Genomic DNA, 69,049 nt, shown 5'->3' on the forward strand with positions numbered 1-69,049 from the left:
TTATTTTTGTGGTGTAAACTTTGACAGTCATGCTTTGTATATTATAGAAGGTTTTGTCCTTACAGACTACTTTTACTTTTACTATGGAGTTCATCAGTGACCGCCCACCCCCAGGTTCCTGAACTAAATTCCCCATTCACTTTTCTTGTAGACTTTCGAAAGCTTGCTCGAGGATAATCAGCTATGTGGTAACAAGTGACCACAAGACCTATAATTTAACTTAAAATTAGTTTCTGAAACTTTAGAAATCACAAAGTTATAAAAACATTTCACAGAATCTTGGTTTAAACTCCCTTTTTGGACTTAAAACAACCACATTATTGATATTAGTTACCGCGTAACTGCCGTTGAATTTTTCTAAACATCTAATAGCGAGCAGTCACTGTTGAGCTCCATTACTTGAGTATAATCTTTTCCCCAAATAGTTTTTACTCATACTTGAATAATTTTGTTATTATTACCACTACTTTGCTACTAATTATTTTGAGGTAACTTACTCTTATCTGAGTAGAATTACTGGCTATTCTAATCACCTCTGAGCCCTGTGGGATCAGTCTTACACCAGGCGTAAAACTAAATTTACAGCCTTATTTGTAGCCTAAATAGTGACCTTTTTAGTACCCAGCTGTCACGGCACCAACACGTCTGTCTCAGGTCTCAGGCACTATAAATGCCTCTGACGCACTAATGGCTCCTTAGGCTTATGCTTGATTGGATGGAAAATAAAATACAATTCTTCTTGAATGAGGACACATATTGTATAGTAGGAGTCATACAGATGTTAAACCTCCTACCTTGTGTAATTACTTACAGGGATAAAATATAATTATCCAATTTCAAATGGTGTCCTCTCATTTTGCTCGGCAACAGGCTGTAGTTTGGGACAGTCCCACCCAATTTCCAATATCTCACTGAATATACTAATCTTTATATAATCATTTCAAATTGTGCTCCAATATAATATTGTTCTCACAAGTGCATATAATAATGTATTTTGACTGCTTTCCAGACTTTCTTTTCCATGCACACTTCCTCCAACTCCCCAGGTGGGGGTGAGCTCTATGTTCACATGTAAAAAAAAAAAAAAGAAAAGAAAAGAAGAGCAATAAGATCTCATGACCATAGGTAACCAAACTGAGTAGTAGTAGTTGTAGTAGTACTTTTATATTACCATGTGTTATCCCTCAAGTAGTTCAGGTATGTGCCATAGTGGTCCATGGTCTTAGAGGCCATATAATTAGAGATAATTCTAAAGATATTCAGGAAAGGTTCATTTACAAGTTTTAGTATTGATTAGTATCGGATTTTCAATACTTTGTAGTTTGGGGTCTGAATTGGTATCCTTACTCCTTCTCATGGATGGTCACTGGTCCTTGAGGTTAGGGGGATATATCCCACTTTATGCTGCAACAACCTGTGCATGTCTTCAAGTCTGTTGAGGCCAACATATAACAACATAACCTGCAAAAAGCAAAATATGTTTACATATGTTTACAAAAGTGGACTTCTTCTAAACCTTGGTGGGTCAGGTATGAACAGCACTGGTAAAGATCAGCCCGGGATTCTAAAGCACATTGCGAACAGGTCTTACTTATGGCATTGTGAACCAAGTTCCTATTTCAGTCATAGAGGGACTACACATACTTATGAATGGGCCCTGGACGCCCTACAACTGGTACAGCATCTGGGAGCTATGTACGCAGGACATAGTCAAACACATTCTCCTGACCTACAACATATTGACTAATAAGTCAAACTCCCATGAACATTCATGTGTCTGAGATAAGGTACAACGTGTTAATGTTCCCCAATCAAGATGAAAACACACTGAGTATTGTCAATTGTCCATCCTCCTCTCCAGTATAGTATAGACCTTAAGGTTGAGCCAAGAGTATGACCCAGTTGCAACACATCCTCCAGTCCTCTTTCTAAAAGAGCGGGACCACCACTGAAACTAATTCTTAATTTGTGTATTTTGCCACAGACAATGACAATAAAACTTCTGATTTCTATTATAATAAAATAAACATATTTAGAAAATTCAGAGCATAAGATCCAGCTCCTACACTTTAAACTCAAATCTGGAATCCCTGCTTCCTATACACGATCATCACCCAGGAACTCAAGTAGGAACCAACTATTAGCTTCCTTGTCAAGAAAGCCCAGCAGTGGATGCACTTCCTGTGGCAGCTGAGGAAAGTTATGCTGCAAGCCCAGACTATGGTGTTGTTCTACATAGCCATGGTACACTGCACAGACAGGGATACACACAGACTATGCTCCGCTAAGAGAGTGATCTGCTGCAGCCTCCCATCTCTCCAGGACCTGTAGGCCACCCACGACTCCAGGACTTGGGTGTGAGCAGGATGGATTGCAGCTGACCCTTCTCACCCTGGACACATACTATTTGTGCCATTTGGACCAGAACCTTTTTTTTTTTTTTTTTTGCCACAAGAACAGTTTATACCCCTCTGCCATAATACATCCATACCTGTCACTTTAAAGAACAAACTTTAACATTAACCATATTGTATATTTTTTAATTCTTTGCATGTATCAATAATAAACAGGATGCTTTATTATATTTATCCATCCATTCAACCATTTTCTTTTGCTTCTTATTCCTATTAAAACTTATCATAATTACTTTATGTTCAATGCAGCAAATCACCAAAGTGACAATGTAAAACTGTTCACAGACAATGGCAATTATTGTGATTCTGACTGTTGATTCAATTAGAAGTTTTCACTATAGGCTATATTAAGGCTGTGTTAATTTTGATGACTAGCCTATTTGGTAAAATATTGACTTCCAAGCACCTAAATCATATTTAGTTTAGAACAGTGGTTCTAATGGTCACACAATGCCACCGCCTAAGCCTATGGCTCACCAAGTCTAAAATATTCACGACTAACCTGTTAATTTTTTTTTAGCATATAAACAAAAAGATATCAAAGGAAAAATGTATGGTAATGGTATTCTTGCCACCGTTTGAGAACCACTGAAAGAACAGAAGAAAAAGACACAGTTTAGGAACACCGCTAAATTACTTTGAGGGAACATGTAGTTGTTCATACTTATTTAGTCTGACGGCAACTACGATGGTGATCTTCGACCAGCATTTAAAAGGTGCAGAAAAATAAAGTTTTATGCGCCTTGGAACTCTGGCCAGTTAGATTTATTCGTCATTGTACATCCGGGCACTTTGTTTTTTTTGATTGACAGTTGCCATGGCAACAAGCTAGAGCATCGCCATTTTGTCAGGAGGGTTTTTTTCCCCCCCAGCTCAGTCTTTTCAAATGTTCTCCCTTCCCGCCGGAATAATGCTGTCAGTGGATATACATTTGACGTTTTTGAATAACGAAATGCGTCTAGTGGATCGGATTAAGAAGATCAAGAGGCCAACGTTTTAACACAGTTCAAATTATTAGGCGGCGCCGCTCTAACTCAGTTGTCCGTGTCTGTGGTCCGCCGGGCCGGTTCACTGCGCAGGTTTGGACCGCGCGCCATTTTGTGAAAATTGACACAAAATTCTTGACCAAAATTATCAGAGGACACGGATTCTATTTCACATTTGGATTACTCTGGATTCGACTGTATTGACATCTGACTCGAAGCGACTAGCGTTTTATGTGCAGAGACGACGTTAAATTATAATTTGGTATATCGTTTATTTAGCGTCGGCTAGAATTGTTAGCTTGGGGCTAGCCACCAAAGCTACATCGTTAGCAAAAGCTAGTAGCTAACGTTAGCCGCGTTCATAGGTTAGCCAGTGAGTTCTTCGTGGTAGTTAGCATGTTATTAGTCATCAGCTGATTGTAGCTTAAATCAAAGACACTTCGACCATCGGCATTGTCCATCAAAACTGGAGACATGAAGAGCCTATTACATCCAACTGGCAAATAATTTTGGTCTTTGCCTTTGAAAAAACTGGATTAAAATTACTCGCTAAACGGGGAGCAGGGAGGGGAGAGTCTCAAGCTGGATAAGTTTCCTCATCATACAGGTTATTGGACTTTAAATGAAGATCGTGCCATCAGAGGTGAGCATTTAAGAAATATAGTTGTATTGCTTTAGCAGCACGTAACTCACTCTATTCTTTCACGCGTATTTTTACATGTTGTGTCTAACAATGATGGACGCGACAGTGAAGTTAGTAGCTTACGGACTCTCGGCTAGCTCCTATTTTATGGTGGCACCATCCTTACTTGGCTAGTTACTGAAAGTGAAAACATCATGGACCGTGTTGAGATGAACATTGAGATAGATTGTACAGTTTGAAGAGGTACCCTAAACTGGTGTTTGTCTGGTGTCATGCTGGCATTGGTTACAGCTAACACGACCCAGCTGTATCAGACATTGTCATTGTACGGTGGGCTCACAGATTACAGTGAATATGGATTTTTAAAAATATGTATTTATGTTTGTGAACATAAATATTGGATTATGGAGAGTTGCAACTCAAACTGTCTTAACCTGTGTTAAGACTGTGTAGCACATTGGGCTAAACCTGGCTAATGGTTAAGGCTGACTTGTTGAAGCTGAATGGGCCCCACAACCCGCTGGCTGCACAGCACAGCGTCACTTGCTAAGGTTAACGCTGGATTGGTGAGAGATGTATGCTCGCCTGTCCCGCAGTTTTTACTGAACGACAACAGCTTTAGCCTTAGTTAGGGAGCTAAGGGTAACACAGCACTTGTCGATTAAAGACGAATTGGAGGTATACGCCGACAACATGTAGCTAGAGGATACACATTAACCCTGAATATGCTTTCTAAATCTCAACCATGACGAGATCTACCCCATCTTCTGTAAGTACAGCGTCTTTATACAGAGGCTTGTAATTGTTGTGGATGTCGTACGTTTGCGCTCATTTTTAGAGGGTCTGATTATTTGGGTGTGAGAAGGTGACACAGATGTCTGTTGGTTACAATAAATATATAACCATATCTTATATGATACAACTCGGCTACGGATAGCAGGCTAGCTGTAGTCTTTATATTTACACCGAAATAGGCCTGTAGATGCCGCGGAAAGGAACTGTTCATTTGTCGGTACTGAAAATCGGGGGAAAAAAGACAATACAGAGCTGCAAGTGCAAATGGCATAATTCCTTTGCAAAATCGCCAAATACTGAATCTTTATATTTACACTCCACAAAATATATCTAAATCTAAAGCTTTAATTTGTTTTATTGACATACTTATTCAAAGTAATGTCAGAGTTTTGGAACTAAATACTTCATATAAAATGGATTTGGGAGAGAGTTCTCGTTTTTTATAAATTTGAGTTGTTATGTTAAACTAGTTGTTAAAGACCTTGTTTAACTTACTTTAAGAATCTATAAGCTTTGTTTGTTTTACTAACTAACAGCAACCTCTTTACTACTAGCAGTTTGCTACTTTTATTTTGTCGGATTTTGGAAATGAAACCCAAAACAAGATGGACTCTTTCTTCAATTTGGCGAATCTTTTATAAAAGTTAATAAACGCTAAAATTAAGATTTGATATAGGTACTCTATTACAATAATCTTTTTTATTCTTTGTAGTGTGTTGTGGTTTGCTGCTGGACTCTCTTCCCAGGATGATATGAAATTTAGCTGGAGAAGATGCATCCAGGTTAGCTGCTATGTATTCAGCCTTAACCCTAAGTTAGCATTTGTACTCTTTTATTCAGAATAAGTATAAAATAAAATAAAATGCATGATGTCTCTAACCAATTGTATTTAATGTTTAAAATATAATCGACATATCTCTGTAATTTAATATAGTTAATTTAATATTTATAATTTGTACATAAACATAATTTTAGTATTTTCGTAACGGAAGGAGGAAAAAAAAAAAAAAAAAAAAGAATTAGCGCTCTGTGCTGCTCTCCTCAAAACACGGCCATTGCTCGTGCTCTTATCATCTTACAGCTTCTCTTATTTCTGTCTGTGGATGTGTATTTTTTCCTTTTCCAAAGCTAGGTCAGCTTTCTAACGCTTTCAGATAGAGTGCAGGTTTTGGGCTGTGCAGCTATTTTGCTGTCAGGCTCTTGTGTTGAAAGAAACGTCTAAGTGTGCCAAAGTTCAATTTTATTTCTTGTTTATTTCTTGTTTTCTCATTGGAAAATGGGAGCAGCTCTGCCCTGGCAACAAAAGTAGGCTATTTGCATACTGCGTTGTGATTGGTCTGTGCATTGATGGGCTTGCCAAATCACGCTGTATCTCTGTGGTGATAGGCTATGCTAATTAGGTGCTGTTGCTGGGATTCTGAATAGTGGTTACTGTGTAGCGCTGGTGAATTGTGTTGTCTGGTGAGAGATGCTGATAGCTGAACATGCTATTTAATAATTTTTTGATTCCTTCTGGCTTAAAATGAAGGATGATTCACTGTACAATGTGGAGATGCTTTACCTTCACCCCTTTTCACTGTTAGATCTGCTGTTTTTCTTCTTTTTCTTCATAAAGGTTAATATCTTACTGGTATATTCAATATATTTGGTCTATCATATTTTGCATATTTGTATATTTTTGAGTTTTTCAAGATTCACCATGTTTTAACAGACATTTCTTTAGTAAAACATATTGGCATGCTGTTTCCCCATGTTCCTATCATTTTTTATATGCTGATAAATAACTTTAGAAATATTTTTATGCACCTATATTATACATTTGTATATTGCTCATATATTTTATTATAATACATTATTAATATTGAACAAATAATTATGCTATACAATAATAATTCTTCCACCATTTACAATAATTATTATTTGATTAAAAAAAAAAATATATATATATATATATTTTTTTTATTATTATTATTTTTTTCCACATAATTTCATGCTTTGACTTTTAACGTTTTAAAATCTAACTGATGGCATTTTTCCTCTCTTAAAGGAGGAGAGACTTCAGCATGCAAACCTTCGTCCGTCCGGCTTGCGCCCTCTTTTTCTTTACACACTGCTGGTCTTCAGATGGCTGCTCCAATGCCCCATACGCACCAGCAGTACAGTGACCGCCACCAGCCTAGCACTGACCAATCTGTTACGGTCTTACCGTACAGCGACCAGACACCACAGCTCACTGCCAATCAGGTACCATCATATATGAAGACAGACAACTCCTATTTTGTGTCTTATGCACCAAGTTTGTGCAGATTATAAGTTTGTGTTTGTGAACATTTATAACACTTTTAACAAAACCATGTGGCACTTTTTTTCGCTCTTCAGAGGCACATGCCCCAGTGCTTTCGTGACCCAACTTCAGCTCCCCTGAGGAAGCTCTCCATTGACCTTATCAAAACATACAAACACATCAATGAGGTTTGTTATTATTATTATTATTGCTTCTGTACAGCATTGTGTGTGTGTGTGTGTGTGTGTATATATGTATATATATATATATATATATATGAGTATTTGAGAAATTGTTTGTGTGTATTTTTAGGTGTATTATGCAAAAAAGAAACGACGGCACCAACAGGGTCAGGGTGAAGACTCTAGTCACAAAAAGGAGAGGAAGGTCTTCAATGATGGCTATGACGATGATAACTATGACTACATCGTCAAGAATGGGGAGAAGTGGATGGACCGTTATGAGATTGATTCCTTGATAGGAAAAGGGTCATTCGGACAGGTGCTTAATTTTTAAACAATGGCTAATGCAACACTTAGTTTTAAGATATTAAATCTAGAAATTTTGCTTTTTACAGGTTGTAAAGGCATATGACCGTGCAGAGCAGGAATGGGTTGCTATCAAGATCATTAAGAACAAGAAAGCTTTCCTCAATCAAGCCCAGATTGAAGTGCGCCTCCTTGAGCTTATGAACAAACATGATACCGAGATGAAATATTACATTGGTAACTAAATCTCTAAATAGATAACTTTATATTGAATGTGTAAATTTTGCACATTGTAATTTTCCTCACTTTTTTCCAGTTCATCTAAAACGGCACTTCATGTTTCGGAACCACCTCTGTCTAGTATTTGAAATGCTTTCATATAACCTCTACGACCTGCTCCGAAATACCAACTTCCGCGGAGTTTCACTAAATCTCACCCGGAAGTTTGCCCAGCAGCTATGCACTGCGCTGCTCTTCCTGGCCACACCTGAGCTCAGCATCATCCACTGTGACCTGAAGCCGGAGAACATCCTACTCTGCAATCCCAAGAGGAGTGCCATCAAAATAGTGGACTTTGGCAGCTCATGCCAACTAGGACAAAGGGTATTTGTGTTTGCGTTCTACTATAAACTTAATATATCGCTATGTATGAGGATGTATTTCTAATTTGTATGCAGTGCATACTACTGTTACATAGTGTATATTTATTTTCAGATATACCAGTATATCCAGAGTCGCTTCTACCGCTCACCAGAGGTGCTGCTGGGAATGCCCTATGATTTGGCCATTGACATGTGGTCCTTGGGTTGCATTTTAGTGGAGATGCATACAGGAGAGCCCCTCTTCAGTGGAGCTAATGAGGTAGATGGAAATACATGGAAATAGAATACACTTTTACTCTGCATTTGTTTTTATTCCTGAAATATTGGGTTGGCCTCTGTTCAATTAAGATTAATTTCAAAACTTTCTAGGTGGACCAGATGAACAAAATAGTCGAGGTTCTTGGCATCCCTCCTAATCACATTATGGACCTAGCCCCAAAAGCCAGGAAGTTCTTTGAGAAGCTTTCGGATGGGACATGGAGTGTTAAGAAGACCAAAGATGGCAAAAGGGTAAGCGTATTTCTGGGTTTGTTGTACATGTTTTGTTGACATGACCTGAGAATCAGATCTTTTTTTTTCTCCTTTAGTATAAGCCTCCAGCCTCAAGGAAGCTGCACTCCATCCTGGGTGTGGAGACAGGGGGCCCAGGTGGCAGACGAGCAGGGGAGTCTGGCCATGCTGTCGCTGACTACTTGAAGTTCAAGGACCTGATCCTCCGGATGCTGGACTATGATCCTAAGAGCCGCATCCAGCCCTACTATGCTCTGCAGCATAGTTTCTTCAAGAAAACTGCAGATGAGGGGACCAACACGAGCAGCAGCGTGTCCACCAGCCCTGCACTAGAGCAATCCCAGTCGTCAGGAACCACCTCCAGCACCTCCTCAAGTTCAGGTAACTGTTACTACAACTTCGTAATTGTGCTTATTAGTTCAGCACAATTCAGCTCAAATCAACAAAGTTTTGAGTTGAAATGTGCTCAACTAATAAGAGACCAACGTGGTATACTTTTCATCTTGTTAATGTTGTTTATGTGTAGGTGGATCATCTGGGACAAGTACAAGTGGAAGAGCAAGATCAGACCCTACCCATCACCACTTGCACAGTGGAGGACACTTTGGCACGACTATGCCTGCTATCGATGGTGACAGCCTCTGCCCACAGGTCAGACGTCAACACACATTCTCTAGTACTGTAGCTAATCTTTGCTGTAAACTTAGCTTTAGCATGTGCCTGTGAACATATTGAATTATTTTCAGGGAATTGATGCCAGACTTTTTCCTTTTGCAGACAAGGCAGCCTTATCCACCGCCACTGGTGTGGGGAGGAGGGGTTGGTCCAGAGTCTGTCACCGGTGAGACCCATCCTGTCCAGGAGACCACCTTCCACGTCCCCCCTCAGCACCCGAAGGCTCTGCACCCCCACTCACACACTCATCACCACCACGGGCCCATGATGGCTACGCGGCCGCGCCCGCGTCACTACACGTCCCCGACACACAGTTCCTCCACACAGGACTCCATGGAGGTGGTGCACGGCCATCTGTCCATGACCTCCCTGTCTTCCTCTGCCTCCTCTTCCTCCACATCGTCCTCTTCCACTGGGAACCATGGCAACCAGGCCTACCAGCTCCGCCATTTGCCTGCGGGAGCTCTTGACTTTGGTCAGAATGGTGGGCTGAGCATGGGGCTAGGTGCCTTCTCGAACCCACGGCAGGAGACTGGCATGGCAGCGCACCCTGCTTTCTCCATGGGCACGAACACAGGGCCTGCCCACTATCTAGCGGAGGGCCACCTGGGCATGAGGCAGGGCATGGACCGGGAGGAGTCTCCAATGACTGGAGTGTGTGTGCAGCAGAGTTCGATGGCCAGCTCGTGACTGCACTGACATTTGGCTGTGTGTTCCCCCTGTGCGTCATTTTTAAGGTGGTGTTTTTTACTACAAGGTGTGTTGAGAACAAAAGCTGCTCACGTCAGAAGGGAGATATCACTGAACCGCTACTGCAGAGAAAAACCTTTTGTTAAAAAGTATATATGTAATTTTCATCCATTTTTTTTTTTCTTTTTTTTCCTTTTTTTAATTTTTTTTTTATTTCAATCATTAGGCACAAAATAATACTGCAGAATAACCATAGTGAGATTGAGACATCCATCTTACCATTTCACCAGTTTCATGTAACCACCAAGTAATCACCATATGGTGTTATGTGGCAAAATCTTCTATAGAGCATTTCAGAGTAAAGGTTCAAGCTGTTCTGCCAGTAGTTGTTGGTGATAAAATGCCTGGCGTTCTCTTTCGGTTCTGACCGTGGACTGCCTGACATTACTGTTCCACTGGTTCTCAATTATTTTGCCCTTTTAAGTGAAATTTCACAAAAGCTGCTCGTAAATCCTGTAGCTTGACAATGAGGGGAAGTGTTGCAGTGATATTTCTTGTATTGGTCTTGGTATTGTGTAACTCTTGTTTAAAGGGGAACACATAGCAGCGGAATTCCTACAGCATGTGCTGGCCGGATGCCGCAGGTGGATACTGACACCACGAGGTCAATGGAGAGGGAAGCACCTCCCTCAAAGCCGGGAGACCTGTGGTCCTGCAGTCCTGGGCTCCGCGACCGGGCCGGGCTGGGCCGCGCACAGATGAGAGCAGCAGTGGGCATGGGAGACGTAAGGATCCAGCCCAGTGAATGGAAGACAGTCAGTGGCTGGTTCTTAGATAACCCTTTGGCCTTATGACTCTGGGACTTGGAACGAGATGGAGCTGGACATTATGATTTGAATTAAGATGGCTTTTCTCTATTTTTCTCTCCAGACAGCCCTTAATTCTTAAAGGAAATTAAAACAACACAGAAAAGGTAAATAAGAATGGTAATTTGAGGCCTTTCTCAACAAGATTTCTTCAGCAGGGCCCCATATAACAGGGTCTTATTGTACACAACAACCTCCTAAACATTACTTCCTTGAAAATCTTACTCACTGGTTAAAATTTTGCAGTGGAAAGAACTATCTATTCCAGAGTCTACCTTTTTATGTTTGGTTATTTTCCCCTTTTGCATGTAGTTCCTCATCAGAACCACCTGCACAAGTCTCTCCATCTAAAAAACATGGAAACTGAAGAAAAAAATGAGTTAAGTGACTGCCTTTTTTCTCCTCAAATTATGCTGTGAATTTTACAAGAATTTATTTTCCCTTTGGATATGTTTTTATACCAAAGCAGTTGTTTTATAGCATATAGGTGTCTGTAACCAATAATGTAGCAGTTCACCACTTTGACGCAAAGTTTATCAAGATCTTATTTTAACGTCAATACAAACAGCTGCAATATATTACTTTAGCAAAACTGGAGACCGTTGTTGAGACCGTTGGCTATTGTGTATTCTGGCCAAAATTGTTTTGGCATTTTACCAAAACTGTTTCCATATTAATTGGTAGATTATTTTGGGAGTCTTTTAAATCTTTGGTATGTTAGAGAATTTGGTAGTTACTCTGCAGGCTCCGGAGTAGCAACATAGAATCTGATGGTTTAAAAAAAGGAGACTAATGCGTTCTATTTCTGTGTTGTCGTCTTTCTTTTGCCCCCATCATACTATTTCAAAGGGTTGTGCTGCCTTTCATACATCATCTGGTCAACTAGGCTTTTAAATGCTGAGAAACAAGTCTTGGCAGGGTAAGGATAATTGTGGCAAATCAGTTTGAGTTGAGTTGTATTGCTCTGAAATGGTAGGGCAGATCCCCTTGATTGTTGTCCTATTCAAAGGGAAAGGGAAGTCCGTCAGCCCACAGTCAACATGCTTTGCCCAGGCAGACGTGCATGTTCTTCAAACATAGTCAATATTTTTTGTTATATCAGGGATTTTCAAGTGCTTTCTGTCTTCTGTTGCTCATTTAACCAGTTTTTTGAAATAAAGAAATCCTGCCTACCACTACTTTTCAAATAAAGGGCAGGCCACAGGTCATGCTGTTGTCATTTTGAAGGAGAAACATCAACAAGAAATCATGCTTGGTATTTCCACAAACACAAATGTAAAGCTACCTATTGAGATTGGGGTTTATCTGGATGTCAAGGTTAATTGCAAATTTGCAATCATTTTCATACCCCACTGAATTTGACACATTTAGAATTGGCCAGTGATTTTACTGCTGGCTCTCATACTGGTACTAAACATTCCAAAAATAAATAAAGACTGAAAAATAAAAAAAATTGACTGCAGTGACTAGTAAGTGTGCGCCTATTTCAGATCATGCTGATTGACCTCTTATTTAGAGCAGTTGTCATGAAATGCAGCCCCTTTTTAATAGTTGAAATAGAATTTATGTATATATTTATATTTTTTTAATAAAGGAAGTATAGAACTCACTACCTTGCTCCTGCTGGTATGTTGATTATGTTTGTCAATTTGGTGACCATTCAGTGGGCAGGAACTCCTGTTTTCTTAGTGGCAAAGCCTTGCCTTTTGGCAAAGGTACTTGACTACATCAGGACAACACTATGAGGTAGGGTTTGAATCAAACAGGGAAAGCTAGATCTTCAAACCTTAATAATTTTCACAGGGTATATTGTAAGTGCATGTACATCACAGACCTTACTTTTTGGTTATATGAAAAGCACATGGTTGAAAAAAGGTTCCATCTTTCATAAGCCTGTTGAGTTTGTGAGTTTTTCACAAACACATTCTTGTTGACATATCTGAACACCCAATAGAAGTTGAAATACGTATTTAAGTTCAAGTTTCCCTTTCATTTTTTCACATTTTTCCACTTTTGTTGTACATGCAACATGCACTATAGAATTGAACAGCATGGGGGAAAGGATAAGTCCATGTATCCACAGATTGTAAGATCTAGTCAAGACTTTGCTGTGTTTATGACAATGCCCTTTGTATTATATTAAGACAGTCTTATGTATGATATATAAAAAGAAGTTAATTGAATTATTCTGCGTGTCTTTTTTGCTGTTTTACAAAAAATAAGTTTTTTAGACAATCATTAATGTACTTTTAGTTGTACACCCATAATCACTCATACATAGTTTATTTATAAAACAACTTGAGAGACCAATTGGTGGTTAGGCTCGTTGGTCTAGGGGTATGATTCTCGCTTCGGGTGCGAGAGGTCCCGGGTTCAAATCCCGGACGAGCCCGTGGTAATTTTTTATTTTTAGTGGGTTGATGTTGGCAACGTCCTAAATGCTCCCATATTTTCAACCATCCATGACTCAACTGCGTTTTCCACCCCAAAATATGAACATGACCAACGAGCGCCTGGGCTGGTTAATATTTCGGTCTGTTTTAATAATGGGCGTGAATGCGTATCATGGCACAGGCCCATAGGCACAGGCCACCCCGGAGCGGAGAACCAAGTCGGTCACGCGAATGAGTTCTACAATGATAGAGCAGAAATTTGATGCCCTGTAAAGTGGTAAAAACACGGGCTCGTCCGGGATTTGAACCCGGGACCTCTCGCACCCTAAGCGAGAATCATACCCCTAGACCAACGAGCCATATCGCCATTGCTCCCACAATATACACTTTACACCTATTACGGTTCTATGTGCTTAAAAACACATTGATCGTGATTATTTGTAACCTCAAAGTGAAAATTACTGACAGGGCAATCCATCTGACAGCTTGACATACAATGGACTGCTTTGTTGACGATCGAAATATTGACTATATTAAAAACTGTCGACTAAACAAACTTTTCGTTTCATTGAGCATATATCGTAGTAGATAACTTAATAAACTGGGAGAAATCATAGCGAAAAATGCAGGTTTTAGTGTGCAGCGCCGCAGCAAGGTTTCTTTTGACCATAGTGACGAATATCGTAGGGCTTGTGTGATAGGTGCTCTTCTATCCCCTCTTGCACAGCCAACAAATCGCACACGACTATGGCTGAAATGACGTTTATCCCTGACCAATGGCACTGGGTGTATTTGGTAACTAACGAGTTAAGGAAGAGGGCGAAAACGACCAATCAGAGCCGCACCCAGAGGCGGGATCACCGAGCACTAATTTATCTCCATTCTTAAACTGAACCTCTTCAAAAACGGCTATCCCAAACTAATATAGAGGCGTAACTTTCACCGTTTCCTACATAGCGATACATCGGCGATTGGCTGGTGTTACATAGGCCTATGTGCTGTGTTCAACAGGCCTTTTAAGTTTCTTTTAATAGTGTTAGCCAAGCTAACGCGTTAGCCATAAACATGCCTAATTTTTGCGCGGCCCCAAACTGCACAAGGAAGAGCACGGAGTCCGACTTAGCATTTTTTCGGTTTCCACGGGATCCGGAGAGGTGAGAAAACATCATCTTAGCATCACATGGTTAATGAAAATATTTCACCGGTAACATTTCTAACCCCAAAGTTTGTTCTCTGTGTCTTGCAGGTGTAAACTCTGGGTAGAGAATTGTCGCAGGGCAGATCTGGAGACCAAAACATCAGACCAACTAAATAAGCACTACAGACTGTGTGCCAAACATTTTGATCCAGCAATGGTGTACAAAACGGTAAACTACTACTATTCTTTCATTGAACATTCTACTTCAGTGTTATGTATAAAATCTGCATTAACTGTGTCTTCTAAACTTTTAATTGCCAGAGCCCATACAGAACAGTTTTAAAGGATACCGCTATTCCCACAATATTTGATCTGACAAGTCACTTAAAGAATCCTAATACCATGAGACATCGCAAAAGAATCAAAGAACTGGTAAGAAAGAACGTGTTGTTTATGCAATACTAGATATTTGTGAAGATAAATACATTTAAATTTTGCATTTAATTTGATTTAATCTGTTTTGTTGTGTTCATGTTTAGACTGAAGAAGACTTACAAAAGATTAAAGAAAGGCGGTGTAAGTTTCTTTTTTATTTGTTCATTATTATTATTATTACGTATTATTATTATGTATTATTTCTTTTTTTTTTCTTTTTTTTTTTACAGTGGTAACCTCTATTGATCAACTTGTGAAAAAAGAACCAACAGTTGAGGAGAGCAACAATGATGAACCCCAAATTTCTGTTGAGGAGAAAGAGTATCGTGACTACCTCAGATCTCTATTTGAAATTATGCTTATGATGGGGAAACAAAACATCCCATTGAAAAATGACCCAGTGTCTGACTCCACTCCCAAGATGAGCAATCTTCAGTCCCTTCTTGATATGCGCATGAATGCTGGAGATACAGTGCTGCGCAAACGTTTCCAGGCCACAGCTGTCAATTCTGAATACCTCTCATCAACACATCAGAACCAACTTTTGGATGTTTGTGAAAATACAGTCAGAGAGGAGATTCTTCTGGAGGTCAGAGAGAGCCGCTTCTTCTCCCTAGTCACAGGTGAACTGGTAGAATTTGCGGGAGAAATTCACATGCCAGTATTTTTGCGTTTTGTCAGTCAGAACCTACTGCGTGAAGAGTTCTTGGATTTTCTCTTGTTTGAAGGAGATGAGTTTGCACTTGTGGAGAAGCTTGAGACACAACTCACTCAGCGCTGGGGCCTCAGCATGGAAGACTGTCGGGGCCAAGCTCATAAAGCCACAGGGTCAGTGTCCACTAAGATGAAGGCGGTAGCTGTCTTACTGATGGAGAAGTACCCTCTGATGCTACACATGCCCTGCTCCAGCACTGCTCTGAACATCCATTTGGCACATAGTCTTCCTTTTCCTAATGTTCAAAACCTTATGGAAACTTTGAGAAGAATTAGGGCTCTTTTTGATGCTTCCTTCACCCAAGATGAACTTCATAAAGCCATCTCTTTGTATTATCCGAAGAGTGAGAAGGCTGATCTATTAATCCAAAACTGTGCATCTGGATGGACGGAGCAACATAACATCTTTGATGTGCTTTTAGAAGTCCTACCACCACTTGTCCTCAGCATTGAAACAATTGTGGATAACTATGATGGAAAATTTACTGCCAAAGTGATTGCTGATGCTTATGCAGTCACAGAGACTCTGGCAGATTTTGAAACTATAGTTACTGTTGTGATTTTAAAGAACGTTCTTACATTCACCAGAGCCTTTGGCCGGAATCTCCAGGGGGAAACACTTGATGTGTTCAGTGCTGCCAACAGCCTGACTGCTGTCCTACACTCATTAAATGAGGTCAACGATAACATTGATGTATACCATGAGTTTTGGTATGAGGAGGCTCTCAATGTGGCTGGCCTTTTGGGTGTCCAAGAAAATCTTCCAAGGCTGTTTGTTCGTAAACAGCGAACTTCTGAGATAGGGGAAATCCAGGCGGAGGGATATTATAAAGAGTATGTCACCATGCCCGTTATGTGTGGCATCATGCAGGAAGTGGAGGACATGTTTTCTGAGAACAACCTGAAGGCTTTAAAGTGTCTCTCACTTGTGCCAGGCATCATGGGTCAGCTGAAGTTCAACACAACAGAGGAGAACTATGCGGATGTGTATCGCAGTGACCTGCCCAGCTCAGATACACTCACAGCTGAGCTGCACTGCTGGAGAATCAAGTGGAAACATCGAGGCAAAGAGGTGCCTTTGCCTAACACCATCCACGAAACGCTGCAGCTTCCTGATGTCAATTTCTTCCCCAATGTAAACACCTTCCTGAAGGTGCTGTCCACTTTACCAGTGCTCAAGTTGGCAGAGAACAATAATGTAGCTGTGAAGCGAATGCAGGCCTATTTTGACAGCTTGCCTTCTTCACAGTGGAACAAAAGTCTGGCCATGCTTAACATAAACACTCATGTCAAATATGATTTGGATGTCATGGTGGATAAATACTGCAGACTGTACCCGGAAGAAGACCCCGGAGCAGAGTCAGAAGAAGGAACCGAAGAGGAAGCAAAATGATTAAATGTTTCACAGACACTGGACATTGTGCCAAGCAAAAAGATATAAACAGGAAATTAATTACTTGCCACACAAACTGTGGATATGTGTAATTTATAATTCAATTGCATAAACATTTTCCAATTTTGACTGACAATAAATCGTTAAATGCCCTTAGTGTCTTTTTGTGAATCCAGTCTTTTCTGATGCCACAAGAGGGAGCACTCACGCAGTTATTGCCAGTAAAGATAACTTGAATTGAATAGTCAAAATGTGGAAATGAAGATGAACTTAAAACATAATTTTACTCAGTAAGCTACTGTGGCAGAGGAGAAATTCAGTTTGTTAACTGGACAAGTTTTTTGGTTAAATACGTTTCACAGCTCATCCAAGCTGCTTCTGTTCTGGTCAGATTGCTGGTGGACACAGCCTATTAGCTGCCTGCAAGGAGCAGCTAATTACACTGAAACTACTCAAAAACTAACAACTTACTTGTTTACAGTTTGTTAGCTATTGAACTGTACTAGGTGGGGAGTAGTGTACTGTTTACATATGGTGTCTGTTTTAATTGCTGGGAATTTTAGGCTGTATCCATTGAAAATACTGTATGTAATTGTAGCAATGGGGAAATGCTCAATCACGTATTTTTTTTATGCCCAAAAGCACTTGACTTATTTGTTCATATTCTTAGCACCTTTTCAAGTCTTTTCAAGCGTAGATGATTGTATAAAGTTATGCAATAATATATTTTTTGTGTGTGTGTGTGTCTGAGAATTGTTGCATGTTCTAAAACGTCTGTGCTGTAATATTCCTCGTATCCTCCATCAAGGGGTTAAAGCTGCCTTTTCTCTTCGTGGCCAGACGATGACAAACCCGGGTGATAGTTCACGGTGCAAGCTCACTGTGCAAGCTCACTGTGCAGACCCCATACATTTTGAAGGCATCACGCAAACGTGGGTGGGGTCGTTCAGATGCGCAGCCAGACACAAATGTGCATCATACGACTAAACCTCAAGTGCATTTGTACTCAACCCGTGCCTGCTTTGTGTGACCGCTAAGAAAACGAGCCCGTCTTAGTTTTGTAAGTACGACTTTACATTTCTTTTTTGTACATTATTTGTTTTATATCATGGCATGGCCGTGCATTACGCGTGCTTGCTGCATCAATCGCTTTTGGAGCGAGCTGGACAAAGCGGACATCGCTGTGCCTTTGGTTTTCACCAAATACTCGGATGTGGCTGAGATGCAGCATGTGGCGCATCATCCGCAGCCCAGGCCGACCCGCGCCGCTGCTATTGCCATAGAAACCCAGCCTTATTCTGGGGAGCAGGAGCAGACCGCAAAGGCACCGCCCGCTAAAGATGGCTCTTCTGCGTCCGTCATGCGCCAAGACTTCAAGGCGTGGAAAGTGCGCCCTGAGCCCAGCTGCAAGCCCAGAAACGAGTACCAACCATCACCGACCCCGTTCATCACTGAAACTCAGTACCAGAAGGACTACAAACCCTGGCCCATTCCGAAGAAACATGACCATCCCTGGATTCCTAAATCCGCAGATGCGGAGAGTGGGCCTGAGAAAAGTGAGTTAGAAGAGAAGGTGCATGAGAAGGAAACCAAAGGTACGAAGAGGGGACCGTCCGAGAAGAGGGGACCGTCCGAGGAGAGGAAAGCTGCGGACAAATCCGAGAGCCAGGTGTGCGCAGAGGTGAGCGCCGAGCAGCGCAAGGGCCGAGCGGCAGCAGACGCACTCAACAGGCATATCAAGGAGGTCATGACCACCTCCAGCAGCTACAGGTAAAATGGGAAACTTGTGGTTTAGAACAGCACGAATCATTGGATTTATACAACATTTACCATGTAGACTATATTAGATACACTGTGTCTGTCGGTGTAGAGGCCCTTGCTTTATTTGGAAGATATGCTCATTGATGATTATCTCTAGTTTCATCCCTCACTATCAGCAGCAGGCAGGAAAGGGCTGCATAATTGATTATCTCTGTCCTATCTCGTCTCTCACTTCCTATCAATGAGGAACTGAATGAAGGAAAGAGTTTGGATCCAATTTCCCACTTACCTTAAATACATACCACAAATTGAATGAATTGGTTCCTTATATGGTCGCCTATGGCTGGTAAAAGTAGTAGCCTATGTAACAAAACATTAAAACTTCATTGCAGCAACAGTATCAAACAAAATCAAATGAGCTGTATGCAAAGGATATGATATTGTCACATGAGCTTTGGTAAATCAGATCATGTTTTAGACAATATCCTACGTATGGAAATAAAATGCCAATATAGTGAAAAGAATATGTACATTTGATTCCAAGGCACAAGCAACAGTGAACACAAAATAATAAACAGACAAGAGGCAAGTGTAATTTATTCTCGTGCACTCGGCGCCAGTGTCTGTGTTTAACAACATCCTGTAACAGGATTCTGTGTTTTATATCCATGTTAACAGGACAGAGTTTAAGGCATACAAAGATGTGAAACCTGCCAAGCCCATCAAAGCTCCTTCTCAGTATAAACCACCAGGGGAGGAGACCAGTCTGGAGACCAGCTACAGTGCCACTTTTAAAGGGGAGCAGGTCAAGTCTCAACCCACTGACAACAAGCTGCAGGAACGTCGTAGGATACGCAGCCTTTACAGTGAACCCAGCAAGGTGAGGACAGCCTGCATTCAGTTGGATGTAACGTCAGTGCATTTCTTCATGGTTAATTTGTCAAACTTCAGTGTTTGCACACATTGCCATTTTCAGAAAAAAAAGTATTATGACATAAGAATACATGAATTGCTGTTTGGAAGTGTTCATATGGCCACTCCCTGTCTCATTCTTGTAGGACGTCTCAGAGACTGGTCTGCTGTAGTCAGGTGTGTTTTCTGTTTCTTCTAAAGGCATGGAGACTGGTCCAACACAGATGTGCATACTAGCTGTATGCACTTAAATGTTCCAATTCTGTCACCTAATGTATCCTATCCAAAAGATACCTTCACTGTTCATCTGTCAGGCCACCACACACCACCTCTCACTGTATTCAGAGTCTGATACATATTGGTTGTTTTTTATGAGATACTGGTTAAGTCAAATTTTAACACACTTGTCACATTAGTGCCAGAGGTGGTGGGTATATTGAAAAAAAAAAAAGTATATATATATATATATATATCACACTTAATATCACATACATCCAGTCCAGTTCTCTGTGTTTTATTTACCCCTGCCCCATCTCCTTCAAGTACATCATAGTCCTACAACACAAAGATGGTTGCACAACATCAGGAAAGCTAACATACACAATATTTAGCCCCACATTAAACATATAATAATCACAATTTCAAGATGATTGCTCAGTTCTATGATGGTGGAAGTTTGGGCATAAAACTTGGGCATACCACTGGTGGTAAATTTAGTAATTTACTAAAATTTATCTTTTCTTACTTCAAGAATAAGAATTTTACATGAAGTTAACAACACAACTTTCTTATTTAGAAATAGCATGCTGTCTTTATGCATTGGCTACTAACTACTAAATTTCATCCATCAGCAAACAATATGTGTAGAACAATGCTGGCCACAATGTGCTGATAAAAAGTTACTGTGCTGTGTCTTCGGCACAAGAATTGTATGATTTATAGCCTACATGTTTTTTGTCTCTGTTTGTTTAGGTGTGTACCTGGTGACACCATACATTAACCATACATTTGTATGTACACTGTGTCCAGCATAGAGATAATCAATATGCCACTTAATTCTGCACAGTCCTACACTGAGCTGCAATAGCAGAAATGACTCATAATATATCCATTATTTATCCATAAAGAAATTATTATGACTTCAGTGCATGAACCACTTTTAATGCACAAAATCACTCTTTGTGCTGTTTTGCTTTTTATTTAGCTTCATTTACACTAATGTCATAAGTTCGACACATGCAAATGCCATTGACCTTTAAGTGTAATAACCAGCATGTTATTAAATTTTTTCTGTACAGATGAAAATAATACTAATCTAATTCAAGAAGAAAAAAACATACTTCATAAACTCCCAGTAGCACCCCAGGTTACAGAAATTCCAGTCACTGTCATTTAATCTAAATAAATTTAATTATTTAAAGGTTGTGCATGATGTGATTCAATACCATTTTTTAATCTTTTTTTTAGGTGGACAAGCCAGTGCCACGTGCTAAACCTAAAAAGACACCAACGACAACAACAGGAAAGATGGTGAAAAAGGCAAAAGAAAAGCAGATTTCTAGTTCTCTGTCAGTCAAGAAGAAAACAGGCGCTGCTGAACCCAAACCTGAAGGAGTAGTGACAAAGAGGAGCAAAGAGCTGAGTAATAGACTGGCAGAGGCAAAGCATTAGGTCTGTAAGGTGACACTTTTTCAAATTTATTTTGTTGACTTGTTTTTGCTGCCTTGTTGTTCACTGTTCACTTCACTCTAATGAACACTTCTTCTAATGCAGTCACGTTCCAGTAATGAGAGTGTTTGGGAGCAACACACACAATCTAGCTTTATATTTTGAGCACATCATTTGCACATTTTAGCTAAGTTTAGTTTGACCTTAACTTGAAGAGCCATGAGTATACATTCAGCATGTGTACAAGGGCATTGTACAGGGCATTATTTCAATAGATGCCTGAGAAAAAATTAAAAAATGATTGTAGAATGTTAGATGGGAGAGTAAAACATAATTGTGCTAAGACAAATCTGTTCTAAGGTTTAGTTTTTACAGTGCCTCAGTCATGGTCCTGGTCTTCAATTCATTGTTCTGATTTGATATCTGGTTTCATCATTTGGATTGCCTAGACAACCAATGAATTGTAATATAATATTGCTACAGCTTGCATGGAGAAGGCCATCTTTGGTTACATTTAGACATTTTAGCAAACCCTACATCTTGGCTTGTAAATCAAATCAATACACATTAACATACAAAGGCCATTATAGTTTAATGGATATTATGCATGTGATAGTAGTAATACACATTTGTCACATCAAGTACATTACTGAAAAGGACATCTTAGTTTTGTAACCCCAAATGGTAGGTCAAGGATTGAGCAACGAATCACAAAAGTTCTAATGGTGTCATAGGGTTCCCAATTCCCCTTTTAAACTGAAAAAATTATTTGAAAACCTGCAAGTATTAATATAATATATAATCACCTGGATTGGCTGCTACCAGGTGTTACGGGACAAAGAATGGGCCAGGACTTGAACGGATTTGAAGGTTATAAACAATGCTGCTGTTAAAAAGTTTAAAGTTGCGCAAATTGCTGTAATGTGTGTATTGTTTTTATCACCATCACAGCCTTCCCTTTGTAGTTGTAAATGCAACAGTGCTCAAATAGAGACACAAGTCCATATTTAGCTTGTTTGGATAGGAGGTCATGTTCAGCCTGTCCAAACTGGTGCTATAATATAATGTCATGTATTGTCTGGTGTGAGCTGTGTGTGGCGTCAGACCCAAATGAACTAAAGTGACTGTAAGACAATGTTGAATCACTGCAAATGTTCTGGTAGTGTGCTTGTATCCTCAGCTTGCGTTGGATGAATTAAAATGATAATACCGAACAATGTGTCAAGACTTTACATTTGTCTGAATACTGTACCATTATTTCTTATTAATTCATTTCCTAGTTTATCCGTGGTTGAAGGCTATTGCAGGAATTGTGAGCTTTCAGCTGGGAGAATGGCTTTACCCGCTTTGCCTCATCAACGCTGTAGTGGACACAAGGCAGATGTAATGCTTGTGGACACAACAACAGCATACACTGGTCTACCAAACTTCTGGTTAATACACTCTGTACAATCTCTCCAACTAGTTAGCCGCTGTTGTCTTTTTCCTGATACATTTAAACCAACTGTCACATTTTAGGTTGTACATCAAAAAAAAAAAAAAAAAAAAAAAAAAAAAAAAAAGGGCTTAATGGATATTATGCATATGGAAAAATGTTATGGCAATCCTCCCCTAAATATATTTGTTGCACATCACACTTTAATAAATCAAATATTTTGAATAGCAATACTTAAATTTGCACACTTGTAAAATATGGACTTCTTTAAACAGTTAAAGGTTGGATTAAAGCAGCATCAGATCACTAGCTTTCATAGCACAAAGCTGGCTACATAAAAATAACTAGGCCTCTAGTTACATTTGAAATATTGTGCTTGGAGATAAAATTGACAAAAGCCCACTATCAGAATCCAATAGACTTCAATACAGCCTATTGAATTTTATATTATAAGGAGTCTGAGCTGCGGGACTGTGAGAAAGAGGTTGGGACATGACTTTGAGGATTCAATGCAAATCTTTTTGAAATAATATAGTGTTGTAGTCTAATAACTGTAGTGTCATACGATACGACGAAGTTTTTGCAGAGAGAGCGTATAACGAATGATGACTTGCAGGTTGCATTGAATTCAGGTCAAACTGAGAAAGGGGAGAAATTAAAACCACCAGCAGGGGACAGTATGGTCCAATGATAGCTCAGTGCAATGAATCGTCACTTCCGCTATAGTCGGAAGTAAACAAAACCACACAAGGAGGGAAGAGTGAGAGCGCAGTGGGCAGCTCCTAACTCTCCAACGGTTTTGTAAGAAATTTAAATATAATATGGACGATGTCAAATTTAGCTTTTTCAGTCAAATTTTTCTCCATACTAGAGAAAAGTTCAGAAAAAAGACAGAAGGCTTCAAAATGACATGTTCACCTAACATTACTGTCGTAGCTTCTTGTGAGATAAGAATGAGTGTACCAAACTGATTATTTATTTAGCTCTTTTTTTATTTTAAAACTCATCACAATTAGTATTTTCAGGATCAGGTGTAGTTTGTGTGTTTTACAGCTGTTGTTTTAAAATTGTATTCATTTTTTTAGAAGACCCTGCTGGGGTCACCTCTCGCCAGGTAGTCCTCTCCCGCCATAATGTCCACTAAAAGACTGGAGAAGTTTGAAGTGGTGTGTGGGTGGGCTTCATGCGGCTTCACGGGCTACACCATGGAAGACCTGAGTGTCCACATGTCCCAGCATTTGAAGGACTATCTGGGAGACAAGGATACAGCGGAAGAGCTGGGTAAGCCCCCTTCATTAACAGTTCTCACAGGTCTATGTTGTGGTCATTTTGTATTTGCCTAATAAGTTCTTCATTTCTACGTGTGTCCAGATGAGTATGCGTGCTTGTGGGATGGTTGTGAGTTTCTCTCCATGGGTAGTCCACGAGAATTGGAGATTCATGCTTACTTCCACAACTACCACAGTAAACTCAAATATGCTGGTTCACAACTGCTAAAGCAACGGCATGACTTGCCGAGCTGCACCCTGAGCACTCACAGCAACAACCTTATCCCGGAAGGATCGGAAGGATTTGTTTGTCAATGGGAACACTGTGATGTTCGTATTTGTACATGTCTGCATGTTGTCAGGATGATGGTCAATTAAACACAATTTTTAATTTTGCTGAACAGAGCTCGTTTGATAATCCTGAGTGGTTTTATCGTCATGTGGACAATCATGTTGAAAGTTCTGAACCTCAGTCTGTTAATGAACCTCAGCAACAACTAGCCCTGTTCTGCCACTGGACAGGTAAGTCTTGGCTTTCTCATTTTAATTGTATAGGCATATTTTATTTACATGAAGTATTCTTCTTGATAATTACATCTCAATCTGTATTGTTGTTTTTATATTTAGGCTGTGATGCTTTCTTCAAGATCCGTTACCGTCTTAGGGAGCATGTGCGCACTCACACTCAGGAAAAGCTTGTGGCTTGTCCCACCTGTGGCAGCATGTTCTCGAGCAACACAAAGTTGTTTGACCACCTCCACAGACAGGCTGCGCCAATTGGTAGACATTTTTCAAAACACTTTTAAATGGAATGAATTATGTATAACACTAACTTTTTCTTTTGTACTCAATTAGAGGCACTTGTGTGTGAACATTGTGGGAAAGCTTTTTCTAATGAGAGGCTTCTACGGGACCACGTCCGCCAACATGGTAAATATAATTATTCTGCTGAACATCAAGGCAATTCGACATAGGTCAAAACTAATTTGACTTCTTTCCTCTGGGTTAATGTGAAGTGAATCAGGTGAAATGTCCCCTCTGCGACATGACCTGCACCACTCTCGCAGCCCTGAAAATACATATCAGGTTTCGTCACTGTGATGAGCGACCATTTCCATGTGATTTCTGTGACAAAAGGTACATCTTGACCATAAATAATTGCATCACATAGAGATGAATAACAAGAACACACAAGGTGTTTTTAAGTGCTACTAAAGTAATTGTAATTAATCATACGTAGTATAATTTCACATACAGATTTAAAAACCAGCGTGATCTGCAGAAGCACTCAGAGATCCATAATGAGGGTTCAGTGTATCAGTGCACTGTTGAAGGCTGTGACTATGCCTGCCATACCTTTCAGACTATGAATCATCACTTCAAAAGAGTCCATGAGGTTTGTATCTGTCAAAGTTAAAGCTCCAATATCCAATTTTCAACCCATGTACAGAGGAAGTATATATTTAAATTTAAGCCATATTGGCTTTTCAAAACCTGATCCTGTCAGATCTCAGAAGCTAAGCAGGGCTGGGCCTGGTTAGTACTTGGATGGGAGACCGCTGGGAAAATCAGGTGCCACAGTGGGGCACCAGTCGTAAAAAACTGTTGTTGTGTGTGTTCTGAGGCAGGGCTTTTCTTCATTGCCTAGTATGAAAGCGGTGTATGCGTGAGTGATGGTGGTGGTCGGAGGTGCCAACGGTGCAGATTGGCAGCCTCGCTTCCGTCAGTCTGCCCCAGGGCAGCTGTTGCTACAATAGTAGTTTACAACCACTGGGTATGGAGTGAATGAATAAAGCTCTGTAAAGCATCTTTGAGTGTCCAAAAAAGTGCTCTGTAAAACGGATGCATTATAATAATAATAATATCTAACAAAGATTTTGGAAGACCTTTCCATGAAAATGATTTACTAGTACTACTGTGCATAAATGCACTATAGTAAATCATGACTGTGTAAACTTGGTTGCTTACATATGCTTACAAATTTCTGTTGCAGGCTGGTGGTATGTCTAAGTATAAATGCCATATTTGTGATAAGGTTTTCTCCTGGTGTTACACCCTCACACTGCACCTGCGCAAGAAACATGAGCTTAAGTGGCCCTCCGGACATTCTCGCTTCAGGTTTGAACAAACAATTTTTACTGATGATGTAAAATACAGTAGTGTACACTGAGTATTACAACATTGTTAGTAAAACACTACCAAGAAAGAATATATAGGCAAGTTGTCCTTAATTAAGCCCAGAATTATTAAATCCTGTAAACACAGAAAACAGGGTTTTTATATTTCGCAAATAACTGTATACTCTGACCTCTCTCATTTAGATATAAAAAGGACATTGATGGTTTTCTCAAAGTGAATATGGTGCGCTATGAGACTGTGGAGGTGACTAAAGAGATTATGAAGAACATGGCAAAAAAGCCTCAGAACGTACGCAAAAGTCCAAGAGCCAGCACCAGTCGTAACAGGAAGTCCTCTGTCCCACCTGAGAGTTCTCCCGTGGGATCATCCTCTCCTTCATCCTGCTCCTCCTCATACTCCTCACAGCTGTCAGGGGAGGAGGACACACCCTCTCAGGCCAGTCCCTGTGACTCCCCCATGTACTGTGTCATGAACACTGTCCCGCACTTAGAGGAGGAGGAGCTTGGGCACTTGTCCCAGGACGACTGCACCAATGGTGGGACGTCTGGAGCTGTGCAGGCCCTGACAGAGGTGGCCAGAGGTTTGGGGATGGATGTGGTGTAGAAGCTTCTCACGGCAATATTTTTGTATTATACTTTAAATGTTTTTTTCTTAGTGTTATAAGTGACATTTTTTTTATTTTACTCTCATGTTTTTTACTATGGTTTTATCTGAATCTGTGTCATTTTTGCACTTTGTTGGACTTACTGCAGAGAAAAGCAGGTTCACGTCATAACACCTATGCTGAAACCTTTATCATTTTATCAACTGATTTTATTTGCTTTTTTATACTCAGTAGTCAAAAGATGACATTCTAATTAGTATATTTGCATTTGTACTTATTTGTATTTGATAATTGTTCAATATTCCTGTTCACAGTTTTAAATAGAATTTTTATAGAAAGAAACATTGTCATTAATTTGTTTTCAGTATTTTCTAAACTAATTGGTCAAGTAATTGCAGTAGTTCTATTACATTATAATCTAAAATGTTAGAAGTTGGACACTGTGTACACTACTACACCTATAACATAGATATATCACTGTAAAGTAATTCTCAGAGAGGGTTGACTGATCTCACCAGTCCCCAAAAATCCAGACAATCATTATATTTATTAAGTTAATATTATACAACTTCTCACATAAATGTATATTTATCCATACACTGGCTGCGCAGACAGTGTTCTAAACCCAAACCAGTAGTTGTCATAAGCCCATAATGAGGCTGGTAGAATCGACAAATGCTGCACTTTGAAGTTTCCCCCGATGCTTGAATTAAAGACTTCTTAAAATCTTGAGTGAAAACTTGGGGGCAGAAAAAAGGTGTTCCTGAACTCACCAGCAGTATATATTTATCCACTGATGGCATCTGGTGACAGAACATCTGATTTACACTTAGTTAGTGAATGGACGGTAGAGGATTATTCCATCTTCCACTATTGGAGTAAAAAACTCTCATGTTCAAATCTGATATCATTTGTGACAGAAAGTCCTTACTGACAGAGATCTCAGAAGTGTCTTGTCCTTCTTGCTTTTGCCTCTTGTCTTTAAAGGTGCTGGGATACTCTGTGTGGCACTTCCTGTACCATTGTAGCCTGTACTGTTGCCTCCAGTTGTAGCATTTTGACTTGAGAGTGAGTGAGTTTGTATCTAAATGCAAAAATAGTAACTATTAGTATTATTCATAATGATCTGTCCAACATCACACACCTACATTACATTGTACAAAAGGGTCATTTATTGTTGCCAGTTCTTGATGCATACTCTTATATTTAAGTGGCGATTTCTACGAACAAAAATATAATTAAAAAATAATAAGCAATAGATAATTTTGTCAAAGAATTTGTTTAGAGGAAGCCACACAGAACCCCCCCCCCACACACACACACACACACACAGAGTACTACAATTCTTACCATTTGTTGTTCCTTGTAATAAATCTGCCATGCTATATAAACATGCATGGGTCCCCATTTGCTCTGCTTCTGCAGGTGATTAAGGGTTCCAGTGTTATTATTTTGACTAATTATATAATGTGGAAATGCCATATATAATTTACTTACTGAGGATTTGAATGACTTCGTATGACTTGTTTTGTGGATGGAGCTTGTGAATTAATTAATTCCTTATGCTTAATACTTTATGCTCAATTAAAAATGCTTAATAATCTACAAAGAAAAGGTAAGAAATTTGTGACACTGAACCTTATAATTAGAAAATGTTCTGTATTCTGTATAAAGTCTGTATTATGTGGATGTGTTACCTGACAAGGCAGAACCTCACACTTTGACAAAACTTTACAAAAATGAGTAGATTAGGATTCAAACAGAATGTAGAAGGGACTGGCTGGTCAGGTAAGCAGACCTGACGACTGAAAAAAAAAAAAAAAAATCAAATTTCTACTAACTCAGATTATCTACTTCTGAACCCGTTGTGGCTTCAGTGTGCCTGCATATGCCCCAAGGACAAATAAAGAATGTGCTGTATTGATTGCAAGTTATAAAAACATATCACTAAACATGACATATGAATGGCTTATATTTTTGTCAATCAGTTGAAGACCCTTTTCACTTAAGTATCAGCATCAATCCGTTGGTTGGATCTCTGCTCTTAGAAAGACAAGATTGGTTCAGTGTGCCACAGGAATCCCTTAATCTCATAACTAATCTGTCTGTTTCGAGCTCAAACAAAAGTGATTGAGCAGAAGCCTGAGGTGAGGTCATCTTATACAGTGGACCAAGCTAGTTACATTATACTTCAATAATAAATAAATCATAAACAAAAACCTTTATGACCAAATGTTATGTCTACTCGCCTTAGTAGTTTGATGTTTTACCATAATTTTATGTCGCTAGAGGAATATTGTATTATCCAATTATCTTTCTATCATGTAATGCTTTTGTAATTTTCAAAGCAGTAAGCAATAATAATATAGCATTACCTTGTTACAAACTGTTATAATAATAATATAATATTATAAATACTACTTACTTATATACGTTCTGTTACTTACATGGTTGCGTGAACCGCTCTGGTCCTACACAGGTTGTATTCAGTGTTAAGTGCCTCTGACGAAGAACACACTTCATCTGCACCAAATCAGTTTGTTACTTACCAGCACTGAAAAAGACTTAACTACTCCTAAAACCTTAATGTAATCCAATCAGCTCACTAAACCTCATACCCTTTAGATAATTAAATAAATGTGTGTGATAGTCTGCAAAGAAACAAACCAACAGGCTTGAAATAACAATGTAATTGTTCTTTAACAGACTATAAAATGAGCCCTACAGGTCTATATGCAGTTATCAGAGCTGTAAGGGGAATCATTGTAAATATTGAATTTGAAAGGCTTGAAGTGCCACAAGAGTCCTGACCAGTCCCAGACAAATTGGGCTAAGCTCTAAGTGGATCCCATTAGTTACAACATACAATGCTGATTGGATGAGGCTTCGTGATGCCATACACTCTCTCCTTCGTGGGTTCATGCCAGCCTTACAAACCAATCATGTTGAGCTCCCGTGTCATTAAAAATGTTTTAAGCATTGTTAAACCAAACACACACTACTGTTTCTACTGCATCTGTTGTGTAGAGAAGCATCATGTTTTAATGTTAAGATTTTTGTAACGTTATGCCATTTTACAATTTGCTGTAAAATTATGAAGAGATAAATTTTTTAATGGTCAATTATGTCTCTCAAAAAGACTTAAGCCAAGACATTAAGGTAGACGCACTTTATTCCTAAAACAGAAGCTGCACCATCAGTAGCGGCACACAATTATATGTACACATATACACACACACAATTACCTAAATCTGTTATATAAAATATATCATCTGACAATGTACCTTTTAATTATTCTTCAGAGCTCATCAAGTAACTGTGCAGGAGACTCTGGAGCTGAAGCAGACAGAGGTAAGTCTCATCCACTCGCTGGGTGGGACTTCAATGCCCAAACCACCGTACTTCATTTTTTTACAGCATGGCAATAAAAAGGTCAGCACCCCTTTGAAAAAAATAAGATTCTAAAAGCAATCTACAGCAAGTTCACTTTCAACAAAGTTTTTCCATGATGTTACTGAGAAAATTACACTTTTCAAACCAATTCCTTTACAGTGAGATGTACACACCCTCTAGGATTTGTAATATATATTTATATATAAAAGATATTAAGCATTAAAAATTCCACATTTAAAAACTTAGAATAAATAATATATGCAGGCATTTCATAAGATAAAATTTCATAGATTGCAATCTACAGTCGATAAAAATTTATTCTCCTTTATGAAACGTCCCTTGATCATCCAAATAGTTAAAATGGATCCTTGGCATCTGATTGGTGAGTTCTCCTCGAGTATGGAGAGTGTGCTTTCCGCACATCCCTCTGCAGAGTGTTTCAGCATCATTAGTTTTCACTGAGAGCGCGTCCAATCAGACCTCCTCTGCCTGATGCTGCTTCAGAGCATGTTCATGATAAAGTTGTACATTTGTGTGAGCACCACAAAGTGAACAGGCAGACAAGAGCGGCGGTCTTGAGTGGCAGGGTCACATGTCAACCACGAGAGGGCGTTGTAATGCTCCAGAACAAATCTGGTAACAGAAACAATTATTTGCATTATCAGTCTTCATTAAATACTAGTTGTTTTTTAATATAAAAGGTTTACCTGAGCACATCCGAGGTATGACTTGAGTCCAGAGGATGGGAGTGTTTACTGTGCAGCAGCTCATCTGACTGGACAGATGACACATGCAGGTGCAAAGAAGCCTGTAGAAACAAGAGCCCCATTACATTCACGGATTTTGTGTGTTACAAATGACATTTATTAAAACATAAGGATCTGTAAATATTGTACTCAAGACATCTACATCTACTAAAAAATTATAATTTCACATCATTATAGCACGTACATGTTCATAAGCGTAGAGCCCATGGTTTTATTTTACTAATATGTTTTCTCAGAATGGTTGATTTAATGTTTAAATGTTGGCTGCCCTGAAAAACTGTCAATGTGGTAATAAATATTTAAATAAATGGAAACGTGTCGTTTTTTGACATTAAAGTTATAATACGTCAAAAATCAGATGTGCATTGGATTTCTCTTTTCTTCATGAAATGCTATTGTGCCCACCATCTCAAAGAGCACTTGGTAGACTATGTCAAGATCAAGTGAACAGTTAGTTAACTAACTTGCTGTATTGTATGTTTGAGGTAGTTTAAGTAGTACCTTGAGAAAGAGCGGACACTGGTCCTTGGCTTCAGGACAGGCAGCCCAGAACCAGTCTGGCAGAGGTCCAGCTTTGGCTGTAGAAACAAAGTAGCCCAGAGCCATGGGCTGCTGCAAGATGTTCAGAGCCTCTTCATGAGACTCCATTCGGTCTGCACTTTGACCCTACAGAACAATAAAATAATAATAAATACTGTAAGAAAATGTCCAATAATTATACCTATTTAAAAGAACTAAAGCTGTGGCACCAGACTTCTTCCTTGTAAATGCATACATTTATATTTTTTCCCCCATGAAGCAGCACTTTCTGTCTACACAAAGAAATTTAATTGCACATATTTTCTCCAGTTTTGTAACAGTGGTCTACCCTGCTATGTCATCTGAAAAAGCGGTGCACCACCAATAAGGAACAAGCAAGTAACCCAGCTGAAAGAAGTCACAGGTCAGATCTGTTGAGATATAGCCACTCTGACATTACGAATTCATGTTTTTCAAGGCATTTTTAAGGTCTAAGAAGACATGTAGATGAATAAATAATAAATATAAAATAGATTGGTTTAAATAATCTTGAACAGCAAGATTGATTCTCGTGATATTTGAAGAATAAGAATCCATCTTTGCATGCCTCCACTGGTGCGATATGGCCAGACAGGTGGTTGGCACACCATTCACAGAGCAGCAAAGGCGAAGAGCTCAAGTGAACCAAAACAAACATGGTGACGCTGACAAGACGTACTTCAGCCAATTTTAACATCAATATAGACCATTTTATTTATAGAAAAACAGGTAGCAGGTAGTGAAGGTGAAGGCAAGTGCTTTATGCATTTGTGGACAGGTAAGATATCTGTGCAGCTCTCTCAACTGTATTTAACAAAAGATAGATTTTTCGTCTTGTTCCGCTATTGTAACACAATCAGATTCAAATAGTCATCATGATATTCCATGTTTTTTGCTTTCAGGGAGAGCCATCCCAGATTGAATTGAGTTCTATACATTAGAGTGCTACACTTCAGTTTGGTTTGAGCCAGGTTAGGGTTTAATGCCATACTGTTGAACATTCCAGGCAATATCCTCCATCCATGAGACAAACAATTCATAGACCCTGAAAAGTCATACTGCCTGAAAAATGTATACCTGTAAACACTTGAAAAATGTATTTGCTTATTTTTTTACAATGCCCATTACCTGTACTCATAGCCAACTACACTGTTGTGAGAGCTAAGAATATGTTGGAGCCATGTAAAACTTATATTCCTTAACCTTCTTTCACGCTTTAAAACCTGGTACCCTAGCTTTAAGTGAATACACTGGCTTTCAAAGGGGATATGAATTTATGCTTGAAATGTACTGTGGATTTAGGAAATGTGTCATTGCTCAATGTAAATGCAATCAAGTTCTAAAAGTAAAAAAAAGTGGCTGTATGTACTCAATGAAGAAAACACATACATGTCACAAAGATCTGACAGGCTTACTTGAGACCTAGACCTTTACTCTAGATCTTTACATCTGTAAATAATATAAAATTGAATAAACTAATACTACTGATATATCCTTGATATAGCATATAGAACTGATTTTTGAACAAGGCTACAGAATTTTTTCATGTGATTGCTGACTGTTTAAAGCACTGACCTTGCTGCCGTCACCACCTTGATGGTAGTGCGAGCCCGGAGAATGGACAGGAGAGGTGGTGGGAGAGTTTGGAAGTATGTTGATGAGGTCTTGATCCACCATATCATTATCAAACAGGTCAAAGAAACCCATCCCGTCCGATCCATCTGCAATAACACAGCACAATAATACATTGTGATGATTACTTCTTAACAACTTTCTTCACAAGTATTTGAATGCATTTCAAAACATACCATTTATGGGGTTAAAGTTAATGTCGATGGGCTCAGTGGTGTTAGTGTTGACTTGCACCATGGCTGAGGTTGGGAACACTAGAATGTGTGTACAGGAAGTGTCCTGAGGAGTGCTCAGCTGCGATGTCTGCATGTTGAGAGTGGTGCTGCGGCCAAACACAGAACCTGTCGAAACTGAATCTAAAGACAACACACACTCTGGTTTTTAAGGAATTCACAAGACAGATGAAATTATAAGGCATTTTCTTAATTTTATATACCTGGCATAATTACAAAGGAACCCTGTGGCTCCATAGCAACCAAACAGGCACTAAGGATGCTGGGAGTGTCCGAGGCAGAGATGCCACACATTCGACATGTTTCTTTCAGACGTTTACTGAGGGACTGCAGATTTCTTCTACTAAGCAGAATACTCCAGTCTTTAAGACAAGATGAAAACAGATAAGTCCAAGTTAAAAGTGACAGCTCAATATTAAACAGTATTTAACCACCACACCTCTCAGTTCTCCATGACCCATTCTGCCAAGTCGTCCAATCACAACCCTCCAAGGCAATGATGTCACTTGCACAAGACCCAGACACCAGTCCCAGAGCTTCTGCAAGCCCAGTCGCCGGGCAGAGCCTTTTTTCCGACGAGCCCTGAGTACAAAAAACATGTTACATGTTATTTCAAAGGAAAAAGTCATGTAAAAGCATTAGTTCACATGACTACATACCTATTCGGGACATCAATGCTAATGACACAGGTCTCCAGCAGTTCTCCATGTTGGTCAGTGCAGGAGGCCAGCAGCCAGCGCTGGTCGTGAGACAAACAGTAACCAACAAACAAGACATTGTATTTCTGAGAGGCCTCTCCAAACGTTTCCCCCAATTCGGTCTGCTTGTCTTTAATTGGAGCCAGAATAAAGGGTGGCGTGTACAAGCGTTGACACTCTGGTCTCTGTTCAAAGAAAATGCTTTTGATGAAGTGACAACGCTTAACTTCAGCCACTTCAATATCAATATTAATTTTACCTCTGGGTTCTTCAGAGCCATGTCAATGGCAAGCCCAGGACCAAAGCCTGTGAGGGTCTTGAAGTTCGTAGAGTTGGGCAGAGGTCTGCGACACTGTGTGAACACTGAGAAAGCCAAAGATTTGAGGTGCTGGCTGTAGAGATGACGCTCCCCACTGCGTACAGGCTGAAGCATATACTGACATGGGACAATCTGTAAAAACACACACAATGCATTTAGGAATATAACTAAACTCACATGGATCAAGAAGCGTGCATGTTGTGGTGAATTTTAACTGTTGAGAATAAAACTAGTACATCCTGAGGCCATTTGTTGATTGCAGCAGTACATCTCTAATATTTTATAAAGCAATAAATAATTTGATGGAAAGTTTAAAAGATTAATGGCAGAGTGGAACAGTCTTAGTTATGGTGAGTTCAACATTTCATCCTGGTAAAACAAATCATTAAATTACAGATCAGCATCATTGGTGAAAATGTACCTGAACTGAGACTGCATTTCTGATATGAGGAGGCAGTAACTGTAGCATCTCCATGTAGCAGCATAACAGGCCCAAAGTGTACGTGCTGGAGTGGACCTCTCGGTCTGAATCCTCATAGCTGAAGGGGTCCACTATATACACCACGATGGCAGGTGGGTATGATACAGCATGGGAGTCCCCATCTGTGGGCTTTCCCACTTTATCTCGCTCCATTGTGCTGGTAAAAGAAGGACACCTTTCAGATATCTGCTATTTTAGACATAGCAACAAGCATTTCTTCATCATTGTTAGATTATATAACCTCTTTGTCTAACCTACCTCTCTGGAGCCTCAGTAATCCCTGGAGTCTGGTTAGTTGATGACCCGTTGTCTGTCACAGAGGTTTGCTGATTGGACTGTGGTCCGTTCTGTGATATGCCACCCTGCAGGCTAGCTCCAAATGGGGAGTAGGAGCTTGGTTTGGCAGATGCCATTGATCCAATTGTCTGTGAGCCAGTAGAGGAGGGGGTGGTACTGTTGACTGGATTGGGCTGGGCAGAGCTGCTGCTGGAAGTGCTTGTGTTGGTGCCCTGGGATCCTGAGGTGGAGCTGGAAGAGTTGCTCTGAGGAGGGGGAGGAGCCACTGGGGGACTGCGCTGGGACAACAGAGAGCTATCCAGAGACTGCTGTGACAAGTAAGGTGCTGAGAAAGAGGGAGAAAAAAAAAAAAAGGATCAGACTGATTTCTTATATGTCAATGACTGTACATGGGCTTCAACTTGTATACAAGTACCTAAATCATAGCGGCACACTTGTGCAAAAAGCTTGAGCCTATTGAAGGCTTCATTGTTCCCATCTCTAGCACCCATCTTGAGAAACCAGTCGCTGAGAGCCTGCTCCGTCATGCTTCTGTCTTCTGTGGGACCGACTTTCAGAATGCCCTCTGGGTGACTCTTACAGATGGGCCTGTGTTGCCCAAGTTGACATGCCTGAAGAAAGCATGTATGAAACAGTGTGAATAATTTCTGTCAATTACAATTCTAGGGAACATGTAGAAACACAGATTTAATCAAGACACATGCTTACCTCATATATAGCACTTAGATCTTTAAAGAAGGTCTTTGCACCCCTAAGCAGAGCCTCATTTTCAGGGCAGATGACAACGTATGCTACATCTCTCTGGGAGCCAAAGGGATCAAGCATAAGCTTTTCCCAATAGGGTAACCCAAAAGGAGACAGTACCACAAAGTCATACTCATAACCCACCAAAAAGGTGGGAATGGGCAAAGGCTCAGGGGACTCATCAGTACCTTTCCAAGAAGAATAAAAAATTAAAGCAAATAAAAACATTTTACCAATTAAGTTAAATCTATGTACTTACCGTATGAGCCTCTTCCAGCCATTTTGTGGAACTGTTGCCAGGTGAGTGGGCCCTGCACACCCCACGAGCGTACACTTCTTTTCTTCTGGATTGCATCCTGAAGTACAGGCTGCAGAGACAACAACACCCGCAGGACATCCTGAGAGAAAAGCTGGTTCATCGTTGCTGCTTTAGAAGGGAACAAACCTCAAATTAATACTGAAATTTGGAAATATTACAATGTGTTCAACGCAGCACTTTGATTAATTTACTGTACTTACATTTGCATTTTTGCCATTGATGAAGACAGGTGCTTTTTACTAGCGTTTCATCTACTTTGCCTCCTGACATATTGTCCATAAACTGCCGACCATGTTCCAAAGCCATGTAGCAGTCATTATAGCAGTCCCTTTCCTCCACCCTCAGAAAAGATGCTGTGGAGGAGATTGGCCGAGAATAATTAACCCCAGCCAAAGGAGCAAAAGGGTTGGTGCATTGGTCCTGCAGCAACAGAATTAATTCATCTGGGGGCTTCTCCTTCAGACTGTTGGCCTTGTGTATGGAGGACCCCCGTAGCTCCTCAAAACGCCTCTCTGTGTCCCGACCAGCATCTGAACCTCGGCCCACCACATCCAATTCATCCTCCAGAAACAGGCCAGCCGATTGGCCAAAGCGTCGGTTGGAGACAGCACTAAAGCCACATGTACAGGGGTACTGAGCTTCCCCATTATCTTTGAGGTACACGCCCACATCTGCTCCACGAATGTTCATGTTACAGACACACACGCAGCAGCTGTCAAAGTTGCAGTCTTTGAAGAGGTTCATGACTGACTCCGACAGGATAAGTGTTACATACAGACTGTGTGCCTCAGGGATAGAAGGTACAGTGGCAGGCTCTACAGAGCTCAGTGGGCGACAGGTGGATGGGGTGGACGCGGGTGAGTATAGGTCGGAGTTGTCGTACTTCAGCGATCCCTGGACGCTGGCTGGACCACCACGGGGAGTGCGTGGGGTCCTGGGTGTCCGGGGGGTGGGCACAGAGAAGCGGGGTGTGGCCGGGGAGGGAAGGATGCCTGGGTTACTGTTGCTAGGAGGTGCACTGCTAGACACAAAGGGTGTTTGAGTTTGAGGTGTGTAAGTCTGGATGTAGTCTGGCTCCACACTAAACCCACAAAATATTTAAAAAAGAGCGAATTAGAGTTACATCTAGTTTTGAATGAGCTGCCTGTAAACAGAGAATCACCATTACCTGTCTTTAGGGGCTGTAACACTTGATGGCATCAGTTCCATTTTCCCCATGGTCCAACTAGGCGTGTACACACAGTCTTCTGGCAGTTTGATAGGTAACAGACACTGGCTAGGTAACGTCTTAAGTGGAGCATACATGGAACAGCCAATGAATGACTGACATGTTTCCGATTTGTAGACAAAAGAAAAATCCTGCATAGAAAACAAAGAATAACTTAATAAGTTAACAACAATAATCTGTTTACTCAAATGTAGGCAGATGGCATGAAGTCTGACCTTTATTTCAGATGGCTTCGGACTACAGAAACCCTCCTCTACCTCCATCTTGAAATGGTTGTTAAGTTGACTTCCATCCAACAGTGTCAGACCAGCCCCAGCTTCCAGACTGTCTTTGCTCCCCGAGTTCATAGGAGAGTACCCTTGCTGCTCCAGGGAGGGTGGTGTAGGGAACATCTGATGCAGATCAACTGAGCCTAAATGGGAGTGAATGTTAATGCACACTCTTTACAAATCATATTATGTAACAGACTTCAGAATATGCTTACTTATGGACGACAGAGGGTCAGAGGCAGGTGTTTTAGTGTCTTTACAGCCAAATTTCTCATCTGCAATGATGCCTGCACGTTTTGACCCAGGCTGTACAAAGAAAAGACATTTTCATTAAGATGATGTGACATTAATTTAAATCTGTATGTTATGTTATGTGTTTTGCAGTACATTTAATGTACATACTGTTAACTCATCATCTGAGTTGAAGATTTTGTCCAGGTCACTGTAGGACACAGCCAGGTCATTCTCATGGATGAGGCTGGTTGTGACAGAAGGTTTACTACCTGATGCACACTGACCGTCTGCGATAAAAACAAATATGAGTACAAGAAAATTTAAAATATATGTACAAGTACATTAAATTGCATTTATGGAGAGAACTTACCATCAGTTGTTCCGTTTCCTTCATCATTCTAAAATAAAAAATAAAACAAGATTTAGCTGTTCCTTTGCAAGTACTAAAGTCAGTATTGCTTTATAATAAAAGTATATATTCATGACCATACTGACTCTCACCTTGTGTTTCTTGCCCCCTTCTCTCTCGGGTCCAGATTTGTCTTTTTTCTCATTAAAGACAAACTCATCGTCTCCTTCCACAAAAGCGTATGGGTCTGGTTCATCCCCTTGCTCCTCGTCTCCAGTGACCGAGGCAAGATGGCTGTTTCGCCGTTGAGCATATGTCTTCACCAGCTCCTGGGAAACCTTCAGGCGATGTGTGGACGTCGACATCAACCTGTATTTTACATGCACTTATTAGGCACAGTATTTTATTAGATATATAAAGTGATCTATTTTTAACTTGGTACTTACTCTGTAACTGAAACTACACTTTCTGTTCCTCCACTACCATCATCACGCAGTTTGTCTAAAGGTAGCTGAGGGGTTGGAATGTTGGTACCCTTCTTCCGGGGAAAGTTGAAATACTTCCAAGGATTGTGGGAGGAATCTTCGTTTGGATTTATGGCAGAGCCAACAAACACAGTGGGTTCTAGTGTTTCATTGTAGGGGGCAGGAAAGGAGAAAGGCAATGACATGCTTTGCAAAGGAGGCTCGTCAGAACACTTCTGGGGCACCAGACATGGCTCCACAGATGGCGGGTAAAAAGGCTGATGAATGGGCGTTGAATTTTTCATATCACCAGGAGTCATGTCACCTTCTACAGGATCGCATGGATGTGGGCTGAGAGGAGGGGGAGGCGGGGACCCTACCAACTCTCCAGGAGGGCCATGTGCATGCAGCGTGGGGGCTTTTGGGGGCACATTGTCCACATGATGCAGGCTGGGGTATGTGCCCTCCACCTGCGATCTCATACACAACCTCTGTGCCTGTGGCTCCATGGACTGCTCGTCACACACAGAGTTACGGTGATGGAAGGGGGTTTGTGGACGCTTCTGCTGTTTCTCTCCCTTCTCCATTTTTTCACCAAGTTTATGCTTTGGGGCTGACTGGTTGGGCTGAATGGATGAAGGTGGATGTCCTGAGGTGCTGCTGGACCGTTGTTTTTGGCCTTTATGTCTAACAAAAAAATGAATAAATATTAGTTTGACTCATGACAGCATTGGTTTGTCTTTTGCTCATTTGAAATCTGTCAAACTAACCTCGAGCAATTACAGTGTGGCTTCCGTGTGGGCTCAACAAAATCCCAGACTGCAGTTTTATCAGATTCCTCCTCACAGGTTCCATTGATCAACGTCGGAAACTTCCTCCTTATTAAATAATTACCGGTAGTTCAATCAATCAGTTTGCACCTAGCTTTATAGAAGTTGTTTGGAAATTTGAGCTCAAAACAAAACTTACTTGCTCCCTGGACGACTTATGTTGTACTCCTGCCATACAGACTCTACCATCTGGCTGGCAAGTCTCCGTGGTATTTTACCTCCATGAAGGCTATGGTTGGAATTATAGCAATCAGATGAAGAAGAGAGTTTCAGCCACCTCTGTGCTGGTGGGTGATCTGTGAACAAAAAGACATACAATGTCAGATTGTTTTTAACTGTGCAAGATAATACTAAATGCATGGAAATCATTAACTCACTAGTATGCGCCTCCTCCGGTGAAGTTGGGGGTGTTAGAGTAACCGATGACATGGAGGGGTCTCTGTGTACAGCCTGACCACCACACATGGGTGAGGTGTTCGACGAGGCCTGGGGAACAACCACGGGGAGGTCCGAGAGAGGCAGGAGCACCAGACATGCAGGATAGACCATCCGTACACCAGCTATAAAAGAAAATCCGTCATTACACAAATAAGAATTTGTGTGCAATTTTCTCATAAAAATTGTAATTTGTAATGTCTGAAGATGCTATACGTGCTGTATATACTTTTGTCACTTACAAAAAAAAATAAACACAGTGCTCTGTTAATCAATGGAAGACACTTAAGCCTCATCTGTCTAAAACTATTTAAAAAAACAAAACCTACACCACCAGTAAAAACTTCCGTTACAACAGAAAACACAATGCTTAAGTGTATGGTTCCACTTACCAACCAGGACCTCAACAGCAGCCAGAGAGTCATCCTCCCAGTCTGTGTCTTCCATCTTCTCCTCTTGAAGATCCTTGGGATTGGGACCAATGGGATAAAACTGCCTCCACTCTTCAATGAGCTTTTGAGTGGGATGGTCTGACATCTTGAATGCTTGGCCAGTAAGGGTCCCATTTAAACCATATGGACTTAGGATGACTGCAAGACAAAGTAAGAGCCATCATGCAAATGTGTACACAACAATAAATTTCCAAAAAAAAGAGGATTAAACAGTGCTCCAACCTTGCATTGGACTGGAGCTCTGCTGTGCAAGGCTGAGATGCTCCTCACTCAGCTGCTGAAGGGGCTGATGTTGAGCTATCTCCACACTTGTGCATACATTGCTGTCACCATGCACGAAGAAGGTAAATGCGCAGGATAGGTGCTCACTGACAAAGAAAAAATATATTATTGCCAACACACTTGACTGGCTATTCTGAGAGCTTATTACATGCAGAATTATAAAACAGCTTTAAGCAGCAATACCATGTTCTTTTCACATGTAGTCTACAACTAATGGAAACTATTGGACCTGGTTTGCAGTGGGATGGGAGATCCACCTGCATATTCAACATTTTGGTTATTAAGTTGTGTGCATTTCATAAATGGAATCTAAATATAATGGTTTAACAGAGAAATGCTTTTGTAAATGTGCATTTCTTCTTGTATACTATCCTGCGAAACATATTGTATGAATTGCCATATTGGGATATTATCTTATTGTGAGCCATGTATTGTGTATTCTATTGAATCGTGAGAGATCCTGTGATTCCCAGTCCAAATAAACTAAATAAATAGTGCAGTAATCCCTTTTGATACTTTGAACGACACAATATTAAATAATAATTCTGTCCAGCCTTCACTATAATAGGCAAATATGAATGATAACTTCCAAATAAAATAACCACCTTTACTACTTCTGTAATAGTGGACTGCTAAATGTACTAAAATAGTACTTGTTGACATGGTTGCTGTAAAACCACAATGCAGACTCAGCATTTTTCAAAAGACTACCCTGTTTACCAGCCAAACAGGAATGAGCCAACTCCACTGTTAATTGTACTGCTTCTTTTAAACATGCAAACATTGGAGAGAGGCATATTACCATCTACCATCTTAATAGCAATTAGACAACTATTAAATGTGCCACAAAGATCTGAGTTAAAGGGCTGAACAACAAGTATGTCAACTGAAGGGGCAAAGGAAACTTGGCCATTAAAATAAGGTTATGGATTTCCAAATTATACAAGAGGTATGCAAGACATTGGCCTGTAACAAATAGAACATTCCCAATCAAAGGCACATTGCCCTGGTTTGAGCCCATCTTAGTCCAGATGTAATCCTGGCTCGGTTCTGGCCCACTTTTATGGGTTCATGTCATGGTCTTATATGTGCAAAATGTATTCCAGTGGTTCTGTAAAGCCTTAATTTCACATTACTCAAATCATGTTAAATTGCATCACAATTGTTGTAAACTCAAGTTGGGATTCAAACCAATGAAACACTGCCATTCACAACTTCCAGAATTCCCATTTCTCAGCCACTTCCACTCGGAAAGTTGTATTTTCCAACCCATACAGCAGCAATAGTTATAACTTCAAAAAATGCTGATGTGGTGAGCGCAAGCGTGAATGCACCCTTAGACAAAGCCCATCCCATTTATGTTCCATTATTGGTGACAGTGCTAAGACAATTTTACTGCAAATGATGTCATTTCAAAATAAAATGTTAATACTACAACTTTCTGGTTAGAAGGGGGCCAACACAGCAAACAGACCAACTCCCATCATCACAACAGTAAATGTCGCACCAACATAGCATTCATTAGACTCACATTTGAATATTCTTAGACTCAAATCAATGCCATGTTATAAAATTGCATCTAATCAAAGAATGATCTGCTACAGTCTTTAACATTATTAATTTTTTAAAACTTAGATAATTTCTGTGTTAAAGATTGAGGAGCAAACCTTGAGTACTGGGGCCAACATTTATTCATTTGTACCAAATATACAGAGCAAATACATTATTAGCCTGTGAGAGCTTTATAAATACATAGTCATAGTAAATGTGGACTAAAGCATACATGAGCATTTATAAAAAACAAAATTGAGAGCAATTATTTTATAATAAAATATAATTTTATATAGTCTAAAATGAGATACCTTTTATTGAGCGTCTTCTCGTCTTTCTGGTACGGCTTCACAAACCACTTGCCTATGCGCACGAAACCCCGATTCATGAGACAGCGCTCCAACAGGTTGTGGATGGCTTTAAACAGGAGTGTACGACACTCATAGGACAGGCCACTCTCCCACTCACCATCTTCTTCACCTAGAGCCAAATACCAGTTTATTACACATAAAGACATTTCGGATATTTAACAACAAAAATACAAAAGGTAAAACATTCATTCAGTACTATTTTTTCAATAAAACCAAATTATTTTACTCCCAGAGCAAAGAAATACTTTGTTCCCATTTATTTAACAGAGTTTACTTTAGTCAGTCACTGTGAAGGCAGCCTGCACTTACTTGAGAGCTCATTGTGAATAAGTTCAGCAAAACTGGGGTCATCCCCCCACCAGAACAACCAGAGCTCTCTGCGGCCAGGAGTGTGATGTCTTCTCCACACACTCAAGACATCTGCAGCCAGGCATGCGCTGAAGCTGCACAGGATGGGATCCTCTTCAGTCACAGGGAATAGGATGGGTGAAGATGTGGGTCCTTGCCACACAAAGCGTCTCCATTTTATTCCGGTCAAATCAGCCTTTGTTACAGTAAAGAAACATTGTATGAATGGGAAGAAATAAAAGGTAAAACAGTAGTTACTGTATAACTGCACTGCCATGTGTTTGTTGTCATAAATTATGTTCAAATGAAGCATCAAAAATAACACAGACATTGTAAAGAAATTGTACAATTATCAAGATATTGTAGTAATTTGAGTCTTTGACAACAATCAGACGGGCCTGTGGAGCAAATGCATACTACAAGACCCAGACTGACACTGATTTAGCAGAATCCACAGTAATGCATTGCTTATTACTACATTACAGTGTCATGTATCAACAGAAAATAGATAGACAAGTCGTCATTTTGGACTTTACGTCAAAATACGTAATAGTATATTCCTTCATGATTTGAAAGTTGGATAGATCACTGTTTGCAAGTTGAAGGCCCAGTGCCTTTACGCCAGTATGCACTGACGTTATAAAGCTTGTTGCCTGATTAGCCAAAATGGCTTTCTGGCCTGAGTGTGAGAGCTAACGCTAGCAGAGACTTACCAGGCAGAAGAGGTTGGAGTGGCAGTCCTCCAAACTGGCCCCGTTTGGTACAAAGCACGAAGTCATCCTTTCACTGCGTTGCTGGATTCTTTAAGTCCATCGTTTCAATCACCATCGAGGGCAATGACTGGTCCCGTTATTTGGCGTTAAAGCACTGTTTAGTATGAGTTTCCAGTTGAAGCGCTGACCAACTTCGGTGCTAAAGCTAGCGCTGTTTATATAGACAACTTCTAGCCGGTGCTAGCCTATGCTAGCCTTGTGGCTAAGCTAACAGGCTCTGATAGCGTCAACTATGAGCTTCTAGCTGTTCATCAATCCTGTTTGAAATGTATTGTCTGATCTGGATAGCCACAAGCCTACCGCTACTACTACATAACGTCAAATCAGAAATCCAATTATCACTGGTTCAGAACAATCTAATAATTGATTACAATAATAAGAAACGGTAATCACGATAAAATATGACCCCCAAAACTAAAAACTTTACCCCCAAATCGTGTGCCCCTCTAGCGCTAATGCTATTGCAAGCTAGCTGGTCTGAAACAATTTCAAAGCAGAGGAACTCTCCCCTCCCCCTGAGCTTTAGCCAGTTAGCACAGAAGCTAACATACCAGAGCTCCAGCGCTAGCTGCTAGCTAAATAAAACAATTAGCTACACCGCCCTCCTTCCTTCTAAAATCATCACATCACTCAGACATAGTAAAACAAGTAAAACGGTAGATGTTCTAGATTCGTAGGGTTACTCATCGTTTACGCTTCTCTCAGTGATCCATAGCTCCTGCAGATTTCCATTATTTCAGTTCATGGATTGAATTCTTTAATGGCGGCCAGGAGGACAACTCTGCCTCTCAACTCCTATTGGCCAATTTGTGGTAATGGGGGCGTCATCCGGCTTCAAGTAGCTCCATGACTTCACAGTTTACAAGATGAAAGCTCCACTGCATCTGTCATACTTTCTGTGGTCAATGAAGTGATCTCTGTTTCTAAACATGTTCCTGTGAAGTGTGAACTAAATCTAACTATGGCTTTCTACTCCACACAAACTATGTTTGCAACACTTTAAATATTGGGGATGAATAAAATAAAATTCTGATTCCCCTGATGGTTTAAAATGCATTCACAATACCGCTCAGACAGAAGCGATGATTTATATTTTACGACTTTGAACGTAGCCTTTATGTATGCAGACAGAGTTTTGCTAATCTGTGGATCAAAGTAACGAGTAAATGCTATTTGATACGCTCAGAATTAATACTGCAAGTAAGTACAATATTTCAGATTTTACTTTACTTTGATCAGTGCCATGTCCATAGTGAGCCACAGGGCGGAGACTTCAGGCTGGAGAATCTTAGTCCGTCCCATTGGGGGCGGGCCACGGATGCACCCAGAATGTCAACAACATGCCGCCACCGCCAGAGTCGTTAGCAAGAAAAGATACTGGAGACGGTAGGACTGACAGACAACAAAGACATGAAGCAAAGCCGTCATCCAGCAACATCGTCTCCTTAATATCTCAGTTTGCAGACGATCATTTAACTGTTGTACGGGTATGTCTTATGCACATGCATTTATTAAAATCATTTCTACATTATATGGCTACATGCTTTGACACCTGTCATTTTCACAAATCACATTCACAGTACAAGTTTTTTAACTGTCCTCCTTTTGTTTTTTGTAAAAAGCCTGCTCAGTAGGCTATAAGTTGACCAATAACTACACCGATATTTGTCCTTTAGTTTATCACTGTCATATTGGTAATTTCATAATCAACTTACTTCTCTCCTCAGAATTTAAGCACTGGGTTAGCGTTGGCTGGCGTGATTATAATTGCCAGAAGTATAAAACTGGTAAGAGCTCAAATCAAATCAATTCAACTCCTATGTTTTTAAGAATATTGATGGTAGTCAGGTCAGTGATGAGCAATATCATATTGTCTCTATTTTTAATTTTATTTTACTATTATTATTCTTTATATACATTCTTTTACATTAAATAAATCTTTATGATAAAAATGATCAGGTTACACACATGCGGTTTTGTTTTTACCTCCACAGATGACCAAGTTTCATGCAGCTTCTCAGATTCCTCTGCGGTTTGTGGAGAGGAATGTCACTCTCCATGTGAAGGTCCATTCAGTTACAGAGAAAGGTCTTGCAGTGGAGCATGTCCCAATCTATTTGCCTGTCATCTCTTCATTGCTTCACAAAAAGCATAGTAAGAGGTTTCTATTATATATCATGACTATAGCATTTATTTGTGTAACTTGTCACTATACTAAATTTTCAAACTCATTTTATCCTAAGGAAAAGGCTTGATGTCAATTTCATTTATATGTCTGTCTGTCTGTCTGTCTGTCTGTCTCTCTCTCTCTCTCTCTCTCTCTATACATATGTATGTATATTATATATATATATATATATATATATATATATATATATATATATTTTTTTTTTTTATTACAGATATGTCTCCAAGTTCATTGCAGGTACATCTTGCTGGAGTAGAGCTCACTCCAGAAGGAAGGCAATGGCTACAAGAGAACTTGCTTCCTGCTAAAATGGTTTGGATTAAATTAATCAGCCAAGAGGATGACATACTTTATTGCCTTGTGTCCCAAAACAAGGTACAACATAGCAGTAGCATATTCAGGGAATATCTCAAAATATAATAATAACAGTATTTCACAGAATACAAGTTACAAAAAATTACCTTGCACAAATTAATTTAATTTCTCTTTATCCACCAGGGGGTGCTGTGGACCTACTGTATCAACGAGGAGCTCCTCAGACAGGGTTTGGCCCGCACTGCTCCCATCATAGGGCTTCTTCCTGACTCCCGGCTTTACTGGCGACTGAACAGGCGACTGCACAGGGCAGAGGTCAAAGCTGAAAGAAAGAGCCGGGGCCTGTGGAAGGAGGACAGCCTCTGGGAACGAGCAAAGAAAACTTTGAGGGAGAACAAAATCTTCAGTCTGATCTGGAGAGTTTTAACCAAGATGTGAGGGGACTAATCGAGTTAAGATGAAGTATGCAAAGACATTTCGACTCTTAAACTATCCATGCTGTACATTCATCCAAAGATTAAACTAAATATTTCCATTGATCACTCTTTTGACATTTTAAAACAACTGACCATGCACCAAGAAACACAATTATGCCAAGTCTGTCAAAAACATAATTTCATTCACTAAATTACTATACTTACTATAATGTTCTATTGGTGTTTTTTTTTTGGATATTCACTTAGCCCATCAAGGGGGGGGGGGGTCTCTTTGCCCACAATGACATCATCGTTGCTTGGGGCTGGACAAAAGAACAAACAAAAATTACAATATTTGATTATCATCTTGAACAGCCACAATTTTTATTATATCTTATTAAAGCAAATAAAATGACTTTCAATTTCAATTTAATTAATTGTACAGTCCTACTGTTATATCAACAGGTGTGAAATGCAAAGTCACTTTGAGACCTTCTGTTGGTGGGTTGTTTACTGATACAATGGAACCATTAAGGTCCCAGATAAATTAGATGACTTTTTTTTTTAATTAAAGCATCTTCATTTATGTACCTATTTTTATTACATCTTAATATATGCCTAATTAAATAATGTGTTATTATAAACGAAGTTATATTTATTATCAGCACTGTCAAATTTCCTCCTGAACCAGGGCCTAAGCCATGTCATTATGTTAATGTTTGCAGGGTTTATCAGTACAGTAAACATGTCATTTTTTTGAGTAGAAATTAATTAATAAATTTTTTTTTGGTCTTCACAGACGAGAAGAGAAGCTAGTGGTCCATGTTAGCGTGTTCCCGATGAGCCCTTTTGGGGTGCAGGCTGAGCTAGTTCCCCAGCCAGTCCTCCCAATGGGCAAAACAGAGATTAGCACAGAGGGGAGGAGGGTCACCAGGGTAAGAAGGGGATTTTGGGTTTGGACACAAAGGGGGCAGAGGAGGAGTCACACTGGAAGGGAAAGGGAGAGGAGAAAGGGGGGTTGATGAATCAGCTAGTCACCCTTTTGTTGTGCAAATGTTATAGTGACTGTTACGGCCTCTGCAGGGCTGTGATTGGTGAGCCAGTTTAAATTGTAAGGTGCATTTCATGAGGGCTGTTGCTGCCAGACTTTGAACTGTCAGTGAGGGAGGAGTAGGAGCAAAGCCATGGCTAAAGTAAATATCACACTGCAGTGGGGATATCCCTAAATAGACTTTGATAAAAAAAAAAAAAAAAAAAAGTACTGTTTGAAAACATCCTGTGCATGCTATGTATGCTATTGCATTTATTCATTACCCACCATTAAAACTATATTTACTTGTAACAGCAGTTTTTGCTGCCAAAAATGCACAAATATGCATAAAATCATTTTACATTTCTTTTTACTTCTCTTTACTCTTTACTCATTAAAACAATAACAAGTACCAACTCACCTCTTCTTATGCTAGTGTATAAGTAAGATATTTTAATTTTCAATATGAACCCTTCTGGCTTGACTTGCTCTTTGTCTGTTCCTCTGTTTGAATCCATTCCAGGTTTTCTGGTGATCCTGGTATCCCAGCAGTGGTGGTTATTTGAAAGGGGACCTTGCTGGATGCACTGCTTGCCCACGCCAGTGAAGTTGTTGTTGGGACACTCTCTGGCTGGAAGTAAATCTCTACCACTACTTTCTGAGTTGCTATGGACTTACTATGGGAGGACATTTTTGGCAAGATTGACAAACCTTTATGAGGACAGCACAAATCAAAAAAGAAAAGTAAAAAGAAGTAAGTGTTTTTCCAAGTCCAGTTATACACACACTACAACTTAAATTCATTACATTCAAGTTTTGTTTATAGATATAAAAATGTTTCTTGTTCTTAGATTCAGTCCTGCTCTGAGTAGCATGTAAACAATCGACTGTCACTTTAAATGTGCTGTTGGTAGGACACTGTCTACAGTAACTAGGCAAAATGTGCACCTGCTGTGGTGACCACGATGAATTCTAAGACATTTTAACTTTTGTTTAGCTTTCAACTTAAAATGCGTAAATATTATTTTGAACGTTGTGTCAATCCATAAGAACACAACTTAAAGCACTTTCTGGCATTTAGATTAGTTACATAAACTAAAAGACACACATTCTTTAATGTTATTTTTGTAGTTTTAGCTTTTTGGCATAGTCTTGTATCATTATAGGTTTGCACTGAGAGTGAACAACAAAGGCCTTTATTACACTCAGCCGGTAGCCATCCCTGAAAGAAAGAGATGGGGCACTCCCCCATCTGAGAGCATGGTCCTTGGGGATTTTTTGATTTAATTGAGTGGGTCTGTGAAGCTTGCTGCATGTGAGAGACAAAAGGATTTAAAGACACAGCATGCTGCCATCAAACTGTAGGGAATAGGAAAGACATATCAATACATTTTATCAACTTTTGTGTCATTATTTAAGGCAAAACATGAAATCAACTGACACGTGACAGGAAGTCTCACTTTGGGATCAGCTTGTCTCTGTTAGTTAAGATTTTCTCCAAATGGGCCACATATTTGCTTTCACCTACTGTCACTGTAAACAATCACTTTTGCACATTTGTAACACGGGCACTACTGCTAACACACCCATATAAGCTACAGCAGTGTATGTATGTATGTATGTGTGTGTGAAGGCATGCACTGGCTGAAAACTGACTCTGGTTGTTATGTGCCTGAAGTATTGTGAGCCCTGTATCATCTTGCTGGTGTAGGGTTGTAGGAGTGGATACATGAGTCTTTGTGGGTGCTCTGATCCCTTGTGAATAATTAAAGTTTCTTGGTGGAAAGAGGGGCAGAGAACTTTAAATGAACCCATTGTGGGTGCTATGAGGAACTGTGCAAGCTTTTTGTTTTCAAACATGCAGCTGGAAAGTAATAGAATTTAGAATTTGATAAAGAAGAACATTTTAGAATAATTACAATTTTAAAAACATCTTTTGGGACCATAATAAAACAGTAGTTACTTTTTTGCCTTTTATTAAGTAATGTGTATTAATAGTTTGTTTACAATGTATCAGTATCTACAAATGAAGAAAGTGGTATTAGCAGTGGTATAGTAACTTGTGGAAATTTTACTCTAAATTTAGTGTAATCACTTTTGTTCAGCATGCTTATAATCACTGTAAACATTTACATTTTTCCTCCTAAATAGTTGAGCCATTTATGCGACCAGGAACTATTAGCTTGTTTTCTTAAACCTATATATTTACCTGTCTTGTTTACACAGAGCAAGTCAATGAGGAGTGGATTCTTGTCTCCATGTGAAAGCATGTGTCTAGCCACCAGCACACTCAATCTGTTTGCTGTCTATGATATAATTGTCCAACAAACCATTTTGAAAGCTACTCATTCACTCAGTCGAAAGAGCAATTGGTTTACGGCACAGAACAGCATGTATACTTAATGATTGTAGGTCAGAGGAAGACAGGGAAGGCTTTTGTGTAAAAGGATGCAGAAGATGGCAATTAAGATATTGTTAATACACATATTGACTATGAATGTGTGACTGTACTGTATGTCTGCTAAAGCTTCCCCACTGTTTGATAACCACAGAAACAAATCCAACCTCTGAATATTCACAGTCCTCAAAGAACATTGTGATCACCTGCATAATTTGCACTCAAATAAGCAACAATCTTTCAGCCAGAAAAGTGTAGCTCTTCTGTTGGTTTGGAAAGCAAACAAACAAACATACAAAAAAAAAAAAACCCAAAACAAAAAAAAAAAAAAACAACAACACTTTGACAGTTGAGCCCTACTTCATCATAGTTTTGATAGATATTGGCCTCTGCATCACAAACACCTTACATAAACCATTTTGGAGATGCTCTATCTCTACCACAGTTGTCCAGTTTTTACAGTTTAACCCTAATCAAAGTTACTACTTGTCAACTTACTGACCTAAAAAGGAAGTTAAATCCCACTCGCTAAAAGGTGCTACCATTCGTACGACCATTAAAATTNGAGAGAAAGAGATCTTTGCAAAGAAAAAGTTTGAAGAAGTTTGTAACATTTTGTGACTACGCACTCTTTAGTTAAGTAATTCCACTTTGAAGTTTATAGTGAGACCCCTGATCATTCTGACCACCACAATGTCAGGTAAACTATAACTAAGGCCACACATATTTGGAGTTATTATACTAAGATCCATGCACTCTTCCTTTCTGGTCTACTAGTATGTCTGGTACAACTAACAAAATACATGCACGCTCATTCTTGGGTTGTTCATTATTAAAGGACAACCACTTTCAAGGTGCTTGACTCAAAAAATTTTAATCTGGTCCATTACATAATGTTGGCTAAAACAAGCTGTCAGATCTGCGCTTCAACAAAACAGATTTTTAGACCTATGAACATACACTGTCCTCGTGACATCCACGCAGTTTGGTTCACTTAAGTAATCTTAAAAGATAAAGTAAAGCGTGAAGACTTCAAAGGTATCACTAATGGAATCTTCACCAAAAGCACACAGCATGTTGAGCATTAAAAGGCAATACTACATTAGAAAAAAAGTGTGAAAAGGCCATGAATTCCTGGAAGATTTAAACATTTTTCAAGCCCCTTTGAGGAAAAAAAACATACAGCAGAAGTTGAAATCAATATTGATGAACATAGTATTATAACACACAAAATTTACTACATAAGTACAAGTACTCAAGCACAGAAAACTAGTACTGGATATGTAAGAACCACTATGGGGCAAGAATAATATAAAACTAATTTACATAATAATTTGCTGATAGCTGCTTTGATATTTGGATTTTGCTGGAAATATGCTCAACGTGTAATACATGAGAAAAGTCATTCACAAAGCTTTTTGATAATTTGTGCCATTTTAGTAGGTGCACATCAAGTAATTACATAACTTACTAATAATAATTCATCCAAAATTATGTGTGACACTGATTTCCCTTGGTATTTAAACTTGGGAGAAAAAGACATCCTTTTTTTGAGGGAGAATAAGACAATCATCTGACAGTTTCATTATAGATGAATGTCAAATGTGGGTTTACTTGAGTATTGACACACTCAATCAGCTCCAGGAACAACCTGTTCATTGAGTCAAGGTATACTCAAGCAAACCCTCATACACTGCCCAATTGAGAGTGCACAGTTATTACATGTAACCAACCATGTGCTCACTGATCGATAATTTACAGTTAACATATGAGAGGTAAGTCAGTCAGTGAGTCAGTGTGGATTTTGATGTGTGCAGGAATAGAAGTAATGCTACAGTCCTCTCATAGACCATGTTTTTCATAGGACTATAGTTTCATTGGTGCAAAATAGTCCACATGCATAAATGGCTGTGTGATGAAGGTACTGATATAAAACAATTTCCATATTTCAACCAATGCAAATCATGGCCTGAATGAATTGTTTAGGCAATCCTAAAAAGAAGAACAAGGATTTTAATTAACGGGCATTACCTACTACCACAATATTCTAACTTTATAGTGTGGTTAGTTAATTTAATTTGGTTATGGCTGACTCACTTTTGTATTTCTATCAATGATCTGATGTCTGAGAGTTGTCAGTTTCTTAAAATAGCAGCCTGCTTGTCCATACTTATTAGTCTGTCTGTGTCAATAAGCTTATCATCTTTAGAGGACACATCAAAGGTACGTCCGACGCGGCGCCTCTTGCCATTCAAACATATTTTAATAAGGTTTAGTTACAGGGGCGATGCTCTGATAGTGTCGTGAACAAAGCTCTTCCTCACTTAGATCAGCACAGTACCGGCCAGGGCATGGTAACAAAATATACAGCCTCGTGTTAGTTCTCCGTTGATCATTCCAATTGAATCTCTGTACTCTGTCTTTATACCATCCTGCACTGTAACTCAAATGCTGCATTTCTCTCTTGGCAGGTTCATTTCTGTTATAATGAGTTTAAAAGGATTTTTCACCCTTGACCAGATCTCTGTTAAGGTTGATGACTGCATGCAATATAATGTATTCATAACTACATTCATATGCAGCAGCATCTGCCTTCATGCACTATTCATGTGACATAAGGCAACCCCTAGCCAGCATCCAGTTCAAGTTAAATACTATATTTTTATTGAAAATAATATGGCAAATATAAGAATGTCGCACCTGGTGTAGTCCATGGGTTTGTTTGCTGTTGGTAACATTTATCACTTCTGCTCGACTGGCCAAATGCATCACAATTTATGCACAAGTAACCTTTTCTAGGCTATTCAACAACATGCTCAAAATAACATAAATGATACACACTGCTCGTGCATGTAATTAATGTAATGGCTCATTAAAACAAGCATCTTGCTGGTTTTAAGTTATGTCACATAGCATTATGCTATACTGGTTTTGTCCATGAACATGAGATTGCTAAATTCAAGTCATGCAGGAACAACAAAGCTTTGAGCATTCACAAATATACAATTGTCTTGTCAACTTACCACAATGAGGAAGCCTGATTTTTTGTGGTACAGCCACCGTTCCACCAATATGGTAAATATTCCTTGCCAGCAAAGTCGCTACAGTCAGAACAGATGATTTTCCCGGATTTGCTTTACACAAAAAATGTGAGCGCATCTTATTATTGCCAGACAGAACATTCGGACCCTGGACCAAAGAATTAATATCTTCCATTTTTACTTTAAAAATCCAAATCTCTACCTCAAGCCTTCAGCTTCACCTGTGGCTCAGATCACAAAGTCTGATTCAGTCCCAATAAAAAAGAAAACATCTCCAAAACCCTGTCTGCTTGCCACGCTCAGCTCTGTCTCCTGACCTGAGCCTAATCTGACTGTCTAAAATACCCCTCCTCTTGCTCTCCTCTGATGTTTGTGCAGATGTGTCAGTGCTGATCCCACAACACTATCCAACATGCCTACTCCAACCACAGTATTGTATAGAATTATAAAAAAACTACCAGATGTGGGACTCTGGATATGAGCGTAGTTTGTCAGGGAGAATACAGGGGATGAGAACTGTGACATAACACAGCAAGATAATACGGCAGTGAAAGTAAGGTTTAATGGATTGACATGTGTGTTGCTAAAGGGAGACACTGTGAAACGCACAGGCAGCACATCTGTCCATCTTGCACTAAACGCTCCTCTCTTACCCCCCCCTCAGGCTGGAGTCCTCCGCGCCCACACACCACTGTTCCTACTGACAGTTTATTATGATGATTACTGCATACACAAAAGCAGCATCGTAAACACTCTATGAGACAAGAAGGGGAAAAGTTTCAGACAGTTAGTCATTATAACAAGGCCTTTATGGGTTATAGGGTATTTTAGATATGTGAGTAGTAACTACTAGTTTAATTTTACTCTTAAGCTATGCAAGGTTACCACATGACCTACCCATGTCACCCAGGCTGTCTCCTGGGGGACATGGCATAAGAGCCATAGATGAGGAATTCTGGAAGAAACCACTGAACATGCACATGTAAAATACTCCAGCTAATGTAGTCCTGAACAGGCCTAACTCAAGACCTCAGAAGGCTTCAAAAAAATTTAAATATATAAAATTATATTTTTTTTTTATTATGTATGTCATTCCATGACCCAACCTACAGCCAGACAGCAGAAGAACCACAGACAACCTTTTTCCCCTCATGTAATCCATCAAAGCTCCTCCTAAATTCTCAGTTACATCACCCTCCTCCCACCCATCCCTTACAGTTTCTCTGAGGACATTCAAATTAAATTCAAAACAATTAAATTTAATTATTCAGACACACCATGTAGTGATAGATGATGACATCTAAAAAAATGCTAGCAGAAATAACTATCCACAATGGGACACATGCCTGTGAAATACAACATGCTTAGATTAACTCTATGAATGAATGAAGAAAGGTGTGCTGTACTTCTTTTTTGTTTTCCTCATTCAAAGAGAATGTGCTACTAAATGTCTTTCACTTGGCTACATCCATCCCTCCATGGTCATTCCGTCTCTTGGCCTTCCACAAGAAATCCTAATTTCAATTTTCAAATTTTAATAGAATCGTGATCTCATCGTTTTAAATTGTCAATGACCAGCTTGGGCCTTTTGGGGTCTACGAGTGAATGTGGTGGCAGAAAAGGCATGCAGTTTGGAGTAGAGTATTTTAGAGGAGGAATACAATACAAAAATGTTTGTAAATAAAAAATAAAAATAAATCACCACGGTACTAAGAGGCTCACCATGGTGCATGTTGGGCCACCGCGATCACTGCATGTGAACAACGAGACCTGACCAGAGTCCTGCACAGGTCCATTTTTAGAGACCCACATCCGCCCGGACCCGTTAACATTCCACCTGTTACCGCCTGTGCTCGTGATAACCCAGGACTAACCCAGGACTAACCCAGGACTAAGGTGCACTCAGGTAGACCGCCGGGTGACTGCAGGCAAAAGGATCGCCACAGAGCTCCGCGCCGCACAGAGATAAGTGCAGCAGTCGCCCGATCGTGCTTTGCGGACACACTGCTCAGCGGGCTCAGGATTCTCTCTCTCTTAAGTTTCTGTCACCTTTCACACATTATTTTTTTACAGCATATAAAAGTCTGACCATGAAAGAAAACCAAAAAACAAGATATATCCTCTTCCCACTGACAGTGTTAGAGCTCAAAAGTTTTGCTAAAAGCTCTTTCTTCCACTTCCCAGATATTGCTTTATGGATCGATTGTTTGTGTTCATTGTAGAAACAAATAATAAGATCTCGGGGAAAGAGAAAGGGTACCTAAAGGTAGAATTATATGAAATGTCCCAAATAAATTAGTCAGTTATGGTAATGTTTCATTATTTTACCATTTCCAAGCTTCAAGTATATGCAGATTAGAATAAAAACCCTATGCCTAGCAAATTTATATTGTGGTTATGATGAGATGATGATGAAAATTTAACAAAGACAAAAAGAGTCACTAGACCCAAGCTTGAATAATGGTAGATTACTTCCAGAAGTACACCCAAACTTAACAAATCATTATCCAAATTCTTGTATATCAAAATATCACTAATTTGCTGAGAGAAAGAAATATTTTTCTTCTCTATTACATATAAAAAAGGCAAATTTTAAGTTCCGTAAAATTAAAAAGAAGCATATTAAAGAAAACTCTAGGAAATCTCAGAGCTAGAGGTGGTCTAATTAAGAGCACTCATGGCTGTAACAAGTCACCAAATATCCTTGTGGGTTTCCCAAGGCCGAGGATGAGAGCTCCATGTGAATAAAAATAAACCCATGACCAGAATAATGCATTCCGCTGTGCTGCTGTGAGGGGCTCCCTGAGTGCTGCTGCTCAATACTCACATCAAAGAAGGCTGTGCATGTGAGACAAACAACAGTGTGCACATCCGGCAGCTTCCACTGCTCTGGGCTCAGAGCACGTAAACTAGGATACTGTAGTATCTTCAGCAGCACAGCGGAATGCATTATTCTGGTCATGGGTTTATTTTTATTCACATGGAGCTCTCATCCTCGGCCTTGGGAAACCCACAAGGATATTTGGTGACTTGTTACAGCCATGAGTGCTCTTAATTAGACCACCTCTAGCTCTGAGATTTCCTAGAGGTTTCTTTAATATGCTTCTTTTTAATTTTACGGAACTTAAAATTTGCCTTTTTTATATGTAATAGAGAAGAAAAATATTTCTTTCTCTCAGCAAATTAGTGATATTTTGATATACAAGAATTTGGATAATGATTTGTTAAGTTTGGGTGCACTTCTGGAAGTAATCTACCATTATTCAAGCTTGGGTCTAGTGACTCTTTTTGTCTTTGTTAAATTTTCATCATCATCTCATCATAACCACAATATAAATTTGCTAGGCATAGGGTTTTATTCTAATCTGCATATACTTGAAGCTTGGAAATGGTAAAATAATGAAACATTACCATAACTGACTAATTTATTTGGGACATTTCATATAATTCTACCTTTAGGTACCCTTTCTCTTTCCCCGAGATCTTATTATTTGTTTCTACAATGAACACAAACAATCGATCCATAAAGCAATATCTGGGAAGTGGAAGAAAGAGCTTTTAGCAAAACTTTTGAGCTCTAACACTGTCAGTGGGAAGAGGATATATCTTGTTTTTGGTTTCTTTCATGGTCAGACTTTTATATGCTGTAAAAAAATAATGTGTGAAAGGTGACAGAAACTTAAGAGAGAGAGAATCCTGAGCCCGCTGAGCAGTGTGTCCGCAAAGCACGATCGGGCGACTGCTGCACTTATCTCTGTGCGGCGCGGAGCTCTGTGGCGATCCTTTTGCCTGCAGTCACCCGGCGGTCTACCTGAGTGCACCTTAGTCCTGGGTTAGTCCTGGGTTAGTCCTGGGTTATCACGAGCACAGGCGGTAACAGGTGGAATGTTAACGGGTCCGGGCGGATGTGGGTCTCTAAAAATGGACCTGTGCAGGACTCTGGTCAGGTCTCGTTGTTCACATGCAGTGATCGCGGTGGCCCAACATGCACCATGGTGAGCCTCTTAGTACCGTGGTGATTTATTTTTATTTTTTATTTACAAACATTTTTGTATTGTATTCCTCCTCTAAATACTCTACTCCAAACTGCATGCCTTTTCTGCCACCACATTCACTCGTAGACCCCAAAAGGCCCAAGCTGGTCATTGACAATTTAAAACGATGAGATCACGATTCTATTAAAATTTGAAATTGAAATTAGGATTTCTTGTGGAAGGCCAAGAGACGGAATGACCATGGAGGGGATGGATGTAGCCAAGTGAAAGACATTTAGTAGCACATTCTCTTTGAATGAGGAAAACAAAAAAGAAGTACAGCACACCTTTCTTCATTCATTCATAGAGTTAATCTAAGCATGTTGTATTTCACAGGCATGTGTCCCATTGTGGATAGTTATTTCTGCTAGCATTTTTTTAGATGTCATCATCTATCACTACATGGTGTGTCTGAATAATTAAATTTAATTGTTTTGAATTTAATTTGAATGTCCTCAGAGAAACTGTAAGGGATGGGTGGGAGGAGGGTGATGTAACTGAGAATTTAGGAGGAGCTTTGATGGATTACATGAGGGGAAAAAGGTTGTCTGTGGTTCTTCTGCTGTCTGGCTGTAGGTTGGGTCATGGAATGACATACATAATAAAAAAAAATATAATTTTATATATTTAAATTTTTTTGAAGCCTTCTGAGGTCTTGAGTTAGGCCTGTTCAGGACTACATTAGCTGGAGTATTTTACATGTGCATGTTCAGTGGTTTCTTCCAGAATTCCTCATCTATGGCTCTTATGCCATGTCCCCCAGGAGACAGCCTGGGTGACATGGGTAGGTCATGTGGTAACCTTGCATAGCTTAAGAGTAAAATTAAACTAGTAGTTACTACTCACATATCTAAAATACCCTATAACCCATAAAGGCCTTGTTATAATGACTAACTGTCTGAAACTTTTCCCCTTCTTGTCTCATAGAGTGTTTACGATGCTGCTTTTGTGTATGCAGTAATCATCATAATAAACTGTCAGTAGGAACAGTGGTGTGTGGGCGCGGAGGACTCCAGCCTGAGGGGGGGGTAAGAGAGGAGCGTTTAGTGCAAGATGGACAGATGTGCTGCCTGTGCGTTTCACAGTGTCTCCCTTTAGCAACACACATGTCAATCCATTAAACCTTACTTTCACTGCCGTATTATCTTGCTGTGTTATGTCACAGTTCTCATCCCCTGTATTCTCCCTGACAAACTACGCTCATATCCAGAGTCCCACATCTGGTAGTTTTTTTATAATTCTATACAATACTGTGGTTGGAGTAGGCATGTTGGATAGTGTTGTGGGATCAGCACTGACACATCTGCACAAACATCAGAGGAGAGCAAGAGGAGGGGTATTTTAGACAGTCAGATTAGGCTCAGGTCAGGAGACAGAGCTGAGCGTGGCAAGCAGACAGGGTTTTGGAGATGTTTTCTTTTTATTGGGACTGAATCAGACTTTGTGATCTGAGCCACAGGTGAAGCTGAAGGCTTGAGGTAGAGATTTGGATTTTTAAAGTAAAAATGGAAGATATTAATTCTTTGGTCCAGGGTCCGAATGTTCTGTCTGGCAATAATAAGATGCGCTCACATTTTTTTGTGTAAAGCAAATCCGGGAAAATCATCTGTTCTGACTGTAGCGACTTTGCTGGCAAGGAATATTTACCATATTGGTGGAACGGTGGCTGTACCACAAAAAATCAGGCTTCCTCATTGTGGTAAGTTGACAAGACAATTGTATATTTGTGAATGCTCAAAGCTTTGTTGTTCCTGCATGACTTGAATTTAGCAATCTCATGTTCATGGACAAAACCAGTATAGCATAATGCTATGTGACATAACTTAAAACCAGCAAGATGCTTGTTTTAATGAGCCATTACATTAATTACATGCACGAGCAGTGTGTATCATTTATGTTATTTTGAGCATGTTGTTGAATAGCCTAGAAAAGGTTACTTGTGCATAAATTGTGATGCATTTGGCCAGTCGAGCAGAAGTGATAAATGTTACCAACAGCAAACAAACCCATGGACTACACCAGGTGCGACATTCTTATATTTGCCATATTATTTTCAATAAAAATATAGTATTTAACTTGAACTGGATGCTGGGCTAGGGGTTGCCTTATGTCACATGAATAGTGCATGAAGGCAGATGCTGCTGCATATGAATGTAGTTATGAATACATTATATTGCATGCAGTCATCAACCTTAACAGAGATCTGGTCAAGGGTGAAAAATCCTTTTAAACTCATTATAACAGAAATGAACCTGCCAAGAGAGAAATGCAGCATTTGAGTTACAGTGCAGGATGGTATAAAGACAGAGTACAGAGATTCAATTGGAATGATCAACGGAGAACTAACACGAGGCTGTATATTTTGTTACCATGCCCTGGCCGGTACTGTGCTGATCTAAGTGAGGAAGAGCTTTGTTCACGACACTATCAGAGCATCGCCCCTGTAACTAAACCTTATTAAAATATGTTTGAATGGCAAGAGGCGCTGCGTCGGGACGTACCTTTGATGTGTCCTCTAAAGATGATAAGCTTATTGACACAGACAGACTAATAAGTATGGACAAGCAGGCTGCTATTTTAAGAAACTGACAACTCTCAGACATCAGATCATTGATAGAAATACAAAAGTGAGTCAGCCATAACCAAATTAAATTAACTAACCACACTATAAAGTTAGAATATTGTGGTAGTAGGTAATGCCCGATTAATTAAAATCCTTGTTCTTCTTTTTAGGATTGCCTAAACAATTCATCATCAGGCCATGATTTGCATTGGTTGAAATATGGAAATTGTTTTATATCAGGTACCCTTCATCACACAGCCATTTATGCATGTGGACTATTTTGCACCAATGAAACTATAGTCCTATGAAAAACATGGTCTATGAGAGGACTGTAGCATTACTTCTATTCCTGCACACATCAAAATCCACACTGACTCACTGACTGACTTACCTCTCATATGTTAACTGTAAATTATCGATCAGTGAGCACATGGTTGGTTACATGTAATAACTGTGCACTCTCAATTGGGCAGTGTATGAGAGGTTTGCTTTGAGTATTACCTTTGACTCAAATGAACAGAGTTGTTCCCTGGAGCTGATTGAGTGTGTTCAATACTCAAGTAAACCCACATTTGACATTCATCTATAATGAAACTGTCAGATGATTGTCTTATTCTCCCTCAAAAAAAGGATGTCTTTTTTCTCCCAAGTTTACAATACCAAAGGGAAATTCAGTGTCACACATATTTTGGATGAATTATTATTAGTAAGTTATGTAATTACTTGATGTGCACCTACTAAAATGGCACAAATTATCAAAAAGCTTTGTGAAATGACTTTTCTCATGTATTACACGTTGAGCATATTTCCAGCAAAATCCAAATATCAAAGCAGCTATCAGCAAATTAATTATGTAAATTAGTTTTATATTATTCTTGCCCATAGTGGTTCTTACATATCCAGTACTAGTTTCTGTGCTTGAGTACTTGTACTTATGTAGTAAATTTTGTGTGTTATAATACTATGTTCATCAATATTGATTTCACACTTCTGCTGTATGTTTTTTTTTCCTCAAAGGGGCTTGAAAAATGTTTAAATCTTCCAGGAATTCATGGCCTTTTCACACTTTTTTTCTAATGTAGTATTGCCTTTTAATGCTCAACATGCTGTGTGCTTTTGGTGAGAGATTCCCATTAGTGATACCTTTGAAGTCTTCACGCTTTACACTTTATCTTTTAAGATTACTTAAGTGAACGCAACTGCAGTGGATGCTCACAGAGGACAGTGTATGTTCATAGGTCTAAAAATCTGTTTTGTTGAAGCGCAGATCTGACAGCTGTTTTAGCCAACATTATGTAATGGACCAGATTAAAATTTTTTGAGTCAAGCACCTTGAAAGTGGTTGTCCTTTAAATAATGAACAACCCAAGAATGAGCGTGCATGTATTTTGTTAGTTGTAGCCAGACATACTAGTAGACCAGAAAGGAAGAGTGCATGGATCTTAGTATAATAACTCCAAATATGTGTGGCCTTAGTTAATAGTTTACCTGACATTGTGGTGGTCAGAATGATCAGGGGTCTCACTGATAAAACTTCAAGTGGAATTACCTTAACTAAAGAGTGCGTAGTCACAAAATGTTACAAACTTCTTCAAACTATTTTTCTTTGCAAAGATCTCTTTCTCTCGTCTCTGAAAGTCCTGATGCCCAGAGTTTTTGTTTTTATAGATCACAAACGTAACAGAAAACTTTTTTTTTTTTTTTTTTCGCTTAAATCAGACCCTTGAGTTGTTGTATATATAATCTCCAAATTAACCACTGAACACCATTTAGATAACTAAGCACAGAAGTCACTATTATGCTCTAAAAGGCACAGAGAGACAAGAAGATTTAGGCAATTTCCCTTCAACAGTTAAGACTAATTTCACTGTCACAGAATCTTGGTCTGTAATTGGATGGCAACCATTAAGCTGAGTAATTTGAAGATGTGAATATTTAAATTTTGCCTCAGATCATTAATATTGCAAATAAGCTGCTGTCATTTTATATGTAATTTCAAGTGGTTTTCTCACAGTTCTTTTTTGAATACTTCCACAGTTAGAATCACTAGTGTACACTTGAGCAGATGGTAATTAGTGATAATAAATGGATTTTCTGGACGTCACAGCAGGGCTCTGAGAATGTGCTGATGGGCAAAACAACAATGCCTTGTTATTCTCATGAACACTACACTTTTGGAGGAAATAATCTCCACTTCCTGTCGACAGGCCTGCCCCTTTCTGATGTGATTATGTAAGACATTTTGGTATATTTCTGTGTAAATCCTCTGAACCAAACCTTCTATATTAAGAGTATGAGTATTCACGCAACAGACTCCGCTGCTAATGAGGTAGTGATCCTCATGGCTCTTTGCTGTCATCCAAGTCTGCACCAGCTGTGAGGATAAGTTTGAGTGGTTATAGTGAGTTCTAAGCACTAAAAGAGTACAAATACAAAAGAGACAACACATCTGCAATAACTAGAAAAAATATGTGCAGTAATTGATCTCTCTGTTAGAACATTCTCTCACACTAATACTTTTTGCCAGGTTCCAAATCAGTTTTGTGCATATTGAATCCCAGATGCCATTGAGAACAGAGAGGTGGTTCTTAATGAATCCAGTTGTGGGTTGACTCTGGCAGTTCAATGTTTACCAGAGCCAGTTTTATCAAGGGAGACAAAAACAAAGGCAGAACAACAGATTTCAGCAGTCCATGCCAATGAGATTTTATTTGCCAGTAATACAAATGTTTTGTTTAGTCAGATATGACTGATTGTCTTGTACTCCCATTATTGCATTTGAGCAGTTATTAAAGTGTAAGTAACAGCTCTGTATGCGGTTATGTGACTTGATTAACTGGCAGAAGACTGAAGTTTGCACTGATCCATATCCCGACTGAGACTGTCAGATAGACCAGCACAGACCCGTCCTGTGTGAGCCCACAGTAGTGCCTCTGTGAGCACTTGGAAAAAGAGTCTCCTCAGCTGTGGCCATGGCTAATTGCACCACACTACCCCTCTTCCCACTGCTTCCTGAGCTGCCTCGGAGTGAGGCACCTGTTACCTTTGTGTCTTTATATAGTGGCCCTCTGATCCCTGTTTGTCTCTGCAGTGGAGCGATGCATGAGTGTGATGCAGTCCGGGACACAGATGGTGAAGCTCAAGGCAGGGTCCAAGGGGCTGGTGAGGCTCTTTTACCTGGACGACCACCGCTCCTGTATCCGCTGGAAGCCCTCACGCAAGAGTGAGAAGGCCAAGAGTGAGTACACCTGCAGTCATCAACAAATACACACCACTCTTTGCATATACAAGCGTACATTATGCACACACAAACAAGCAGCCTGTCCTAATCTGTTGTTTACGCATTATAAACTGCCAGACTATCTTTAGTAGAATGAAGGACTATTTCCAATTCAATCAAGGCTAAGCAGTAACACATCTCACTCTATTCACGTAACGACTTAACCAGGCTCCTTTATTGCATTGCTGCAAATGGATGTCAACATTAGCACCTGAAGTTAAATAAACTAAAAGCAACAACTAGCTACAACTACCATAAAACATATATCTTAGTTGTAGCTTTGCCCAGACTTATCATAAATACTGACATTACAAAGTACACAACATATTAATCACACTCATTGTTTTCTGTTGTTCTATTGCATGTCACATCTTTATCATAACAAACAGCTGCATGGTACAAAAAGAGCGCTGCACTGCACTGTATTCTCTAATGCGCAAATGTCATTTCTGAGAACATCTCATCAGTGCAAATACTAGCAAATATTTCTGAGAATACAGTTTGTTCTAAAAATTGTGCTTTTGAGAGATTATATTTTTACACTGTTGACCTTAGTCACCTTTGAGTCGAGTGGTTTTATGTATCAGCCCACCACTGTCAAGTAGGATTGTTTAACCATGAATGTGCATATGTGTGTGGGGGTTGTCAGCATAAGCCTCTTTGATCCTCTCCTTTGACATTATTAAGAGAAGCATACAACAGATGCCCATTGCTAGGTTTGTTTGTGTTTATTGTCAGTCATATTGTGAGTTCAGACGTAGTGAGATTAAAAAGGGAGAAGTTAATACTCATATTTGAAAGAAAAATGACAACTTGCAATAAAAGATGCACCAATCCATCTTTCATAAGATGGATTGGTGTCATAATATTGATACTATTGCTAATTCTCAATACTAATTGATTGCCTATGTAGAGACATTTCTTAAAATATAGCAAACATGGTTTAAAGCTTGCAAAAGTCAGTGTTGTTGTTACTTAAAACTGCATTTTGATGGAAGCCAAAATATACTCTCTTGGGTATCCCAAATTACCTCATTATCATTTTGTTACAAAAAAATGCTGTATTTTTGGTAGGTGGTTAGAAAACAACATGTTAAATGTGTAAGAGACAACGATAAACACGCTTTAGTTGGTCCTTTGTCGAAATGCAAACCTGATGATGATTTACCTAGAGTTTTTTCCACACATAAACAAACCTGCCGGCATTACAATCCTGTGAGACCAGGAAGAACTCTAAGAAAGAACTACTAAAAAGGCAAGTCTATTTTTGACAAAGTTGGGTTCTTAATCCGTCCTTTCAGCCATAGATACTGTATTGTGCAAAACGTTTTGCCATGTTTTAAGCTCTGACATAGAAATTAAGATGGGTTTAAAATGGCTATGAATTAGGGCTGTACAATTAATCACAACTGAATCAGAACTGCGGTTTGCTATTATCAAATCACAAAGGCTGCAATTAACCATGTAATAGAAAAAAATTTCTTCTGAAAACAAAATGTGCCTTTCTATATAATGTCAATGCTCCTGGGCATGTGTACTCTGAAAATAATTATCATTTTAACACATACATTGAATATATATAAAAAAAAGTTCAGGCTGATAATGAGGGGTGTTAATTCTCTCTCTCTCTGTCTCTCTCTTTCTGTCTGTCTCTCTCTCTCTGTCTCTCTGTCTCTCTCTCTCTCTCTCTCTCTCTCTCTCTCTCTCTCTCTCTCTCTCTCTCTCTCTTCCCCCCCACACACACATGCACACACACACGCACATGCACAAAATACATGGGACATTACACTAACTTATTAATTTCTTGGACACCCATCTTATCCTTACCATTGTCACTACTTGCTTAACCATAACTTTCAAACTTAACCTTAACCTATTTTATGTGATGTTTGACCTGTAAAATCATGAAATTGAGCTAAAAACGAAACATAAGTAGGACTTGTTTTTTTGTTTCACTAGATGTGAGTGTGTATACAGATTTTAGTGATAAATACCCACCAACAAGTTCTTATTTCTATTTCTAAAAGCATTATTCATGGCCATTACCCTAGTAACACAATTTTGCAGTGTGCAGCGTGTAACCATATTTTACCTTAGTTTTGTTTTATCTATTTTTTAGTCACCATTGATTCGCTGTACAAAGTGACAGAGGGAGTTCAGTCGGACATCTTTCACCGTCAGGCAGAGGGCAGTCTGGATCCTGCCTGCTGCTTCACCATCTATCACGGAAACCACATGGAGTCTCTGGATCTGGTCACATCCAACTCAGAGGAAGCTCGGACCTGGGTCACTGGCCTGCGTTACCTGATGGCTGGGATCAGCGATGAAGACTCTCTCGCCAGACGCCAACGAACACATGATCAATATCCTTGAAAAATAACACTTTGTTTTTCACTGACATTATTAAATCACAATATCCTCCATGTCCTTCATTCTCATACAAACTAGATTGTGTTTTTAATTAATTTCATGAAAGGATGAATACAAATTTTAATCATTTTGTAATCATAAGTCTGTAGCTTCTCAGATAGGAAAAGGATGTTAAGGCAACCACAGATAAAATAGGTATCGCTGGTAGAAAAAGAAAACACGCACAGCTCATTGTCTTTCAAAACAGGGTTATAAGTAAATCATATTAGGAAAACTTTTTTTTTCTTAATGATTTCAACGTGGATGAAGCAGACATTTGAAGAGGCCGATAAAAATGGTGATGGTCTTTTGAACATCGATGAAATTTACCAACTTCTCCACAAGCTCAACGTCAATCTGCCACGGAGGAAAGTTAAGCAAATGTTCCAGGTAAGTCCAACAGTTAAACAGCTGGAAAAAAAAAGACATGTTTCTTTAAAGGGCCCATATTACACTATGTTTTGATCTATGTTATAATGCTGTTACCTCCTCAAAAACATACCTGGTGTTGTGTTTTGTTTTATGCACACCTTTAACACACCAACTCCACATATTAAGGTTGAGTTCTTCTCTCAAACAGAAAACACTGTGTTCCACCTTGTGATGTCATGTGGTAATAAAAGAATCCACTCCATACACCTTCACTTCAATCATTTGGATGATTTCAGCCCCAGAATTCCAAATCTCTGCTAAACTAAACTTAAAAGGAGCTGTTAAATTGATATCTGTTGCTTCATGACATCACAAGGTGGACCAGAGCATTTTGAGCTTTGAAGGTGTAGACAGTCTCAAACATGTGTGAATGAAACAAAACACAACTCCAGATATGTTTTTGAGGAGGTAACATCATTATAACATGGCTTAAAACTCACAAGAGTCAGTTTTGTGTAATATAGGACCTTTAATAATAATTGTATAATGATTTCAGAGAATATAGCAACAGTTTCTTTGGTAATTCAGTCAGTCTACTTTTTCAGCAAATGCACTGTATTCAAGTCAGCTATATCTTGTGCTTATGCAATATTATATTACATATGTTGACTCCCTTCTTGTTGCCATTGTGCTTGTAAATAGGCAGCATGCACTACAATGGATAGCAACAAGGTGATATCAACTTTCCCTTGGGCTTTTCCCACCATAGCATTCACTCTCCTTAGGCATGTACTGAAATGCTTTGTATAATATGGCTTATGTTATCTGATGCCCTTCCATCACGTGATTATATAAATGCATTTATTTATTTGAAATTAAGAACCATCTTTTATCATAGAACACAAAACATTTATCAGATTACCATTGCAAAATGTACTACTTGTTATAAGATTACATAGCAGAAAAACTCTTTTTGATCTAAGTTTAATAGTTGGATATTGCATAGGTGTTGACAGCTTGTATGCTTAAAATACCCTCCATCAGTCTGTTTGCTGCCCCAACTGGGAACGAGGTGAATTCCAAATATAGTGATTTATCCTGGCTCCTGTTTGTAGATTTGTGTGTGTCTATGTCTGTGTCTGTGTGTGTGTTTTGTGGGGTTTCTAGAGCCCACCGCCAGCTCATTACTGGAGTGTGATGGAGGCATTAGCTGGTATTATTAGATTTGGTGTGGATACGAATAGACCCCAGTGAAAATGCAGGCAATATGAGCTTCTGGATCCTAAAGAAAGGTGACAAGGCTAGAATGAGCATCCTGTATATGTGTGTCTTTTGGCCAGATGTAGGTTAAAGGATACAGAAGGAGAATAGGTAGAAAGTAATACAGCAGCAGCCTTTGTGTTGTTATGGTAGATGTGTTTCTAAAGCTAAAAATGGGAGGTAACGATGACTGTTGGCACATGTGAACATCTGCTCCCCGCCTGTGCACACTTCTGAAACGTCTGTAGCCAAACGTCTGACCTGACAGCAAAAAAGCTCTCAGTACCAACTGTCAATAGAATGGTAATACAATGCTGTATTACACGTACAATTAAGTACAAAGGACTTCCACTGAGATTCTATTTTTTACCAGACACTGGATCTTTCCACATCCCTGCGAAACACAGCAGTTGTATTGTATTGCTAAAGATCACTTGTATGACAGGCTCTTTTGTTGAAACCATTTTGATAAGATTTACCTCAATATTTTATTGGAAAGTATGTCAGCCTGGTTACCTGAATATTGTAATTACTTTCAGTCTCAGTGGCACCCTTAAAGGAAATAAGCGATAGAAGATTTCAGAATGAATAATCAACAGCTCATGTTGCTTATTATAAAGTTGTCTCAAGTTGTCTTCTTAATATCTTTGTAGTGCCTAAAAGTGCTGACTTCCTGTTGGTGAAATCACTTTCTATGCCAGTGCATCCTTCACACCACAATATTAAAAAACCTGTTATGCAGACTGTGGCATTTTTATAATCTTTGCAAAACCCTTATTACTTAGATCACACACTAAGCTGTTGTTTTTAGCACCTACCCAGTCACCAATATAGTCATTCATTTCATTTTTCACAGGAAGCGGACACAGATGACCAACAGGGCACACTGACGTATGAGGAGTTCTCCGTCTTCTATAAAATGATGTCAATGAGGCGAGACCTGTTCCTGCTCATGATGGCTTACAGTGAGAGAAAGGACCACCTAAATACAGAGGAGCTAGCCACCTTCCTGCGCAATGAGCAGAAGGTGAGCCTTCTATTTCCACTGTTACAAGCCTAAAGCCTTAGTTGAAATATTTTTGTTAGACAGGGCATAGATAGACATGACACCCTAATAACGAGTGTCATTCGAAGATCCAACCACTTAGTCTACAATGTATTAGTCACTTGTCACACTGTCTGCCCAGCCTGTTCCTCTTAGATAATCTCTCAGGCCTAAAATGACTCTGTCTCGGAGGGGCCCTTGTCTTGTCCTCTACAGCAATTTAATTTTTCCCAAGGAGTTTTTGCCTCCTCATGTTCTTGTCAACAACATTAGATTCATTATGTTTTATCAACTGGTATTATAGCATAATCAGGTCTAAATTATGTTAATTTAATGGGCAGAGTTAATTTTAATGAAACATGTTTCTGTTTTTGCAGATGACAAATGTGACACCAGAGTTTGTAGCAGAAATCATTGAGAAGTTCGAGGAATCTACTGAGAACAAACAAAGGGGATATTTGGGCATTGAAGGTAACCCATTAAGGCTTAGATGTACAGGTTTACAAAATGAAATACATCAATTTTAATTATACAAATATATTTTCATGTAAATTGTCAGATAGATCCTTTCACTAAAATTGGAAAAGAAGATGAGGCAATCCCTCTTTCACAATTGCTAAGTGTCTGTGACAGTCTTTTGTTGTTATTTTGGTTCATCACACTGGAATCCTATTAAAAACAAGACAAAGAGTGTATAAATGGATTCACTGTGGAAGCAGTGTGTATTGGCACATGTGACAGGGGTGTTTTGGAGGAGACAGACACTTCACATGGAGCTGAGATGAAGGGTGAGACTAACGCTGTGCTTTCAGGGTTAACTTTGCTTGTGTCAGACCAGGACACCTTCCCCCTCAGGCT

The 69,049-nt window shown here is 39.5% G+C and overlaps 7 protein-coding genes, 1 long non-coding RNA gene and 2 other non-coding genes across 15 annotated transcripts in view; 7 read left to right on the forward strand and 3 right to left on the reverse strand.

The window, feature by feature from the left end:
* Positions 1–3,241: 3,241 nt before the first annotated feature.
* Positions 3,242–13,136, forward strand: dyrk1ab (dual-specificity tyrosine-(Y)-phosphorylation regulated kinase 1A, b). Of its 4 annotated transcripts, none has more exons than XM_055166915.1 (12): positions 3,242–4,043; positions 5,551–5,620; positions 6,886–7,082; positions 7,218–7,310; positions 7,435–7,623; positions 7,700–7,847; positions 7,927–8,213; positions 8,325–8,471; positions 8,582–8,722; positions 8,800–9,103; positions 9,249–9,373; positions 9,500–13,136. In XM_055166915.1, exons 2-12 carry the CDS (start codon positions 5,611–5,613, stop codon positions 10,085–10,087), a joined length of 2,229 nt encoding a protein of 742 aa, XP_055022890.1. In that variant the 5' UTR covers positions 3,242–4,043; positions 5,551–5,610; the 3' UTR covers positions 10,088–13,136. The 4 variants fall into 4 exon arrangements, with proteins under 4 accessions (XP_055022890.1, XP_055022892.1, XP_055022891.1 ...); XM_055166916.1 differs by lacking the exon at positions 3,242–4,043 and adding an exon at positions 4,234–4,812; XM_055166917.1 differs by lacking the exon at positions 5,551–5,620 and having other exon boundaries at positions 3,243–4,043.
* A 137-nt stretch (positions 13,137–13,273) lies between these two features.
* Positions 13,274–13,345, forward strand: trnap-cgg (transfer RNA proline (anticodon CGG)). The gene has a single exon. It is a non-coding gene; the product is annotated as a tRNA-Pro (tRNA).
* A 288-nt stretch (positions 13,346–13,633) lies between these two features.
* trnap-agg (transfer RNA proline (anticodon AGG)) lies at positions 13,634–13,705 on the reverse strand. The gene has a single exon. It is a non-coding gene; the product is annotated as a tRNA-Pro (tRNA).
* Positions 13,706–14,171: 466 nt separating this feature from the next.
* thap12b (THAP domain containing 12b) lies at positions 14,172–17,178 on the forward strand. Its single transcript, XM_020928618.2, has 5 exons — positions 14,172–14,500; positions 14,593–14,713; positions 14,806–14,916; positions 15,024–15,060; positions 15,150–17,178. Exons 1-5 carry the CDS (start codon positions 14,412–14,414, stop codon positions 17,024–17,026), a joined length of 2,235 nt encoding a protein of 744 aa, XP_020784277.2. The 5' UTR covers positions 14,172–14,411; the 3' UTR covers positions 17,027–17,178.
* Positions 17,179–17,900: 722 nt separating this feature from the next.
* map6b (microtubule-associated protein 6b) lies at positions 17,901–21,610 on the forward strand. The gene is made up of 3 exons (XM_055147991.1): positions 17,901–18,796; positions 19,466–19,667; positions 21,167–21,610. Exons 1-3 carry the CDS (start codon positions 18,135–18,137, stop codon positions 21,368–21,370), a joined length of 1,068 nt encoding a protein of 355 aa, XP_055003966.1. The 5' UTR covers positions 17,901–18,134; the 3' UTR covers positions 21,371–21,610.
* A 1,882-nt stretch (positions 21,611–23,492) lies between these two features.
* Positions 23,493–27,155, forward strand: zgc:112083 (uncharacterized protein LOC550461 homolog). Its single transcript, XM_020928647.2, has 10 exons — positions 23,493–23,603; positions 23,888–24,083; positions 24,174–24,400; positions 24,475–24,592; positions 24,698–24,850; positions 24,926–25,000; positions 25,087–25,207; positions 25,328–25,466; positions 26,064–26,188; positions 26,392–27,155. The coding sequence occupies exons 2-10, from the start codon at positions 23,936–23,938 to the stop codon at positions 26,810–26,812; spliced, it is 1,527 nt and encodes a 508-aa protein (XP_020784306.1). The 5' UTR covers positions 23,493–23,603; positions 23,888–23,935; the 3' UTR covers positions 26,813–27,155.
* LOC129412639 (uncharacterized) lies at positions 27,104–29,321 on the reverse strand. The gene is made up of 5 exons (XR_008633773.1): positions 28,511–29,321; positions 28,311–28,415; positions 28,164–28,232; positions 27,958–28,033; positions 27,104–27,897 (listed from the first exon to the last, which is right to left on the reverse strand). It is a non-coding gene; the product is annotated as an uncharacterized LOC129412639 (long non-coding RNA).
* Positions 29,322–29,967: 646 nt separating this feature from the next.
* Positions 29,968–44,741, reverse strand: LOC110163533 (mediator of RNA polymerase II transcription subunit 13-like). Of its 2 annotated transcripts, none has more exons than XM_055166763.1 (30): positions 43,781–44,741; positions 43,029–43,263; positions 42,660–42,828; positions 40,738–40,883; positions 40,456–40,653; positions 40,006–40,188; positions 39,768–39,924; positions 39,569–39,676; positions 38,781–39,485; positions 38,487–38,703; positions 38,356–38,383; positions 38,154–38,272; positions 37,967–38,057; positions 37,698–37,894; positions 37,423–37,613; positions 36,455–37,335; positions 36,195–36,359; positions 35,900–36,123; positions 35,607–35,802; positions 35,153–35,516; positions 34,835–35,051; positions 34,354–34,545; positions 34,056–34,279; positions 33,836–33,978; positions 33,600–33,758; positions 33,340–33,519; positions 33,107–33,252; positions 31,475–31,639; positions 30,914–31,014; positions 29,968–30,839 (listed from the first exon to the last, which is right to left on the reverse strand). In XM_055166763.1, exons 1-30 carry the CDS (start codon positions 43,844–43,846, stop codon positions 30,707–30,709), a joined length of 6,300 nt encoding a protein of 2,099 aa, XP_055022738.1. In that variant the 5' UTR covers positions 43,847–44,741; the 3' UTR covers positions 29,968–30,706. The 2 variants fall into 2 exon arrangements, with proteins under 2 accessions (XP_055022738.1, XP_055022737.1); XM_055166762.1 differs by having other exon boundaries at positions 36,195–36,362.
* Positions 44,742–44,836: 95 nt separating this feature from the next.
* On the forward strand, positions 44,837–48,544 carry c18h3orf33 (c18h3orf33 homolog (H. sapiens)). Of its 2 annotated transcripts, none has more exons than XR_008633772.1 (6): positions 44,837–45,327; positions 45,568–45,627; positions 45,835–45,994; positions 46,243–46,403; positions 46,527–47,694; positions 48,313–48,544. XR_008633772.1 is itself a non-coding variant. In XM_020928735.2 (6 exons), the coding sequence occupies exons 1-5, from the start codon at positions 45,181–45,183 to the stop codon at positions 46,779–46,781; spliced, it is 783 nt and encodes a 260-aa protein (XP_020784394.1). In that variant the 5' UTR covers positions 44,837–45,180; the 3' UTR covers positions 46,782–46,805; positions 48,313–48,544. The 2 variants fall into 2 exon arrangements, 1 of the variants encoding a protein (XP_020784394.1); XM_020928735.2 differs by having other exon boundaries at positions 46,527–46,805.
* Positions 48,545–62,920: 14,376 nt separating this feature from the next.
* plch1 (phospholipase C, eta 1) overlaps positions 62,921–69,049 on the forward strand; it is a 23,069-nt gene continuing 16,940 nt past the window's right edge. The window contains 5 exon segments of the mRNA XM_055148001.1: positions 62,921–63,063; positions 65,225–65,468; positions 65,775–65,904; positions 68,003–68,173; positions 68,569–68,662. Of these exon segments, the coding sequence (XP_055003976.1) occupies positions 62,928–63,063; positions 65,225–65,468; positions 65,775–65,904; positions 68,003–68,173; positions 68,569–68,662 (775 nt within the window). The 5' untranslated portion in view covers positions 62,921–62,927.

The sequence above is a fragment of the Boleophthalmus pectinirostris genome, unplaced genomic scaffold (assembly GCF_026225935.1).
Source record: "Boleophthalmus pectinirostris isolate CB_2022bp ecotype Guang Dong unplaced genomic scaffold, ASM2622593v1 HiC_scaffold_9, whole genome shotgun sequence".
NCBI lineage: Eukaryota > Metazoa > Chordata > Actinopteri > Gobiiformes > Gobiidae > Boleophthalmus > Boleophthalmus pectinirostris.

What these genes read in the sequence shown, in the direction of transcription:
- dyrk1ab (XM_055166915.1), top strand. An exon ending in CATGCCAACTAGGACAAAGG is followed by an intron (nt 8,214 to 8,324) that starts GTATTTGTGTTT and finishes ATTTATTTTCAG; the next exon opens with ATATACCAGTATATCCAGAG. An exon ending in GTGACAGCCTCTGCCCACAG is followed by an intron (nt 9,374 to 9,499) that starts GTCAGACGTCAA and finishes TTCCTTTTGCAG; the next exon opens with ACAAGGCAGCCTTATCCACC.
- thap12b (XM_020928618.2), top strand. Translation starts at nt 14,412, where the DNA reads ATGCCTAATTTTTGCGCGGCCCCAAACTGCACAAGGAAGAGCACGGAG. An exon ending in TTTCCACGGGATCCGGAGAG is followed by an intron (nt 14,501 to 14,592) that starts GTGAGAAAACAT and finishes TGTGTCTTGCAG; the next exon opens with GTGTAAACTCTGGGTAGAGA. An exon ending in CAGCAATGGTGTACAAAACG is followed by an intron (nt 14,714 to 14,805) that starts GTAAACTACTAC and finishes TTTAATTGCCAG; the next exon opens with AGCCCATACAGAACAGTTTT.
- map6b (XM_055147991.1), top strand. Translation starts at nt 18,135, where the DNA reads ATGGCATGGCCGTGCATTACGCGTGCTTGCTGCATCAATCGCTTTTGG. An exon ending in ACCACCTCCAGCAGCTACAG is followed by an intron (nt 18,797 to 19,465) that starts GTAAAATGGGAA and finishes CCATGTTAACAG; the next exon opens with GACAGAGTTTAAGGCATACA. An exon ending in TTTACAGTGAACCCAGCAAG is followed by an intron (nt 19,668 to 21,166) that starts GTGAGGACAGCC and finishes TCTTTTTTTTAG; the next exon opens with GTGGACAAGCCAGTGCCACG.
- zgc:112083 (XM_020928647.2), top strand. Translation starts at nt 23,936, where the DNA reads ATGTCCACTAAAAGACTGGAGAAGTTTGAAGTGGTGTGTGGGTGGGCT. An exon ending in GTCAATGGGAACACTGTGAT is followed by an intron (nt 24,401 to 24,474) that starts GTTCGTATTTGT and finishes TTTGCTGAACAG; the next exon opens with AGCTCGTTTGATAATCCTGA. An exon ending in GGACCACGTCCGCCAACATG is followed by an intron (nt 25,001 to 25,086) that starts GTAAATATAATT and finishes GTTAATGTGAAG; the next exon opens with TGAATCAGGTGAAATGTCCC.
- LOC110163533 (XM_055166762.1), bottom strand. Translation starts at nt 43,846, where the DNA reads ATGACTTCGTGCTTTGTACCAAACGGGGCCAGTTTGGAGGACTGCCAC. An exon ending in GGCTGGAAGAGGCTCATACG is followed by an intron (nt 36,124 to 36,194) that starts GTAAGTACATAG and finishes CTTCTTGGAAAG; the next exon opens with GTACTGATGAGTCCCCTGAG. An exon ending in ATCTAAGTGCTATATATGAG is followed by an intron (nt 35,803 to 35,899) that starts GTAAGCATGTGT and finishes TGCTTTCTTCAG; the next exon opens with GCATGTCAACTTGGGCAACA.
- c18h3orf33 (XM_020928735.2), top strand. Translation starts at nt 45,181, where the DNA reads ATGCCGCCACCGCCAGAGTCGTTAGCAAGAAAAGATACTGGAGACGGT. An exon ending in TTGCCAGAAGTATAAAACTG is followed by an intron (nt 45,628 to 45,834) that starts GTAAGAGCTCAA and finishes TTACCTCCACAG; the next exon opens with ATGACCAAGTTTCATGCAGC. An exon ending in ATTGCTTCACAAAAAGCATA is followed by an intron (nt 45,995 to 46,242) that starts GTAAGAGGTTTC and finishes TTTTTATTACAG; the next exon opens with ATATGTCTCCAAGTTCATTG.